The sequence below is a fragment of the Agelaius tricolor genome, unplaced genomic scaffold, assembly GCF_023055355.1.
Source record: "Agelaius tricolor isolate 1412-34295 unplaced genomic scaffold, bAgeTri1.0.p SCAF_7, whole genome shotgun sequence".
Taxonomy (NCBI): domain Eukaryota; kingdom Metazoa; phylum Chordata; class Aves; order Passeriformes; family Icteridae; genus Agelaius; species Agelaius tricolor.
Window position 1 is genome coordinate 41,354,609 of NW_027269267.1, and position 72,089 is coordinate 41,426,697.

Genomic DNA, 72,089 nt, shown 5'->3' on the forward strand with positions numbered 1-72,089 from the left:
TCTACTCTCTTTTAGTTTAAACCCATTCCCCCTTGTCCTATCAGTACATGTTCTTGTAAACAGTCGTTTTCCACATTTTGGATTTATCATGGATGCAAAAGAATCTGATGAGTATTAAAATTTCTCTTTTGCACAAAGATCTGCAGCCATAAAGAATGACTGGAATAGACAACGCTGCAAGAAGGGCTTAGCAGCATTGTTGGTGTTACAGACTAATGCTTCAAGTAACACAATTGTCTAGCAAAAACAGACAAATTACCCAAGGAATGGGAAAGTCAAAGATCAGTAATTCTAAGCTATCACCTGAACCAAGGCTTTCATATAATGCAGAGAAAATTTGGAAGCATTTTAAGCCAAGTTTTTCTATATCTATATTACTAACCAAGGCTTAACGGATAGAAGAGACAGCTAGGCACATGTTGTGTATCACTATGGTAACAGAAACCCTAAAAACAAGGTAATGGCAGTAGATTTAGAGTCATTGAAGAATAAAAGAATATAATGAACAAAATATACAAAATATAATGAACAGTATATGAGTAATACTATTGCATACAGTAGCTACAGCAAATTCTCCATTCTGCCTGAAGACAGCATGTAGCTTCACTTTGCAATTTAGGGTGAGAAGTTGCTGAGTTACTACATCTACACCTAAGATTTTGAAAATATTTGAAACCTTTGGGAAAATTCAGAAATTAAAGAACCATAGAATCCCCAGGGTTGGAAGAGAATTTTAAGATCACCAAGCCCAACCATCAACCCAGCACTATCATGTTAACCCTTAAACTACTAAACCCTATCACCTCCTTGGGCAACCTAATCAAATGACTCACAATGATCACAGTGAAATTTTTTTCTAGTATCTAATTTGAATCTGCCTGTCTCAGTTTAAAGCCATTTCTTCTAGTCTTCTCACTGCAGACACAGCCGAGGAGACCTCACTTCACCCTCCTGTCAAGCAGTTATAGAGAACGATGAGGTCACCCCTGAGCCTTCTCTTCCTGAGCCTAAATAAACCCAGCTCCTTCAGCCATTCCTCTTAAGACATATTTTCTAGACCTTTCACAGAGCCTTGTTGCCCTTCTTCGGACATAGTCCAGCACTTCAAGGCCCTTCTTCAAGTGAATGGCCCAGAACTGCAAACAGCACTCAAGGCAAACCTCACTAGGGCTGAGTACGGGGGCGAGATCACTTCCATACTCCTAGTGGATACAAAATTCTTCAAACAGGCCAAGACACCAGTAGACTTTATGGCCACCTGGGCACACTGCTGGCTTATATTCAGCTGGCCCATATTCAGCTGTCAGCCAGCACTCCCAAGTCCCTTTCTTCTGCACTCTGTCCCCGTTCCATAGAGCTGCAAGGGATTATTGTGACCCAGGACAGGACCTGGTACCTGACCTTGTTGAATCTCATTAAGTTGTCATTGGCCCATTGGTTAATTCTTTCCATATACCTCTCTAGAGCCTTGGAGCAGATCGACACTCCCACACAACTTGGGTGATTCCTCCTACTGTAAAGACATCTAAAACATGTCAGAGGCCCATTCTTGCTACATCGACCGTTATCCTGGAATGACTATAAGGGAAGCCTGGACCATTTCTAGAATGTGTGTTTCTGTAGTATGATAACTGCAAATAATACAAACCTCTTCTGAAGTAGCTATGTGAAATGAAATGAAAGATGTTCTCTCTAATTTTCTGAGTAGGATTTTTGTTGTTTCATGGGTTTTTTGGTGTGGGGTTTTTTTTGTTTGTTTATTTTGTGAGTTTTTGGGGTTTTTCACTGTTTTTGATTGGTTGGCTGATTGTGTGGGGTTTTTTTGTTCGGGAGTTTTTTGGTCTTGGTGGTGGTTGTTTTGTATTGACTAATGACCTATTGCAGGACAACTCTGTTAATTACTGGTTTTCCTTATCCATCTCATTTTATGTTAGATTTCAACCTTTGACTTCTTTATATTTCAACATGTTTTAAAAAATAAGATTTCAGACACTGTGAGCAAATATAATTCTGCTAATTAACTTGTTAGATACCCTTTTGAGGATCTTTAAAATTTCTTTTGAACTGGCAGGAGTGCCCTACCAGCAAATTGGAATTTTGGACTTAAAGGAATAAATGTTTTGGCCAAAGAGCATGTAATATGAAGAGGAAAAAAAAAAAAAAGAAAAGAAAATTCTTGTTTTTAAGAATAGAAGAAACTTCAGAAATTCTATTTGTTTTGTGATTATTATATAGTTATTGTTATAAACTTATAGACATAAAATAAGCCAGAGGAAACAAACTCTTGGAGCCTCTAAAAGGCAGTCAGTAGAGGGAGCCATGTTCATATGCAGTTTATTACATGCCACTGCAAAGCTTTCTAAAATAACCCAGCCGATGAACAAATGAGATTTTTTTTTTTATTTGCTGCAGTATCCTTACATAGAAAGAGAATGTAATATGAAAAAAATCAGACTCTTTCCTGACTGAAATATGTTAGTAAAGTGAAGGATCACAGTGATAACAACATTAAGGTGCAGCTGCAACCTTAGATTTGCTGTATTCTATGATTTTTAGATTTACCAAGGGATTTAACTACTTAATATTAACCTCCTGTGTATTTTAGTGTGCAGATTCCAAAAAACACAAGGAGAGGAAAAACCTGCTATACCAATGCTTATCCCTGTCAATAGCTTGGCAGCTGCTTTCATGTTCAGCTTTAAAGTTTCTGAGTACTTTTATATTAAGAACTGAGTGGTTTAGGGATTGCCTTCTCAGTAATCAGTGACTGGTGGGTTTGTTTTTTTTTCTTTTTCTGAAAGTATAACTAGAGAACCCTTAGGTATTCTCACTGCTGAAATATTTATACCACAGGAAGATTGAATTCCCAGTGAAATGCAGTTGCAGCCATTTTCTTTGAAAACACGGCTGGAGCCCTTTCATGGGGATAATGAAGGTGAGTTCTTCACACTGAGAGGAACATTGAAATGGGGATTTGAGGTCTCACACAATGGGTAAAGAAGGGGGAAGGTAACGCAGCAGCTATAGTACGTGTAGTAATAAATATCGTTCTTGCACAAACCCTTTTTCATTTTAACAGAGAGAAGTAAGGCACTGCTCATTAGCTATTACTGTGTGAAAGGACTCAGCCCACTGCCAAGAACCCCTGCCATGCCACTATACTGTGAGGCATAGTGTAAGAATTACAGCTTTCAGGTTCTCTACACTGACTGAGGTATGATTTATGATGTTGAGTTCCTCTTCAACACTAAGAATAAGGAAATTGTGTATAAAAGGGTGGTGCAATTTTAAGTTCTGTTGATGCTGTCACTAATACAGATGTATGAGGAAAGTGCAGCGGTGTTTAGGAGCCAGAAGAAAAGTGACTTAGAAGAAATTTTTTCAGAAATTGAACTTTATTCCTAGGGAATTACAGTGAACTTATGTTTTAACTATGCACATATATACACGTAGAGGTATACTTATCTGTGGGAACTACTCCATGGTTAGTTTTCTGTTCAGATCTGTGGAGGTAAGGCTTCCCTATGTTAAAGCTTTATGGGAATAATTTAAAAAAAAAAACATATCCTAAACAAGAACAAGACTGCTCTTCCCTCTCTTCTGTAAAAGCTACGGAAATTACAGCATTAGTAAAAACCATCACTCTCATGAAAATATCTAGTATCATGGGTTAAGCAGAAGTTAAAACTATAGATATGTATATTCTTTATCGCAGTTTATTTATATTTTTGTTCCAGCATTTTTCTTCTTACAGTCGTCACTATATGTCAAATCATATAACTTCAGCTCAGATTTTTTCAGAAAGATCTACGTACCTTATTATTTTTTAAGATTCCCTTTCTTTTGTGGTTTTTAGCAGTTATCTTGTTTTGACCCTGTTCTATTGAAATTGTTTGTCTAGTATTTCTATGGCATAAACATGAATCTATATGAAGTTCAACAATAAAGTACTTAAAGAAAAAAATTATGGTATATTTCAGATGCTTTTCCTCTTTTGTGAGGGAACTTATGGATCCAGACCTGTCAATTTCTGATTCAGCATGGATCTAAGCATTGCACTTTCATGGAAAGCAGCAAATTTCCTGTGGCCCATGATGTCATTGTAGGAGTGGCTTTTGTATCTATACAGATACAGAACACTCCTATAATCAGCAGTATGAAGTGATTTGTTCTATGACAGAATACCAAATTAATAAATGTCCTGAATAAAATGGATTTTTTAAGAAGTATAAGGCATAAATGATGAAAGATTTTTTAAATTTCATGGTAACCTATTGCAGGAAATAATCTGCCTGTGTATTTTTCATACTACATAACACTGGAGATCACTCTTCTAGGAACCATGCAGTAAACTTGCATAATATTTATTTGCCCACTCTGTAATAGGGTGTTGTGCATTAATTTTTTTATTTTAATAAAGTTACTCTTGAGATTTGGAAGGTACAAAAACTCTTCCTATCTGTGCTGCAAATGTAAAGCCTATGACTAATAAGAGCATAATTTTTTTTAGACTAGGCTGGACAAGAATGCTTTGATTATAGACACATTTTCACATTTTGTCTTAGACTCATATATCATAACTGCACAATCTTCCCATTTTGAATTCTGGGACTGGAGCAGATGGCAGAGATGTATTTCAAATAATGGTACTTGACATATAATGTCTATAAATAGCTACACAGCTACAAGGTGTTATTTGTAATTTTTCTCTCTTGGGAAGAAACTAGAAGTTCCCTGTCACTTCATGATAGTTGTTCTTGAAATTCTTCACAAATGCATAATTTTTTGAAATTTTTATCTTAAGGTAAAATGACAAATATCAAGGCAGATGTTCTTTAGCATGTTACTGGATTCCCAAATGTCTCCATAGCCTAGTCATAGAATCAATTCCTGCCACATATTATGCACATATATATAGATAGATAGTCATAGAGAAAAAATATGAGACATATATTCTCCACTTTTACAAAACATTTCTTAAATTTATTTGTCATGATAAAGGAGTCTACCAGAAAAATAAATTGATTTTCTACCCAAAAAAACCTACATAAATGATAAAATGTATTATGTATATTACTAAGAGTGAGTTTATGTGTTAAATATTTTCCCTTCAGCTCATTGATGCAATGATTAAAAAAAAAAAAACCCAAAACTGGTACTAAAATTATACTGAAATGTCAGCTATGAAGGGGAGAGAGTTGTACACCAAAACCAAAAATAAAGCTTTGGTTTTATGTCACTGGTGGATGCTCTTTGAAAGAACAGTTAGTTCTTGTTTCAGGCAGAAGAAAAATGAAAAATGATCTTAGACATCTTAGTTTATGGTAATATAAAATAAAAACTAATGCTTCAGAATCTTAAGTCAATTTCCATATGTTATATTCTGTTCCAGTATTGGTGTTGTCATGTTTTCAATCAAGGTTAATGCAAACAAAATAAAAACCTCAGAAAATCAGGCACAACTTATGTAAAAACTCTTGCTGAAAACAAGTTAGAATGAACAGACTGTGTGATTTAAATGTTCTTTTAAATTTTTGGCAGCTTGAGATTTACTTTATATCCCATTTGCTCCTTATTCTTTTAGTTATAGTAAGCAGGTAATGCTTTCTTTGCTGTGAAAAATGCTGTTGTTGCCAACTTTGTCATCTAAGCTTCATTTTTACAGTTCTAGTAGCATCAGTTTGTCAACATAAAAGCTAAAATATTCTGAACTCAATCAGCTTTCTCAGGCGTGTCTCTGGAGATGGCATTAAGGGGTTTGGATAACCTTATCTGTTCAATACTGAGGATGTTTCTAGCTTCTGCTAAGTGCTCTCTAGTGATTCCTTTCAAAACTTTTAATGGACAGCAATATGTCTGTCTGATCATATACACACTCCTACCACATCATCCTAGAGACGTTTTAATGCAGCCTGATAGTAGTACTACCCTTTCAGCCCGTTTTATATGGACCAATACCAGTAGCATAACAGGGGAAAAAAGCCTCAGACATTTAATACTACTCTTCATTTTGGTGTAGTTATTATTGGACTTATTAGGAGGTATAGGCAAGTTGTGAAGTGGACTGCCTCCAGAAAAAAAAAATCAAACCGAAAAAAAACCAAAAACAAGAAGCATACCATGCAAGAAAACTCTTTCATATTCAGAAAGCTGAAAAAAGTTGTATTAATAAAGAAATATTGTGTATTGTGTAGGGCAAGACTCACTTTTGAACAACATCACTTATCTTGCACAGTTTTGAAGAATAAAATTTAATATTTTATGAGATTATGTAGATTTGTATTGGGAAGGTTACTTGTATGAGGAAATACTATTTCTATTGTTGGATGCATATTGAATTATTTCAGTGAAGTGGAACAGCTCTGATTGTGTTACCAAAAAATACCCCAAACAATTTTTAAATGCAAATTCCAGTTACAATGCATCATTTTTTTTTAGTTCTGCAGACAGCATGCTATCCTTTAGGATTTTAAATTAGTGCACAGACAGATTTGAGGCTAAACTTAATGCAATAACTTTTTTATTTTATGTTTTTCGAAGCAAATGATAAGTTTTGCCAGTGTTACAATTGCATTTTCTGTGATTGCACTGGTGGGACTCTCATTTAAATTAGAATGTTCTATCATCTATTTCTTCAGCAAAATCATACTCTAACATTTTGATATACATCTTTGGGAATCAAAAAAAGACAGGAAAAACTAGCATTCTACCTTTAGCACTGTCTTTTCCTACTAATTTAATTTTATAATGGTGCCCTCTGCATGGAAAATGGATTTTTATTTTCCCTTGAGGTAATTCTTTACATAGAGAACACAATGGAAGAGTTGACCTGCTGTGATAGAACTGTAGCTACTCTTAGCTGATACTCTTAGCCTCTGGTAGTGGCCCACTCTCTATTAAGGAAAATGTGTTTTTCTGACATTAGCTCATTTGTAAGTTTAAAAACCTTGGATGGAAGTCTACACTTAAACTAATATAACTCCAGAACTTTCTTAGAGGGGTAAAAAATAGCACATTTGAGCTTTAAAATGACAATGGTGGGTTCAATCTCTGTCAGGAATGAACACCAAGCATGCAACAAATTGCAGCTTTTGAATAATATGGCACTGTTTGATGGTGCAGCACAGCAAGTGTGGGCACACTTCCTTCCTTGGAAGGAAGATATGCAGAGAAAAACTGATTTATTTACATAGGAAAAAAAAAAAAAATAAAATGCTTCTGTGCACAACCAGAGAACTGGTTTTGATTTTGTTCCCAGGCATTGTCAAATGCAAAAAAGCATAAACAATGTAAGGAGTAGAACCTTAGTTGAGTCTATTAAGTTATACACAGTAGAATTTATTTTCCCCTTTATTTTTCTATTTAAATATTCAAGGACTGCAAGGAGATTGATGCAGATCTTAGCTCAGAGGCATTTTGATGGGATAAAATGAAATGTGCAATGAAAACTATGAACAGTGACTTAAGATCTTGAACATGCTGATCCCACGCAGATCAAGAAACCAAAGAAATAAAATGCAGTGGCCCATCTAATATTTTATGACTCAAACTGCTATTCAAGCATTTCTATGGAAGTAGTTGGAAGATATTATCCTTACATCAACTGACTCAAAGTTCTCATATTGGACTGGGGAGACAATATTTTAAATAAGCTAGAAAAAGAACTAAAACATCTTAAACCCAAAATAACAATAAAAAAAAAACCCAAAAGCAAGACAAAACAAAAAAACCCACTCCAAACCCACAAACCAAAAATTAAACCTAAGTGTATTTTCTGAACATCCTCTGAAAAAAAAACAAAAACAGAACCAAAAAAACCCTGTAAACATCCCTGTAAACATCCCATTTGTGATAGAACTGTTGTTAAATAGAGTGGGAAGGGATTTTATGATATCAGCTAGTCTGTCTTTTAATGAAAGCAGAATCAAGTAAGTTTATGGCAGGCATTTTTCTATCCATTTTTTAAAATATTTCTTTGCTACCTTTACAACATCCAAAACTATCAAAAAACCTCATTAAGTGTTTTAATCATGTGACTCATTAAACATTTTTCTCAACTACTATCTATACTAACAGATCTTTGTGTCAGCTCAGTTCTTTACTTTTCTGTTCTGAGTGAAGGGAAAACTTACCTCTTTGTGGCCATCTTTTTTCTTGTAGCATTTTCTCATCCTGTGTATGTCTCAGCTTTCTTTTTTTCCAGACAAACCCACATATTCCAAGCTCTTCTTTGAAATATGGACACGTATAATAAAGCATGGCCCTCACAGTGTCATGCTGAACTCCCTAGCCTTTAGCTGCAGTGAAAGCTGTTTCAGAGAGAGCAGTCACAGTCTTTCACTGAATGCTGACCCATTGGCACATCTTACCTTCACACTCAGCGCATAAAAGGGATAAGGATAATTTCCTCTTCAGTGTACGAATGCTGTATAGTAACAGTTATTCCATTATACTAATCTTTTCTTCTTCATCAAGTCAAAATGTTATGTGATGTAGAGACTGACCCACGTTGCTCATATGAGAATTTAAAAAAAAAACACCATTAGAATTTTTTTCCATAAAGCTGATGCTACCACATGCAAAAAAAAATTACTTCTTCCTAGAGTTAAGTACTATAATCTCAGGAGATTTCAATATAAGCATGGATCAATTTTTCATCTTGTTCATATCTTTGCTTCTTCATTAAAGTAGTAGTGAAAATGGTTTTGTGAATCCCAACTATGGCAGATCAGTCAAAACAAAACTTTTACTTTCACTTTTAGACTCTAAGAAATTAACAGCAAGACAAGATTTCTGAACAAAATGTGTTATGGATGGTATGGTATCAAAATACAATCTCCACAATAGAAGCCTTAGAGATCTTTCTTCTTCAAAGGATCACAGGTGAAAGTGTAAACACTTGAATGGACAAGAACATTGAGAACATGAAAGAAAAAACTAGGAGAAGTTCTTTATGAGGAAAATTTGGCAAAAGAAATGAAGAATTTATGCTGACCTGGTATTTCAATAGACCTCCATTAGTTAAGATACTCACCCATGAATAGATAACCCAGGGACAGTTACGGTCCTATTTTATAATTCATGTTTCACATAAAAGAAGGAATTTATCTGTGGAGAAAGAGTAGAGTTATCATGGAACTAAACTGCTGCAAATATAGAAAAAGTTACAAATATAGAATTACAATTATAGAAAAAGATGATTACCTATCCTTATTGTCTGAATAAGCAATATCTATACTAACTCCAGGGAGTTTCATCCATACTCAGATTGTAGGCAACCTATTGCAACTACATGGATCTTACTGTAAAAAGGAAGAAAATATGAGAATTTTAGTTGTCTTCACAAGGGTGTGAGCTTTCAATACTTTTTCTCCTGTGACACCACTTGAGAATAAGGGGGTCCATAGAATTAAGACATCTGTCTGTAGTAACATATTGAATGATGCCAAAACATCATGCTTTACAGCATTACTCTTTCTGCTCTTCAGTTGTTATTCTGCAGTTCCCAATCAGTGAGTCATGACCCTGAGCATGCCCCCTCCTCATTGCAAGGGTTTGCTGGTGTAGTGCAGCTGGGTCATCTGGGACAAGGCTAATGAGAAAGAGCAGGCTGAGAAGAGTCTTTCTTCTCTGCTCAGGAACTCAAACACTCCTTCCTAGCTTGCCTGAGCTGCTTGTCAGCATGCTAAGCATAGTTACTCACCTTGTGGAGACCAGCCTTGATTTCCTAGCTTGAATTTGGGCCTACCTGGACATGTTGGACTGGTCTGTCCATTTCTAGGCTCCTGACTGGCATCTGTCACCATCCATATGCTGGACTTGGTTTCCCAGTTGGGTACTGTGGGGACTGTGCCCACAGGATCCACAGAATTACCCAGAATTGTGAGGGTTTGATCTGTTTTGCCTCTGCAGATTCTCTAGTCCAACACCCCTGCCAAGGCAGGATCTCTCTAGAGCAGATTGCACATGTGGGTTTTGAATGTCTCCAGAAAGGAAGACTCCATGAACCCCGTGGGCAGCCTTTTTCAGTGCTCTGCCATATTCAATATAAAGAAGTTCTTCCTCATGCTGAGGAGGAATTGCTCTTTTAGTTTGTGGGCATTACTTTTCATCCTGTCACTGGGCACCGCCGAAAAGGATGTGGCACCATCCTCTTGACACCGTTATTTGTGATATTTTTATTCTTTGATGAGACCCCCTCTCAGTGTTCTAGATTTATGGGATTCATTTAATTGTTGCCCAGTCACCCTCCCACAGCCTTGGCTTCTGGCTCTGTACTCTGCCCAAACTCCCTGGTCCCTGACATGGAGTGTGGGAGCTAACAGGGGTCAGCTACCCCAAACAACATGGCATTTAGAGCACACGTGCCATAGTGTAAGACTTAGTCTGGAGTCTTTTGAATGTGATAATATGGATTAAGCCACTTACTAGTGTTAAATTTATTAAATTTATAAATATATATATATATATATAGGGAGTCTTAGAGAGGTCAGGTTATTTACATCCTGCACTATTTGAAATTGGTACCTGCAAAAGTGTGAGTATGTTGTCAGGGCACACAGATTTGGGTCAGAAGGAACATTTAATTGCTGTAGGTCGTCACACAACTCTGCCAGGGGACATGGTGCAAGGGCAGGAAGAACAAATTGGGAATATGATGTGATAGGGGCACTTGATGTTGGAACATAAAACGATTGTGTCAGGTTGTTCATTCAGGTTGTCTTCTGGAGTTCAGAAGGCCAGATGAGCTCACTGGGATTGGACAAGGAGTCAGCCCTGGGCTGGAGGAAGCACTTGGAGCATGGGGAGTGCTAGTGGAGCAGGAAGGGCAGACCCTGACAGGAGGACCTCTATTAGTTACACTCTCAGCTGCCAGATTGCCAGGGGCAGTGGGACAGCTCCAGGCATCAGACATATCCCCGAGGATAGTGACAGGTTGAGGCTGCACCTGGATATAAGGGTGGGCCTGGCTCACCAGGGGCATGGCTGGACAGGACAGGGCAGTGGGAGCTGAAGGCCAGTTCTGCTGCAGCATTCATGGGGCAGGTGATGATGGCACTGGGAGGTGCCATGGGATCGTGGACTGTGGGCAGGGGTAGCCCTGATGAGGCTGGATAGGGACAGCCAGTCCTCAGGACCCTGTCACCTATGTATAACTTCTACACACCTATTCATTTTTATAACATATTGTAGCTGATTCTCTAGTACACCATTTAAAAATTTTTCCTATTTTTTACTTTCATTACACAGATCAGATTTCAGAGTAATATGTGGATTTCTAACCTCTGTATTTGTGGTGGTGATACATTGTTTATCTTTTATTGATAATCCTGAGCACCCAATCTCAAAAATGTTTCTTAGCTCTAGTACAAATGCTGAGTCCTTGTCGGAAAGAGAATGAGCAGAAATTCATCAGGAAGCAAGTGGTTGCTGTGATAAAAGGAATGTCATCATGACAGAGAAAAATAGGAATAGACAACTGACACTGCAGATTAATTCATAACATCACAGAATCAATCACTGAGGTGTGAAAAGTACCTTAGACAGAGGCAGCCATCAATACCAGATTAACATGTCTCTTAGCTACTCCTGATTTTCTCTCAGAAAATAATACAGATGCTAGTGGTAAAGAAAACCCCTTACTTATTCAGTATCTCAGCTCTTAAATATTCAGATTTTGCTTCTGTTTTATAGGCAGTATGTATGCCTGCATTTAAAATATGTATTCTATTTTTTCCATTTCCTTTCAAACTGATATATGGTTTATTAAAGATTTTTAGGTATTCTATGCTTTCATTTAGAGTTTTTAGGTGTTCATTTTTGGCACCTTATTGTTTCAGCTGGAAAAATAAGCAGTAACAGCACAGTTTCACACCTCAGCAAATAATCTGCAATTAAATGATCTGGACAAATGAAATGAGTTTATACTCTTCATGAAAAAGGTGGCTGAACTTCTCTCTAATTTGCAGGTCATTTATCATTTCCCTTTTTATTTTCAGGATTTGACAAGTAAGAATTTTCTACTTTCTGCTTCACAAAAATTGTATAATTGCATTAGATATGCTCAAGATCTCATATACTTTGAGAAACAATATGAGAGCAACTACAAAATACAGCCAATTCTTTTCACTTTAAAAATTGGGTTTTCCCATTTTCCCTCTTTTTGTAGGCAGGAGGAAGTGGTGGGTATTTAAAGAAGAAAATCCTAAAAGTGTTTGAGGTTTTATTTCAGCAGTTCTTGTGCATTGTTTGAAACCTCTCACCTGCTTGACATCTGTGTCTGTAGTATTCATTTAGTGTATTTTTACAGTCCAGAAAAACTCTTGTTATTGCACATACCTTGGGAAATGATATCATGGTTATTTAGTAGCAATTTATGAACACTATTCTAAGCTTCCTGAAGTGGACCCAAAGCTTATACATAGAATATGGAAGATGCAGCACTTGAATATATATTTTTTCTTAACATAAACAGCCTTAAGGGTCATGATTAGGATGACAATGATTTTCAGTTAACTGGCTTTCATTAATCCAGTGCAAACTCAATGGGACAGTTCCACAAATTACAGCAATATTGTGTGAACACTTCAAACACTACAAACTACGTCTTCCACTTCCCTATGTGTTTACCCCTTTGCTATTATCTCCTGTTCTGTCATTTTAGAAGAGTGTCAGTCTAAAAGTCTGTAACAGATCCTGAGTTTTCCTGTCACTTCATGGGATTAGTTTTTATGTGCTTCTTTTCAGACTGTGGCTACATCTGAAATTTTTTGGTCTCTGATGTTTTTTGAAGATATGTAAACACTGCTTACTTTTAAATTCATACCTACACTTTCTGCCAAAGAACTGAAAATGGCACATATAAAGTGTTTAATTGACAGGAGCAGGTCTGAGCTTTCTTCTTGCCTGTTGTAAAATAATAACACATTAAAGCCATCCAGCCATCCATCAGGACGTTTTTCTTTATTTGCTCAGGTAGAGACCATAGCTATTATTTCAGATGACCGTTGGTTATTGTAACCAAAGGTACTGTTCAAATTACTCCAAGACAGCTTTACAGTACACAGGTTAAATGATCTGCAAAGTCATGCTACAGAAATCCAGAGTAATCTCTGGTTTTATTTGCACAAAGCTAATCTCTTGATTGACATAATGAAGTATTTTGAGTTATTATATTAAAATATTGTAATTATATTCTAACATTCAAGGGTAAAACTAAAAAAAACCCCAAACTTTCATAGACATTTCATAGACATTAATGTGCTTTACTTGCAATTTCACGGAGTAATACGATGGTAATAGCAGTGAAGATTAAAAATAATGAAAGTTTCTTTTGATTGCTCATTGCAAATTCTTTTCCTTAAAAGTCTTACATGTGAGTTCAAACAGGCTATATGCAGAAAAAAAGCTGAAGACTTATCGTTTTTTAAAATAAATTATAGGGTAACAATACCTTTTACTTTGTCTCACTGAGTAACTGGAATTATTGCGGATTTCATATTGCTATTTTGTCTAAATCTTCACTGCAGTGTATATTCATTAAATTAGGAAACTATGGACAAAATTTTAGTTGTTAAAAGTCTGAAAAAAGGAAACTTTTCTCACTCAGGAATCCAAAATATGTAAACAGCATTCACCTTGACTTAATTAAGCATTTTACTAAATTATAAAAAATGTAGCTAATGCCTCAGATTTGTCATGTCTATGCTCACCTTCTCAATTTTTAGTAACAGTCTTTTAAGACTGGGAAGATTATTATATTATTATAAGATTATTACATTATATAAGATTATTAGATGTTTTGACATCTAGCCTCCAAATTCACTATTATTCCAGCCAGACCCTTTTGAATTCTCATAATCACATCCCCCAAAACTTTGTCCTGATAGAGGACAAATATTCAATAGAAGAGCTCAGTGATGTACTATGTAGGTTTTATGATAGTGCAGTTTGTTCCCAATCTATATGTTCACCCTGGCTATCTAGTGCAGGTAAAAAAGCAAAGTAATTCAGTTTTCATTTTTTATTATTCCAACCCATTACACTGTAAAGACAGTTCCACCTGAAGGAGTGATCATCAAAGAGAGACAATACCTATTTGGCTTGGTTAGTGTTTTCATCACATCTCAAGACTGTTCAGAGCATGTGTGAAATTCTGTCTCCCTGCAAGTCAGTGAGAAAGCTCCCACTGATTTTACAGAAGTTACAACTTCATGAGAGGATTCAGGCTAGCACTCGCCAGACTTATAGCAGACTTATAGCAGTCCTAAACACTTCCCTTGCTACCATTAGTACCCCAGAAAATCTCACTGTCCCCTCTAGAGCAAGAAATGTGTGTAAAATCTTTTCAGTAGTAATATTAGGTCATCCTATCCTTTATCCACAACAGGACCACCACAGCTGCCTCACCCTTTCTACTTCTAACTTATTTCTTTCATTTAGAAAAAACCTGACCTCTGACTTCCACTTTCCAGAGGAACCTCCCCATCACCCTTATATTTGGCCTAGACAAACATGCAGTGCAACAGCTCTTTCTGGAGACTAGTCAAAACAAATCCATCTGGCCAAAGAACACAGGATACCTCTTTCAATTGCAGAGTTTTGCTGGACTTCAATCTAATGTTTTATTCCAAGATGGATGAAAGCAAGGTATTCTGTCACTATCAGGCTTTCAGGTACAGTATATGGAGCATGATGTCTTACTGAAGTGTATTTGCAATTTTTTCTCAGCTCTCATTTCTTTGTATTTTAAAATATTTTAAAATAAAAGTGTCATGTAGGTATGAATTTAAAAGTAAGCTGTGTTCACATATGTTTTTACCATGCCTATGCATCAGGAATTTAAATAGTCCAAGTCAATAAAAAGAAAGTTTCCTTACTTTACAGATGTGTTTATTTTTTTCAACAATTGGAAAGACACAGAATGGAAACTGAACTTGAAAAAGCTTGGTTCAGTCACAGGATTCATTTGCTGCAGCCTATGACTCTTTAACCTCTAAAAATGACTGATTTGAACCCTACACATAAGCATATTTAAATGTCATAACCTACTCATTAGTGGGAAGAACAGAAAGATTAAAAAATATCCAAAGAAACCCTAAGTGAAGATTGATTTTGTATGCACTTGCTCACACATATCTCAGAGTTACAATACCACAGCTAAGAATAATTACTGAGGAGGAAAGAAAAGGACAGAGAGCTGAGATGAACTCTGTGAAGTTCAAATGTGCAAACCCTCTGTGTTCCAGAAGTGAAGCGACATTCTCTGACTTGGGTGAGAATTTGCATAATGTGGGAAAGCTTGTTTCTTATCTTCACATAGTTGTGCTTGCTCTGGAATTATCAATTTTCAAAGAGCATTTCAAAATGTATGCAAAAAAGGGCTGCTCTTGAATCTCTGTAATCTCATATCCATTTGAAACACACATCAGGGGTTTGCTAAACCTCTGGTTCTCCCATAATATTGCTTACATGACAATGATCAACTTCTTAAATAGCCACCACAGAAAAATAATTAATGGTAAGTTTAGAAGAAACAGAAATTGCTACCGAAATCAACTCAACGTTTGAAAGCAAATCATGTTTTGATACAAGGTCATACATGCAAGGACATTCTGTGTTGCCACTGTCACATAGTTTGGAAGAACTATTTCAGAAAGCACAGGTGTGCATCAAGCAAAGCTATTTTAAGTGTCTGTGTTTGCTTTTCCAGTGCAGTATATTTCTATACTGCTTTCATCTGTCCATGTGGACTCTGCAAGTAATCAGGAAGATTAAAAGGAAGATATCATCAGTAACTGTAGGTACCCAGGGACTTTAAAGAGTCTTATAACTTATATCCTTTGTCTCACATTCTATGATAACACGAACATTGTGAGTCTGGAGAATGCTTGCTAATGATGAAATTATTTTTGTTAAAATCAAATATGAATAGAATTTTACTGAATCCTAGAAAGATTTTTAGAAGTTAACACAGCTGCAAAATATCATTAAGAAAATATTGGTTTAATTTTTGTTGCTTTTTTAGTGTTTTTCTTCTTTTCCTTGTCTCCTTCCCCACCTTTTCAACTGAAAAGATGAATATTCAAAAGGTCTCATTTTCAAAAAGGTGAGTAATCCAATTTCAGTCATTCTCTGTAAGTACCACATTAAGAAAAACTGAATCTTTGGCCAAGTAAGCTTTTAGGCATTAAAAGACTTTCCAATTTCGTTCCTCAATGTCTAAATCATTGTAGGCTTAAGGCTTTGATATTTCTCTAATGCAATTTCTTAGTTGTATACTTGGGATAATATTTTACTTCTTCAGTAATTACAGCATTATGAGAAGAAATATGTAAGAAAGGCATTCCCATGCTGCATTAGTGAGAGGAACATAATGCTGGCACCAGTGAGTCTGAGCTCTGAATAATTTTAGTGGAGGTAAGGTAAAGGATTCAAAGTTATGCAGGAAGTATCAAAAAATATCTTCATAATGATGCTTGAAAAAAACCTTCACACATTCATTTATTTATGCTACAATTCAAATGCTTAAGTAATAGCATTCAACTATTTAACATCCACTTCAATTACTGTACACCGTGACTAAAGTTATTAAATAAAACCAATAGCTTTTAATGAGATTTCTCACACTTTTCCAATTCTTACTATTTCTACTGTATTAAAAAAAAAAAAAGTTTTGGTTTGTTTCTTAAGCATTTTCATCTGCAGAATTTGGTGAAAAAAATATTAACTTTCAAGGCACCTATGAAATGTGACAGAAAAGAAAAAGCATAGACTGCTTTCTTCCCCTACCCTCCCTCATCTTTGCACAGTTGTCCTTGGCAAGATGAAATAAGTGAAATGAATCATGTGCTGTCACCATTATTGAGCAAGTCCTGATGGCTTTAGCTCGAGGTTAAGGTTAGAAAATCTCTGAATATTACAGTTTGCTTTCTCTCTCCATATCTCAGGCTGAAATGCCCTTTTTAAAATCTGTTTCTCACTCCCTCTCAATCGATGCAATCAGACTTTGCTGAAAAACTGAAAAATTATGTTCTTCAGCTTTTGCGTGTTTCTCTGAAAGCAAACAAAAACTCTTGGCATTTTCTTGAACTCCTCAGGTATGATTCCATATTACTTACCTAGAGGTCCTGTCATCACATCTGAAAGCAGACGCTGCTTGCTCTTTTCCCTGGCGGTAGACTTCTTTGCTGATTAATATTACAGTATTATTATGACTACTTTTTATTTCTACACACTTTCCAATTTTTGCACACACATAGAAAAGCTATTCTGTTAATTCTTTTTTTTTTCCAAAGTATGACGAGAGCAGATTTAAGGATTTCACAAAAATGATGTTATAGAAATTAAAAGTATTTGTAGTGTGACAATACTGGAAACAGATATGGTTTCTATTTCAACCCATTCATTGTAAAATGAAGCCAGAAACAAATTCACAGATTGTCAACTGCTGTGATAAAATCTCAGAGCTGTCTCTAATCACTAAGGTCAAGAATCTATGTGTACATGTCACACCTCTTATTTAGTTTGCTTTGACTTGTTTGATTTATATAGAAACCTAAATCCAGAGTAGGAGGAGTGATATGGTTTGAGAACGTGACAGACACATCTGGACCTGAGAACCTGTAAGTTGCTCTGTGCCCGGTAATTAAATAATATCAAAATGCAGAATATAAAAAGTAAATCAACTGAGAATAGTTACATAAATTTTCTTTGTGAAGTTAATTGAAAGGGGGCTGAAAATATCCACAATTTTACAGACAGTAAATAAATAAATAAATAGTGATAGATGTGACCTGTAGAAGTCAAATTCTTTAGTGAAGATTAAAAAAAAAAAAAAAAACAACTTTCTTTCCTAATTTAAAATTAATTTTATATAAGGTTCCTGGTGACCTGCATTCTGAGGACAAGAATGATGTAAGCATAAGTCAATGAAACATTTGTTTATGTGACTGTAAATAACTTCATGGCATATGGTAGATGGGATGCAAGATCAGGCCATTTAACTGCAAATATAGTAAAAATATTAATCTGTACTTGTGCACTCAGATCTGCTGCCTAAACAAAGGTGTCCAGTGACATCTTTTTTATGACACTGTCCCACATATGCACAGCACCTGGCTTCCCAGAGAGGACAGGTTTCCTGGAGCCTTGTGCCACACCTGACAGAATTGTGCAGATCTCAGCTGTCACTATACACATATATTAGACAAGTTAATAAAGTCCCTAATCAGTGTAGGTAATGGAGCTTTAGAGCTATTCAGCTGACCAAATGAAAATGCCTGGTTTAGGGTGATGTGAGCAGCTTCCAAGGTAACATTGATCATACTAAATGACGGCTTCGTGTAGATTCACATTTACATTATCTGAGATACAGAGAATCTGAGAGATTTCAAACTCTATTGCTTTTCTAACTATGGGCAAGTTTACACTGATGGGTCCTTTCCAGTTTGAAATGTTCTCTGATACTATTACTTTATGAAACATAAGCAGGGTGAGTACGCATCTACATAGAGAACTGTCAGTATGTGTCATTCTTGACAAATGCAACTGAACTGCTGTGATTAAAACAGTCAGTAGAAGTGCAGGAAAAAAGTTTACACCCTTCATTATACACATTTTCCATCTAGGTTTTTATTTTTCCTCTTTAATTCCCTCAATGCACATTAGAGTCCATTTTGTTTCCTGATAGTTTTAGTCAGGGCTTGATTCTGTTGTCATAGCGAATTTTGTACATCATGAAGATGTTTGTAGGTGACCTGCTGGGCCTCTACATGTTCCTCCAAAAGGCAATGGTTGTTGTGTAAACTTTCCACACTGTATGGGCATTTCAGGTACTTTAAGAGAACTCTGATTGCAACATATACTTTCCTTTAGGCAAGAAAATTACCCCTAATATTTCACAATGAAAAAACAATTAAGAGTTTTGATAATGGCTCCAGCACACAGAAAAAGTGGTAATTATATGTAAAACACTAATTTAAACAAAGTTTATGCAGTAAAAATGCAAGCAATGTTCTTAACTGGTATTTCTGGAGTAAGAAGACACAGTGGGTTAACAATCCAGTGATCTATTCTCACTTACACTCATCTGACACAGAATGCCATTGTACTCATGTCAGATTCATTTAAAATGAAATGCAATTTTTTCAGTGCTACTTCACACTGTGAAATGATGTAAATGAAAATTAAGCCTTGGATTTTCCCTACAGTGTATTTTTCTGAGTTCTGTCTACAATTACACTCACAGAAATTTAGAAGAAGTTATGAGATTGCACCCAGTAAGAATGCTACTCACTATTTCAAATCCTATTTTAAGGATCCTATTAATTTCATGCTGTGTAGGCTAAATCATAGAAAATGATGCAGATTGGATTTTCACGTATCTAGTTGAATGTTTGAAGTTAAAAGTATGCTTAAAAATATTTTTTTCTTTAATTTTACTGCTTCAGACTGAAACAGTTTGATTTCTCCGTCCTGACAAGAAGGTCAAATGATTATTTTTAGATATTTCAAAATAAAATCCTTGCAAACTATGAATATTGGGTATCTACAAATCCAACAAAGAAATTCATGATCCAGCACTACATAAGTGATGGAAGAGATCAGAGTGAAGCTTGAAAAGTATAACTCTATCTAGCCTTTATAAAGTGGAAGAATTATTTTGGATTGTAAGTTTTATAATTGGAATCTGAAAGTTTTTTCTTTCCTAGGGTTCTGCCAGTTTTTATAAGAGCTTACCTAAGAATGATAAGGCAAAAATATTCTTTTAAGTAGAAAATTTTTTTAAATACATTTTAGAATTCCTAGTGAATTGAGAATGCATAGAATTATCTATTGACTGTTCTGTAGCAGGGAAAGGGAGGAGCAGGGTGGCTATTGAGAAAGGAGCAGAGATGTTGCAGGTTTCTTTCTGTCTTTTAATAAGAAGGATCCAACAAGAAGATAAAATCTGTCTATGAAGACAGAATTAGAACAGGAATATAGATAAGTAAATATTACACACCTTGAAAAGCTGTAGGAAGAGCCCATTTGGGGAACATCCATGCAGTGTCAGATGGTCACAGGATGGATATTCCCACTTCATGCTGCACAGATCCTCAGATCCCTCTGTGGGATATTGCATTGTTTTCTTACAAGAAAAAATATGCTCTTGTACAGAACTTCTTGCTGCAATTTTAGATGAAGGCAAGGCATAAATGATGCAATTTCCAGGACCAAATGAGATTTGTCTGGAGGCTCCTTGTTCCAAGTTCATCTGTAGCCAAGAGTTTTGTGCAGCCCAACAGAGCCTGAAGACCACCTTGGACACACAGCACAGAGCAGCAGAGGCTTGCACCTACTCAGGTTAACTCTACTGTGGATCACTAGTCCCTTTACTTCCAGAAGCTTCCTGGACAAGATCATTACGGTGACTGAAAGTATTCTGGAAAGTAAGATCATCTGAAAAACTACAAGGTACTGAAATGCTTATCCTCTAGTTATGTTAAGCCTTTAGAGAGTTATATGAAAAAGCCATAGAAGAAGCATGTTTTAATAAGTGCAACTGAAACTGAGTATCCCCCAAGGACAAATTCAGCACAAGAAAATAAAATGGAGAGTCGAGATCTTTCTGAAATGTTCCCTGCATAAATTCAGTTTGATTCACATGAGCTGTGAAAGGAGAACACTTTGATAAGGAAATTTATTCTTATAGTCTTCTGAAGTCAAATATAAAATGTCTATTCTCTCCACTGCCATTCACCATAATTGGATTCTTTTCTGAATAGCTTGACTGAATACTGCAAGATCAACAAAGATGGCAGAATCTCATCCTAAATTTCAGTAAAAATCCTATAATACAAGAGACATACATGTAAGAGTCAGTTTTATAATACAAAATCCAATAATTTATGCTTTCATCTGCACAATAAAAATTATAGGAAAATGGATAGAGTTTTACTAGATAAAAAGTAACAGTCTAACCATCTGAATGGGTGCATAACTGTCACTATGGTCCTTGTTATTTAGCAAGAAAATCTCAGTGATACATTAGCCATAAAATAGGGGTTGCTAAGAAACGAAGAAAAAATTCTTGACAATAATGGAAGCTTACTTGTAACCACAAGAAAAGAAAGCTTAGGGGCTTAAAGAATAACGAAAGGTAAAGAAAACTTATGGTATAATTTCTCTTTTTTTCCTTAAAAAAATACACCTATTCAGATCTCACATCTCATCGTTTAAGTCAATCCTTGGTTTATGTCATTTCATTGTCAAATGAGATTTCATTTCAAGTGCTGCTGAACATGGACTAGATATATACTTTTCTCCATTGAAAGTATCTATTTAGAAGCAAGATTTCTATCCTGCATATACAGATGGTCACCCTCACATTTAAGTGAAGGCTTATTTTGCATTTCAGGTCTCTGGATCAAACCCTTAGTGTTAGGCTTTTTGGAGAATGAGAAAATCATTGATCAGATAGGCATTGTATTGCTTTGTGATGCACCTATATGCTTCAACAAACATAACTTCCTAAACCAGCTTCTCCAAACAGAATGAGGAAAAATTATGTTTAAATTTTCACTTTTCTGATGTGAACTAGATTTTGCTTATAGAATTCATTCCTGGAATTATGCTAGTCTAATGCTGAATGGTAAATTCACATATAGCTTACTAAGCCATGGTTAAGCTGGGACAAGAGATCTCAGGAGTACAAAGTTTAAAGAGGTAGAAATATTAAATATATATGAGTTAATATAATGAATTTTCCTTCACTGAAATTTTTTAATGGAACTTAATAGGCACAAAATCATTAGGGAATTGTTGAATGTAGAGTTTTAATGAAAGTGTTTTGAAACATATAAAACTGTATTAAGAAGTATGTCCATTAAAACTTCTTCTGTACTTTATGATATGAAAATTTCCCTTTTGATCTATTTGCTATAGTATGCATTTAGCTTTGAGTGTAGAAATCTATGGAAATAAACAAAAATAGGTTTCCAGTTGAGGTATCCAAGTGAATCTATGTACTTCTCTGCATCTGAGAAAAATCTATGCACTTCTCTGCATCTGCTTTTTTAAATTTTGGTTCAAAATGGAGCTAAAGTATGACAATTATATGTGACTAATGCATTGTGGGTTTAATCCTCAAATAATACATATGGGGTTTTTTTTTAGAGAAAAAAATCTAGTTCATGAATTTGCTTATAGGTAGCTATTTATTTTCATTGTCTGGAGAGTTAGATAACATGTTTTGTAAAAAGAGAAGGGACCTTAAAAATTATCTAGCTTGAACACTGTCGTAGCCAGGGACACTTTCACAAGAAAAGGTTGCTCAAAGTCCCATCCAACATGGCCTTCCACCTATTCCAGTGTCTCCCTATCCTCTCAGTGGAGAAGTTATTCCTAATTGTAAATCTAAACCTGCTCCCTTTCAGTTTAAAACTATTCCCTCTTGTCCTGTCACTACATACCTGTGTAAAAAGTCTCTCTCCAGCTTTCTTTCTCCTTAGAAGGCTGCTAGAAGGTCTCCTTGGAGCCTTCTCTTCTCCATGCTGAATAACCCTTACCCTCATCCTGTCTTCATAGGTGAGGTGTTCCAGCCCTCTGATCATCTTTATGGTCTCCTCTGGACTTGTCCCAACAGGTCCATGTCTTTCATATGCTGATGCCCCAAGCAGGACACAGCTGGACAGGAGTAGAGAAGAGGGAGAGAGTCACGTCCTTCAGACAGACAGTAGAAGCTGAAGAGCATTTTTGCCCTGCTTAAATTTGGCATACAGATCTGGTCAGCAGAAGAGGTCTCCACACTCACCTGACTATATTAGCTCAAATAAATGAGGCAAGCTAGCTTAGGGTGATCACAAATTGAATGGCTTCCATCCTTAGAAAATTGAAATATGACTTCCTATTTTCAACTCAATAAAAAGTTAAAACCTATATGTTGATTCCTTTTTCTAGTGATTAAGTTATTTTGTGCTACAGATTAAGTAGCCAAAATAGAGCCAAATTACTGTATTTCCAATAAATGCAGTTTCCTGTTTCTGAATTGATAATGTTATACAATTTGAAAGCTGTGGGGGAAGATTGACTTTGGGTATGGTTTGTTTAGTTGGTTTTCTAAGCAATGTAGCAGTGTTACTACTGCCACTGGCCTCACAATATTCATTTTTTCCTAATTGTGTGAGGAAATTAAACAATTTGATTTCAGAAGAAGATACACAAGGTTTATACCAGGCTTCTCTCATACTCCAAAGGCACTTAAATATCAGCTTTGCTGTCATGATGAGAATGTTATTGGACCATCTGGGACAACACACATGCCTAGTATTAGTCATTTTTAGGTATATCATCTAAACAAAAACTCTGCCTATTCAAGTTGATGACAATAAAGATTATCACCTCTATAAAGGTCAATTTCAATTTAGCTTAGAACATATGTTTTATTTTTGATAGTGGTAAAATTCCTGTTCAAAGTTTTCTCAGCTTTTTTTCCCCCACTTCTACAGAACTCAGATTATGTCAGCTCACTAAAGTAATTTTCAGGACTCCTTCTGTCTTGAAATAGTAGAGAATCACTGCTGATATCTACTAGTGCAGTTCACATATATCTGCAGAAACCAGGACTACCCATCCTGAATGTGAAACTTTACATAGACTTGAAAGGGGGTTAATGTGGTACAAACTCTGCTTCAAAAAGAAACGACATTGAATGTTGAGATTCAATTGATTTTAAAATGTGAAGTTATATAAACTATAAAGTAGTATTTTATAGTATTTTACACTATTTTACATAGAATTTGCATGTGATATTAGTTCTGGAGGGCCAGACACTTGAGCTGTTTCAAAGTTCATAGAAAAAAAGCTTCTACTGAAATTGTACAAATATCTGTTATTTTGTTTGAGATAAGAAGGTTGCCAGTGTAAAGATTGTATCACAGTTCAAAATAGCTTGTCTAATATGGAGTTCTGATGCAGAAGTATTGCAACCCTATAGTCTTGGCCTCATTTAAGACCTTTACTGCTTGAGCTGTAAATTTAATCTCAAACTGAAGAAGTTATGTACAAGAATCCGTTTCTTTGTTGAAGTAAAGCATGTACTAACAAGTCCATTTGTCCTTCTGTTGACAGCTTGCATAGTCCTGCACAGTATTATGATACTTTCTCCCTACACTGAATAAAGAGACTGAAGGTATTGTATTCAGTAGTTAGCCTACAGTAGATTATCAGAATAAGAGAACTACAAAATTATCCAAGTTGGAAGGGATGTCAAGGAGTCTCTAATACAATTTTGTTTTAAAGGGAGGTCAACACTGATTTCATAGCAAGTTTTTTTAAGTCTTTATTCAGCTGAGTCTTGAAGACCTTCAAGGCCAGCATCATAAATGCTCTTCATCCGCTCGTGGAACATCAATTCCTCTTGTTAATTTTCCCAGGTTGTGTGAGTTTGACCACATGAACTTCAGGTAGGTCAGCTCCTAATGTTCTTTATCCTTCACAAGACCTCCCTTGCACCCATCACCCTGCCCTATGTATTGTCTTACCTTTCTTCACTTAACTGAAAGCTCTTATCACCATCTGATGATAGGTATGATACATGGTCCTCATCACCACTCTGGCAAGTCCTGTTTTCAAGAAGATTCATCTGCACTTTGTGAAGTAGATCTCATGTCTTGCTAGCAGTCCTTAGAAATCTCTGTCATAAAAAAATCAAAGCACTGCTTGTAACAATGCCACTAGTCTGCTTGTTATTTCAGGATACTTCAGGAACCTCTGCCTGAGGCTTTCCCATCATCTGTGGGACCAAGGGGAAAACCATCTTTTTCCTCATCTCTCTGTACTCACTTCTGATTCCTCCAGGTTTCCTTAGCAGTATTAATGGTAAGCACATGGATAAGCAAAAATCCGAAGGCAGCATGAGACTCGTCATCCTCCATGCCACATGCTGGATCTAAGCCCCATCAAAGAATTAATCTCCTGTGGCAGCAGTCCTGGTTGGCAGGTGGGGGCTTTTATCTCTTGAAAAACAGAGCCTCAAAACACCATTGCCAGCTGCTTCCTCTCGGCACTAATTCTTGATTCAGGCCCAGCTGGCTCTGAAATCTATTTCCATGAAGTTCCTTCTCTTTCCTTGGCTATTAGTGTAATGAATGAATTCTGTAAATTCAGATCTGGAAGCCAAGGAGCCTTTCTCCTGCTAACAGAGAGCACAAGTCTCCATCCATCTCTACCTTGGGAGTACCATCCACTGTTATTAATGCATAATCTTTCATTGTCCCTTTTTCTTTTCATTCTGTAGCTCAGCCTCCTGTCTCTGCAGTCTCTATGACGATCATACAAACCTCCTACTCATCCTCCCTGATATTTCACTCTGATTGCCTTCCCTCACAAGTGGGGCCACCATTGCTGTCACTCCACTCTGCTCCAGATAAAGCAACAGATGTGCGCCCTGGGAGGCAGCATCCTCCATTTGAAGATGTGTGGGACCTATGAGCTCCAATGTGACAGGGTTCTTACTCCAGCTGAAGCTGGACACTGAGCATGGTGAGGACACCACCATTGTCATGCAGTCCCACTGTCTGGAGGAGAATTCCTGGACCCCCTTTGCACCCACTGCAAGAAAAGTGTCCTCCAAACAGCCAAAATGCCTGTAAGCTTACTTATCTTGCTGGACACTGTGGTCTGACTCACCAGCTCAGCTGAACAGACATCCCCACTGCAGAGGCAAACAAGTTAAAACCAGTTCGTTTTAGCAAAAAAGAAGAAAAAAGAACACAGAGGGAGCAGTGTTCTGGGATTTGCATATTTTGGATTGAAATTAACTAGGGAACTTTCTTAATTGCCTTTTTTCCCCCATTCTTTATCTTAACTTCAGAAATAGTTGAGCATTTATAACAAAAATACTATGATCATAAAAATAGTAATAATTACAAATTTGATTAAAAAATCAGGAGCAACATCTGCACTTCACAAAAGCCCTGAATATTCTAAAGTATATGGAAATGAGATTTGAGGAATTCAAGGGAGCTTTTTTGCTCCATCAGTTTTTACAGGATTATTTTTGGCACAGTTACAACTGATGACTGGAGTAAATCTTCCTGCCAGCATACAATTTTCTGGAAAACTAATTATTGTTCTGGTTGATCATAGGTGAGGTGGGTAGGGACATCTATTTTTAGTGTTCCTGGAATCTCAATTTTTATGACCCTGTTTTGCACTGCTTACAATTTTGCCAGGTTTCAAACATTTGGAATTAAATAGCTATGTATGACGTCTCCTGATTAAATACTCTTCAAATACTTTTCAAAATCTGGTAGTAGAAGTGAGGGAATAGTGGGTTGCCCCCCACACCCCCCAAACTCTCAAGAAGCTCCAACACTTTCTGTCATCTTTAGAGGCATGACTGTCTTCCTGTTTAATTTCCCAAGGTGGTCAACTTGCTTTTTATTGCTTACTTAATGCCATCAAAGTATAAGAACTAGACAAATTCTTATATATTCGGACTTTTTTCCAGAATTCTATGATTCTCAATTCTGAAATTGTTAACTCCTTTGGACATCTGGTACTTTTCAAGTGACCTGTGAATACACCTTTCCCTGAGAAGGATTGAGCACTTGTTAACCAAGTAATTTAAGCAGTGAGGAACAATTTCCTTAAACCATTAATTCTGACTGAAACATTTAAATCAGGAAGTTTGGATGATTTTGGAGTGTTCTTTGTGTTTTCTTTATTAACAATCAGAGCCAAAAAATTAAGAATAAAAAACCTTCTCAAATAAACACAAAGAATAAGGAAGAAGTGAGACACGTGTTACAGAATTCAGAAATTCGACTGGAGAACTGAATTTTTACATTCACTGAATTTTATTTTCTATGGCATAGTTGTATTCTTTTTTATCTTAATTTTGATACAGCTGAATGTTGAAAAATATCTCTGAAAACGTTGCTGAAAATACTTTGTTGCTTTAAACAACACAAAGCAAATAAAAAGCAAATTTAAAAAGTCCCTCTTCAGTGTGGTTTAGGGTATGTGTGTCTTCTATTTGCCTTTGAGAACCTAACATGAAATGCAGAATTTATGTATGTACAGATATTTATATTTTCATTGTTTAAATTAAAAGGTTTGACATTTCTTATGTTTGATTTGGTGTAAACATAGGGTTTATACACTGTAAGTACACAAATATTGGTAACTTCGTCACAAAAGGAGGCGTAAACAAGAAAAACATAAGTTGCCTTTTATTTAGTGTTTCTGGTAATGCAAAGATTCTTTTAGGTAAGTCAAGTAAAGTGATGTGTAGCTTCTACAACCTTCAGCATAATCTTATCAGAGTAATATCAGGAACATTAATCAAGGAGATATCTGAAAAGAAAAATAAAAATTTTCTTTTCTATACTAAGTAATGTATGGACTTACCTCCAGATGGTATCAAGCAAAGCACTTTTGGCTATCTTCTAAATTACATAATTCAAAACTACTGTTTTGTGCAGAGTAGGAATTCTCTCCTTGACAGACTATAACTCATGAACTCTTGCTTCTGAAGGAAAACAGAATGCTGCTAAGGAAACCATTATTCATTTTACCTAGGTTTTCTCAAAGGGAACATACAGTTTAATGAGATTTGAAATGACTGGGCCTTGATAATTGTTTTGCGACTTCAAGATTTAGAAGGTTAAACCATATTATCAATATTACAGTTTTAAATGGTTAAAACTGAATGAAAATTTTTTGAGGTTATCTATCAAAAAGGATACAGTTAGAGCACTATGACATGCTAGATACTACTTCAGTACCTCAAACTTCTGTGCCAGTCAGACCAGATATATTCATATTTTTTTCCTTTCCTTATCATGCATATAAAAATATTGTGTCAACTACATGTCCTTAAGCGTAAAAATGTACAAAAAACCAACAGCTTTTGAAAAGAACAAGAAGTTTGAATATGAGCACATCTGACTGTCTTTCTTTCTGAACCCTGAGAGTACTTTCCAGTCATATTGTGAAATTTAACAAGAGGCAATAAATATTAAATTTTTACTTAACAGACTGAAATAAGGTTTGTGTTTAACTTGCTGTGTTCTGTTCTTTGAACTGTAAAAGCTCATATCTTCCAGGTGAGATGTGACAGCAAAGTTCACCATGTTCAATAAAGACCAAATTGGACTATTTTCAAGAGACAAAGTTCCAGACTGAGTGGGGTCAAAGTTTTCTGGGGGTCAGTAATATAGATTATGGTTAATGCTCTTTTGATGTCTTTGAGACCCTGCTTGTCTTCTCCTGAAATCCATCTAAGAACCCTGACTGACATGTTGAAGCCTTGAGCTCTTAGATTTTTCTCCATTTTGTGAAGTAGGCAATAGCTTAATAAAAAAGGTCAATCATACACATTTTACTCATGCAGCCAGTGATTTTACCAGAGGATGCAATTACTTAAATAGCAAGGATTTCTCAGATGAGTAATGTCTTGAAGCATCAGATCCTACATTGTAAAATATCTAATAATTTCTAAGGATAAAACAATTGAAAAAAACAGCTTCATCAGAGCATTCTTTCTATAAACAAATGCATTTATAATTTCTAAATATAAACTATGCCTTTGAAGCAGTAGCAACTGAAAATTTGGTATTAACAATTAATTACAAGTGCTGTTCTTTGTCTAAAAATTTGTTGAAAATAAAACCAAATTTTCCATCTTTGATTTTTATTTCTCAAGCCATTTTTTAAATTAATGATCATTGTTTTGTTCTAAGTTGACTAGTGAAAGAAAGACTTAAATACTGCAGTAATATATATTAACTGTAGATAAAGTGCTAATAAGTTAATGTACATCTGTTTTCTTCAACATTTATTCCCTGGTACTGAGAAAAGAGGGATTTGGTGTGCTTTAACCCTGGTCAGCAGTTATGCCCTATGAGGCACTCACTCACACCCCCACCAGCAGGACTGGGGAGAGATAAAAGGGTAAAACTGGAGGGGTAAAAATTGTCTCTTGGAATGCTTGACCTTTTTGAAAAGAACATTGCAGGTTAACCAGGTAAACCCATTCAAAGAGCCTAGTCATTCAAATTTAAACATATCTTGAACATAATTTTCTGCTTAATTACAAGAGTAAAATATAAAATACAGTGTAGTATACTGTTCCTTGCTTTTTCACATAAATTTTTGTAGCACAAGATAATGAGAACAAAGCAGACACAATAAAAATAAAATACTGCACGTTGATGCTCAGCATTTTCTGTTGCATCTTTCAAGTCATTGAAATGTGATGGTGAATATTCTATTAAGGTCATATATTAAAAAGACAAGCTAAGCAGTAAACCTGTTTACTTAATGAAATAATAAATCATAAAACCAATGTAAAAAAGATTTTTATCTACATTTTATAGGAAGACCATTAAGAGTCACAAATGAATGTGTTACTAGGCAAAAACAAGGGTCTTTGAAAATAAAAGTAGGAAATAAATTTATGATGGATTTCCAAGGTAATTTGTATTGGATATGTATCAGACCACTATCAGTACCACAGTATCAGACCACTTATCAGTATAAAACTAACATTAATCACATTCAAAGATAGAATCACATCTGTGCTGAAGAAACCAAAGAAAATAATAGGTATTGTATGGGACGTAATTCTTGATATGGTATAAATTTATGTTGGTATTTGTTGATAGGAACTGATCTGGCATGCTCCAGCTTGTGGTGATCCCAGTGAGCAAGTAGAAAGAAATTTGAATGGACACTTGTTCTTCGTAAATTATAGAATCTTGGTCATGTCCAAGAAGAATGGCTTTATTATCTCATGTAAATTTGACTTAAAATTTTAAGAACATAATTAAATATAAGCTGTTTAGAATGGCTTCATGAAGTATAGCCTATAAGACACAAATGCTAATGACATTACTGATGTTCCCTGCCACTCCAAGTAAAAATACATTCTCTTGAGTATCTTCTTTTAATGAAAAAACTAAACTGTACACTAATTTAGATATGGAAGCTTTCTGTATTTAATTTAGTAATCATATCTCATTTTTATGACCTGACATCATAAACAGAAAAAAAAAACCAAACAAAATAGAAACATGAAAAAAAAAGACTGTATCAGGCTCACACCCTCAGAAGAAACCTCTCCCACTTCTACTCCATTTTATGTTCAAAGTGCTTCAGACCTGAAGCATAATGTAAATGTTTAATTTAATTCTTTTCATAACTGAGGTAATATTATTCAGTGTATTCTATGTTTTTTAGGTAAAGCAGATACTTCCTTCACTCCTAAATAAGAAGCATACCAAGGAAATCTAATAGGCCTCAAGATTAGGCCTCCAATATAGTATAACTCAAGAAACATTGTTACTGCTAGTGGTCCCATGAAAAATAGGATTGCCATTGCCCATGACAGAACACAGCCCTTGTACTGGTTATGCCTAGTTGGTTATGACTGTGCAAGGCTCTAGTCCTGGCCAGATGTAATCAATTTACCCTGGGAACTCACTGTGTGAGCTTGGTATGGAGTTTCTCTTTTGATAATGCGCAGCTTAAGTGTGGGGTAATAGAAAAGGCTTTGATAATATGACACAGATCCAAAGCGAGGTTCCAGAGGCATAAAGAGCTCAGTGACAGTCCAGTGTGGGTCATTGAAGAAGCTCAATGTAAAGAGATGGGATAAGACAGCTTTTACTTTAAGGAAAGGAGCATCAATTAAGTAAGGGAAAAGGAATATGAAATGAAAAAACAACACAGGTGAAGGAACAGGATAAGGCAACTGTTGGGAATGGCAAAGCAGCTGCCATCTCACCTACCAAACATGGTGCCAAAGGCTGGCATTTGCCAAGGAAATTGGCTGTCTAATAAAGGACAAGATCCCAAACTGAGGCATGAGGTAAAAAAAATTCACACACACTGCTCCTCTGCATTCTTTCCTTAAAAGACTTTTCATCCTGATCAGGTCAATTATTAAGACCATCAAGGACCATGGCAATCAGGAAGGTGTGGCACCAGCAGTGAATAGTGGATGTTCAAGGAAAGTGTAAGATAAACTTCTAAAGGATTTATGACTTTAATTACAAAAATGTTCAAACTACATTTTGGTAGTGTGTGTTGTTAGTCAATGTTAGTCTTGTAAAATTATGTTTGGAAGTCTGAAACTGGTTTGATTTATCGCTTAATATTCCCTTCACAACAATCTGACTTACACAGATACACACTCAGTTGAAACACTTATAGCTATACTTGATCATGTTTGCAATTATTGTCTCTTATATACATTTTGGGTCAACACCTAAGTGGTAGTTTCGGATAGTATATTACATTCAGGATCTTTTTACCTGTAATAAATGGATAGTCAGATATTATCTGATTTGTGTTATCATCCTGTTTCTGTACCCTTCTACAGCACATTTCAATTGGAGACCATATACAGATAATATCAAACTTGGTATTGCCATAAACTAGGACTAAGTCAAGGAAAATTTAGGATCTATTGTCTTCACTGTTAGACAGTTGCTAGTACACCCTAGCCTGGCTAAAATCATCTCAGATCAAGACAAGACTAGACAAATCCTAATGTTATTTTCAGTAGGTTGATGAAAACTTTGAAGTCCTTCATTAATAATATCAAAACTCAAATTAACCAAGATTTTACAGTTCAGGTTTTTTTTTATTATTATTTTTTTGTTTTGTTATTTGTTTGTTGTTTTTATTTTTTTTACTTCTTACATTGCATTTTGCTATTTTGCAACAGCTCTAGATTCAGGAATGTGCACAGGGATATATTTGTGGCATACAGAGGAAGGAGGTATCACCTATCATAAAGGTGTTTAAATGCCTCTGGGTACCTAATCTTGTTAAATCTTTGTAGAAGACAATTTTTAAATCATTTTTTGTATTTTAAAAATTATGAAAAGAATGTTTGTCTTTACACTTGGAAATCATTAAGAGTACAGGATTTTAAAATAAACATGTCAATCGTCTTATTTTGGTAAAGGATATGACAGAATGAGATTAAATGCTGCTTGAAGTGAATACATCTCTAGGTTTATTTTTTCCCCTATTGACATTTTTCCAAGCCTTTTTCCTATTCCTTATTCTCAAGTGTCTTTTTGTTATTTTTTTTCTCCATATTAACATGATGTGAATTTTCCTTTATGGAAAATGTCAGTGTTGGTTCCATAATTTCTATTTATATATATAAGTGCATGTGTTGCATTTATGCAAACCTTCTAAACATGCGGTCATTTGCTTATATGTAATCCTCTCAATCATTAATTTTTTAAATGATACAATGTGAGTACTTCAATCTTAGCTCATCAAAGTTTCCTTCTAATACCTAATAGCTTTTGTTTGGAAGCCTGGATTTTACACTTCTGTAACAAGGAGTGGGATTCCAGATTGCACAAATCTATATTTAATGATGGGATACAGGTCCAGATTGTAGACTACTAAATTTAGGTATTTACAATCTGGAGCTGAATTCTATTTCAGTTTTGGGTGAATATCCTGAAGACCAAAATATGATAGTGCATAATTTCTGAGGCTATGTTTAGCTTCTAAGACTTGATTTCTAGTTGGGAAAGGGAGCAGGAAGAAACTATAGTCTTTTCAGAGTAAAATCATCAGATTCTTGAGACATGATTGTAATTCATTGATCAGTGAGCCGGGTGTCAGTGTGTTAAAGAGCTAGAGCTAATAGCAGAAATCAATTAGTTGAGGCCTGCATAAATTAATTTACTTGTTTTACTTTGTTGTTTTGAGGTAAATGCAAAGAGAGCACTAATAATTTACACAGTATTTCTGTCTTCCTTATGATGTCTATGGTGTCTACATTAGGAGCGCATTCACAGATACAGGAGACACAGCCTGGCAAGGAATTTCCTGTGTAAAGTCTGTCCTGATCCATACAGATGTCTGTCTGTGCTCCCTTAGACAATATAGCCAGTGGACCGATTTTCACCACAAATTCAGGCAGCCTTCTGTCAAGCATAAAGTGGTACAATCCCAGTCATTTTCATTAAACAGCCCAGACTAGGAAAATGAATTATCGCAATGGCTGGACCTTTTACCTTGAAAGCAGAAGATCAGTTTTTGTGATTCTATTTCAGCCCAAGCCATTTTTCACTTCAACTACCTCATCAGGTCTGAAAATATTCTTGGTAGAGTCCTTTTCCTCCAATTTCACCACTGAGTAACTAGATAACTGGCTGCAGCTGAGAATCCTGGAATGGCAGAAACAGACGTGGAACAAGTGAAAGCTAGCATGACTGCTATCTAGTAGCTCCATCAGCTGGAAGAAGACAGACTAAGGCTCTTTTCCCTGGTTTATCTAATTTGTTTTTTTATATATACATTTTTTTTAAAGTAGCAGACATAAACTCAGCTCTGAGCAGTACTCTGAATAAATGAGCTCTTTTGCAAACCTTCACATGATTACTCATGGATAATTATTGGTTTTATTAATAAAAAATCAAAATTTTAAATGTTAATGTGATATTATTATTTATTTAATAATATAATAATATATTTATTTATTAATAACTTCAGTTTTATTTATATAATGTTTTCACTAAATATAATAATAATTGTTATTTCTATCATTATTTTGGATCAAATTTCCCCCACACCTTTTCAACTACATAATTCACTAAATCTATTTTCTCCCCCGTCTCATGTTTTTTCACTGAATCTATTAAATTTTTGCCATTGTGAAAAAATAAAAAGACCAGAAGAGAGGCGAAGTCCACTACTGCAATGACCATCTTAAAAGGGCCTTTCTGAAGAAATTAAGTGAGCTCAGGCAAACAGAATAATTTTTATGCCGTTGGTTATAGGCACAGTTTGTAGAAGTGAGAAAAATGCACAAGTCTTTGGAAACTCAGGATCTCTGTGACTGAAAATTATTGGAATTTGAAAGAGTGTCTTATTCTTTACTGCAGATGGGGGACACAAAATATGACACATTCTAGTAGAGCCATGTGTGTTGATAAAGACTTTGTTTAAAACAATCTTTTTATGAGCACTAATGGAATGAGAACACAAGACTAAAGTCCCACAGAATGGAAAATATTGACTCGTTATTATGACTAAATTAAAAATAAAGTGAAACTCTCTCAGAAAGCTATAAAGATGGTGATTTTTTTAAATTTACTTTTAGATCATCTTTCATAAAATGGTCTTTCTTCTATTTTTAAATTATTGGTGGAAACATACTACTGTCATCGCTTTCATGACTCATTCCAGGATTAAAATACTATGAATGTGATGCTGTTATTTTTATAAATGCACTTAAAATAATATTTTAATTATAGATAATAGCAAGATGAAATAGTTTGTGGATATTTCACTTTAAATAAATTATTAAGACTTAATTTCTCTTCAGACTGTGAGACTTATTTGACATCTCAGAATTTGCCACAGGAAGATGACTCTGAATTGCAAATCAACTCTAATGTTAAACCTCTTATTTTCTCTTCAGAAAATTAATATATCCAGAAGCTTTCTGTGACATTTCACGATGACTAAATAAATTAGCAAATTAAGTTTCCAATAGCAAGTAATTTTTTTTGAAAGTGAGCTTGTATCTTGTTCCTTCTCTTTAGATTTCTCATTGTCTCCAAATTCTATAGAGCGTTTAACTTCTAGATTCTATGCTTTTAAGGTTCTGAGATTTTAAACAGAAATATAACAAAACCACTAAACCTCACATAAAACTCCTCAAAGTTGCATAGCAGTTGATGTTAAACTTGTAGAATTACATTTTTTTTTTTATTTAAGCATGCTCAAAGCTAGCATCGTTCTTCTCTGGCAGGAAATTATCGAAAGTACACAAAAACCCCACTTCGATTTCTCTTCTGCAATCAGATCCCAGATTCACCCAGAATGGTCACTAGAGAAGAGCGTGATGGAATTTGCACCTGTAATGCTTGGTCAGATGTCAAGTGGCAGCTTGCACATTTCCAATAACTGTAGAAAGCTTTAGAGTACTTACCAAAATTTATGGAGGTTTTAACACTTAACCTCTTGGAAGTCTATCCTAAGAATATGCAAACTACAGTGTTTCTCAGGCTTGTAACTAGGTCAAACAAGGACAAATTTTCACAAGAATTAAAAAAAAAAAAAGATTTGCAGCCAGATTTCAAATCCCTATCCAATAGCTTGGTCCTATAACAGTATTCCAAAGAATAGATTGCTAGAATTCCTCCTAGCATTAAAAAAACCCAAAACATGAAACCCACAGAGTTTCTCCTTAGTTCATTAAATAGCTGAAGTATTTTTGTTGGAAGATAAAAGTACCCCTAGCATCATAAGAATTTCCATTTGAGGTAACCTAATTTAATTTGTTAAAGTCTGATTAAATGACTTTATAAGCATCTGAAATGTAGTCCTAAAATTAAAGTTTCAGGAGACATTGAAAATAATGGTTAATTGACCTGATTGTAGCAGAATAGAAAGATGACCCTGCGCAGCATGTTTCCTTCAAGTCATGAACCTTTGAATTAGTAAACTCTGTGTATAAATTCCGCAATAATCCCAGCATGGAGTCAAAACCAGAGATATGCTTATGTCAAATAAGCCAGTGTGATAATTACTTGACTAAAATTACTAGCACTTGTCCTGAAAGATAAAATAGCAGAAAAACACTACCTTTTGATACTACAGTGATAATTTTTTGATGAAAGAAATCAGAGAAAGGATTTTTGTTGGCTTGAAGAATTAATTTTTAGTCATGGAGCAGATCAAGATATATTTCATCATTCAATCAGTGATGGTTCCTGAGACCTGTACATGTTTACTGGTGAATATTTCCTACATATGGTGATTAAAATAAATGGGTCTCAAGCTCAAAGGTACTGTTTAAATGCATGACAGTTTTCATCTCTTTGAGTTGAACTGCAGCTTTATTTCTATTATTATTTTCATTAATATTTTAAAGGGTGCCCCTTCTCTTTTATATATAATGTTTTCATTGCAGGATGAATTTTAAAGCATTATGAGATTAAAAGGTTATGGCTTATTCCAACTTAGATCTGAGCCTTAAAACTATAGCAGAAATGAGATGAACTTAAAGCTGACAAGTTGGAAGAAGAATATGTTGGAAGTTTAAATGGTCTTGGTAAACTAGGATTAAAAATCATTTCCATATCCATCTATTGAAACAATAAATGGCTACTCTTTTTTCAAAGACGCTGATATAAAGGGGAATTATTTTGCGCCACTGAAACAAAGATTTTGAAATCGCTTTATTGATATTTCATTTGTCAGATTGCATAACTCTTTAAGTGATGTTCATTTTTCTGGAATACGTAGATAGGGATCAAAACCTAACTAATTTGGACTAGGGTTTCAAACTAGTATTGAAGAATTTTGAGTTGTTAAGATATATTAAGTATAACAGCACATGTTTAGAGGAAGAATGAGGGAAAAGCAATTATGTATATAACAATGGCCATCTTTTTTTTTTTTCCCTGGTACAGAGCGAAAAAGATGTACCCTGTTCATTGAATTTAGAGCATTTTTGTTCCCAGGTCTTCAATTTCTTAACAAGATTGTATTTGCTGACTGCAGTCGTCCTGGTTTTAGGTTTAGTGTGGTTGTTTTACTTTTGGGAATCTATGTGTTTGTGAGTGTGTGTCTGTGTGTGTTGTCCCATTCTATCGATAGCTCTATTTTGTTCTTTCCACAAATGTTTGTATTTGGCTATAGCTGAGCCATAATCAATCACTGGAGTGGCAGACTGTTGTAAATATTAGTTTATTTCAAGATTCCTGTGGAGTTAATCAATGATGTTTGATTTAACATGAGTCACCTGCTTTGCACATTCTGTTCTTGGCAGTCTTCTGGCCATCATTCTTTTTAAGTAGGATCCTACATTTCACTTAGAGGGAAAAAGGGTGTGTGTGATCATTTTTTTGTTTGTTGTATTTGTTTACTTATTTCAAGAAAACAGTGATATTTATAGGAGAGACAAAAGCAAAAAAGAACATCCTGGTCTTGTGATGCTATTGAAATAGGAAATTCTGCAAGAGATTCAACTGAGTCCTCTGTCATTTACACAAAAAAAAAAAAAAAAAAAAAAAAAAAAAAAAAAGTTGAGGCAATCATTCCCACCAAAACCATAAAAAAAACTAAAGATAAAACTATGCATTTTATTTTGTTTTTCCCTGCCATAAGGATTCTATCCTAGTTTCTTGAAAAGGAACTAGACCTGAGTTGAATGGATCAACATTTCTGAGTCCTGGGTATGCATCTGCACTTGACGGCATTAAGGTGTGATAAACTTTAGCCATTTTTGTTCAGTACTTCAATCCACAGCGACTGATGTCAGCGACATCCAGCAAAGTTAATTGAATTGGCCAAGCTGACTGAGAAAAGAGGCAGATTCAGATAGTGCTTATGGATTTCTTTTAATCACAGCATTGAAGATAAAGAGATTGAAAGCTGGTTTACAGGTTTCTCTTTCAATCAGATTGATGTGAAGGAGATATCACTTGAAGGGCTCATCTAATCTCTAAGAGTAACATCAGTGTCAAGGAAAAAACTGTCACAAGGGTTATTATGCTTAGCAATTGCCCAAGAGTTTAGCTTTATCATATGGCTTACAATGGTAGGTAGAACTCCAAAGTTTGGCTTCTGAAGTCAAAGATATGGCCATGAAAATGTGCAACTGTTATTAAAGTGCATATCCAAGCACAAGAACAGGTTTTGTCTAAATTTGCCCTATTTGGCAATAACAAACACTATTTGTTATAAAACATTAATTTTCCAGCATAGATACTTGCTGCTGGACACATGTCCCAGTTCTACATCAGTCTGAAACAACTTCTTTTGTGTCTTTGTTATTCTTCCTTTCTCAAGGAAAATACTCTGAAACTCTTCAGAAATACTCTGAAACTCTTCAGAAACTTTGGTTGTGGTTTACATCAGCCTATAGTTTTCAGCAATCACAATCTAGATTAAGAAAATTGTAATAAGAACTTCCAAACTTTTAGTAACCATATTACAGAATCAATAAGAATTTGAGTCATTTAATACAACATATTTGTGTTTCATTCTGCTTATTGCTGGCTCAGAAACCTCATCAGCTTTTAATTTATAGTAAATCATGGACACCTTTAAAAAAGAGGAATATGTGGAGACATCTGGACGTAAAACTTTTAATGACAACTCTTTGTATCAATGAAGGGAAAAGAATGTCTAATAATTTTCATCAGGAGGCAGATTTATAGAAGACATTAATACAGGACCTTACAAGGGTAAGCAATTGTGATGGCTGTCAGGGAGCAACTACTGAGGTAGGAAAAGATGAGGAAATCAGAAAAAAATAATAAATCAATGTATATTGATTTTTATCAGACCAGACTCCCAGGAGTTGTTCTCCTGATTCCTTTGACTGTAAAAGAATTCCTAGGCAGATGAATTGAGGAAACTGAGAAACTGAAAATCTTCATTTCTGCTCTGTGGAGCAAAAATAATATGCTGGATAGTAACTTTGTATCACAAATATAGTCCTGTGAGATTCCTCATGACTTCAACTTGCAATATTTTTCATGTTCATTTTAAGTTTTGCATTCTGGTGGTAGAAAATACTGCTCACCGCTTTTTGGGCTATCTTTTGGCTTAATAGTTAAAATTACTGCACAAGGTCTGAAAAAATTAGGCTTCAAAATGAATTAATTATATGTTAAAAATAAATCCTAGTGATCTGTATTTTGATATCAATGGGAAGTGCAGGTACTTAGCACCTTTGGAATTCATCCCTGAGGTCTGATTTCCAGTGAAAGATAAGAGAAAGAAAAGATTTGCAAAAAGCCTACATTAATAAAGGCAGGTCAGAATGATCCAGATACTTTTAATGGAAGGTTAAAAGTGTGGAAAGTTATGTTTCTAGGTGACCTGGTCTTTTTACAGTATTGACAGAAGCATGAGTCATAGCAGATGATGGTGTTTTGTTACAATACAATTGTGTGTCTTCGTATACTATGTGTAAAAGCTTGATAAAGAAAATAATGACAATGGCTGAAAGACACTGTGCCTAGGCTTTAAAAAAAAGAAAAAAAAAGAAGTAGGAAAGACATAACAAAAATGTAGTGAGCTGGTTATTGACACATTTTGTTGGCATCTGGAGGCAAATCATGTCTGTAACCTTTTGAACACAAGTGATATGTGATCTGTAAAGCAGAAAAATAAACTGAGGCATATTAAGCCATTTCATAAGTGATTGCAGTCATCAGGTCATAGAACATACAGGACTGTAAAACAATGGCAGGCTATAGAATACACTTGTCTTGTATATTTGTTTTTCATATAAAATTGACACTGTGAAAATTGCTTTATTTGTTTTATTTATTTTTTCTTTAAGTGGAATTATCTGTTGAAAGCAATAAATATAGACCAACGAGTTCTGATCTCAGAAACATAACATGTGGCCTGCAACATGCAAAGTCACAAAGACACTTTTGAGTAGCCAAACTATACTAGCTTTAACACTTTTAATAAAATGAAGGGAAACAGAATTGTATATTTTGTGCCCCATTTTGCAAAAAATGGAGGTTCAGAAATTCTAAGTTAAAAATAAAATATTTTTCAAATACTTACAAACTCCATATAAGAATAGAGTACTATGTGTAATTGGTACTGCCCATTAAAGTGCATTAAATGTGTGTTGTCTCATGACAGACTCAATTTTTTGCTATGCTTATCTTGTTCTTAACAAGCAGCCAAGTATTGTAATCTCTGAAGAGAAAACAAAGCATAAAGTACTTACCATGAAATACTTTTCAATCTACCTTGAAATATCTAGCTAAATAAAACTCACTTAGAAACTGGAATATATTTCACAAATCAAGAAATCAGAATGGAAAAATTATGATAAACTACACTTAAGAAGAAATAAAAACCCAGGGAATGAACATGGAATTTAGAAACCGGTTAGAAAAATGCTACTGAAGAAGAGCTAAAATTATGCCAAGCATCACAGGATATTAAAAAACTAAAGGTGGTCAAAAATGTTGTTGAAATTCAAGAAGGATACATTTATTTAATATTAACTCCATAGTTCAGTGCTGAGAATTTCCAGTCTATAAAGGCTATTAAATTTTGGGCATAAATTTTGGTTTTTATCCCAGCCAGCAGCAAAGCATCACTCTCTTGCACATGTGCTCCTTGATCCCCTCCCTCCCCCTGTGATCCCCTCCCTCACCCTGTGGTAAGATAGGGAGGAGAGACAAAAAAATTAAAGCACTTGGGTTGAAATAAGAACAGCTTAATAATTAAAGTATGATTTTCTGTGGTCTAGGAGAGCCTTTGGCTGGCTGTGCTAACTCCTGGCTTTTGTGCAGCTGCTCACTGACAGAGAGTGGGAACCTGAAAAGTTTGTGTCATAGATGAAGTACTACTTAGTAACAAACACAACATCACTGTGTTATCAACATTTCCATGTTAAATCTGAAACACAGAACTGTACCAGTAACTAGGCAAAAAAATAATTGTATCCCAGCCAAACCCCTGACAATACAACCACGCTGCACCTCGGAACATATAAACAGTCTAAGTAACATACATTTGTCACACTTACTAGAAATTACCAAATAATGAAAATCTACTAGGAGAAACATACATTTTATAATCTAAATAAAAATATCTGCTGAAGAAATTGATACTACAGATTCTTGTAGCAAGGAACTTAAAAGATATTACTTGTTTTGTGGTATGAAAAGCACTTATAGCATTATGCCTAAACTGGCTTATATTTTCCATGCCAAGAACATAATGGATTAATCAAAAAGTGGTATAAATTATTCCTGAACCACCACAGAGCTTTATGAATAGAATGTCTAGCATACTATTTTCCTAAAAACAAAGATCATTTGAACTTAGACTTTGTTTCATAATTTTTGTAACTGCACTCATTTGAGTAACATGCACTCATATGTATGCAGTGAAATTTGCAAATCTATGGCAAAGGAAGTCATGCTTATGCATGGGCATATCAAACAATACAGGAAAATTATTGTGTAAAATTTCTGATTGAATTTAGACATTCAGTTTCCTATGCTTATTGCATCATGTGAGCTTCTTGTCTTAGTAGCAGCTTGAAACTGATATTAAGCCAATGACTGGCAGATTGTGAAAAATTATGACTGCTGCAAAAATGCTTAGCAAAATTTTCATTATTTTTTTATTGTGAGTAGTTGTGATTTATTTTTAAATTTCTGGCAAGAACTGAATTAACAGCTATCAGGGCAGCATAGAGGTAGGAATCAAGAGGCATATTCCTGGCTCTGTCTCTTGTTCACAAGGAACTTTACACATCTAGACCTCATTTTCTGTAAGGTGGGTATATTGGTATTGCAGCCTTTCTGCAATATCTGCAGGTAAGCTGCTGTGTAGTCTGCTCTGCCCATGAAAAATGTTATGTGAGCAGTGATATTGTATTATTAATGTTGCTACACTGCAGCTATTGTAGTTATGATATTTTTGTTTTTTCTACTAACTAATTGAATGCTTTTCCTCTTCAGTTGTATTTTTAAGTGGCAACTCTATTCTTTTGTCATTACCATAATTATTTATATCATGCAGATCACCTTATTTCATCCCTGTTTTGTAGTGTATACATATATATATATATATATACATACACACACACATATATAGCCATATACTTTTATCTGTATCCATGTAGAAATACCTATACACAAATATATTATGAATATCTGCATGAAAGCTACATACAATCTTTGAAAGGTATTATGTAGGAGTACTATTTTCTCTGCACTTATTTTCCATTATAATGCCCTATTACTATAGTCTTACTCATATTTGGTACAACTTCACCATTAGTCTTATCAGACACCCACATAACATTTTGAAAATGTTCTTCATTTTTAACAAGGATAAAGCCATGTAAGTGACACTTTCAGATATTAGCCAAATGTTGTATTAACACATTATTCCCACTGCTTTCTGCAAGTTCAACTTAAAAATAGCAAATAGGACCATTACCCAAAAATGGTTGAGTACTCCTGTGGTTTTGTTTTTTTTGTTTTGTTTTTTCTATTGTGCCGTGACTGGTTTGTTAAACTAAAATTAAGCAAAGTGGTAAGCAAGAATCTGTTGGTTTCTTCATGTGCCTCCAGATTTTTCTTCAAAGCAGTAACAAAGTGCTTTTTACCAAACTGCATAAGAAAAAACCTTATAATGGCTCATTTCACTTCAGACAAATGTCAGATCAGAAGGGAACCTCAGATTAGCTCCATTATAGCATGTTTTGGTAGAGAGAGAACACCACAACTTTGTATTGTTTTCCTGCATTGTTGCGGCTTTTTTTCTGTCATTTTTTGCATTTTTTTCAGCTTTAGGTTTTGGCTAGCAAGAAGTGACATGAAATTTGATTAATCTGTTGATGCAGTCAAATGATTGGGGTGAATTTTACTTCTTTCCCAGGAATTTTCATGAATAGCTGAGTAAATGAAACATTTTTTTTTCTCTCTTAAATGGTGAAGTCAAAGTTTCTGTTGAATTTGTTTATCAAAAGATAGGAGATCTAAGGTCACAATGAATCAAATTCTCCAATGACCTCCTACTGTAAAACTGATTAGATTGCTAAGTCTCCTGCAACCATTCATTCTCACATTTACACACAGATGTTTCAAAATTCACATGGTCATCTGTTCACTTGCTGGGAAATTGATGTAGTGCTAATAAAATTCCTGTTAATTTCAGGCAGAAATATGTCTAGAGATTTATGAAAGTTCTCCTCGAGGAATTTTGATATTTTCCCTCTATAACCAGGCTAGGCTTCTCTGTGAGCTTTGAAGAGATGTAGATTATTCTACTTTATAATTTCACAGCAGAAATTAGAGAAAATTGTAGAAAAATTGTAGAAAAAAGTATCGCAACACAATCAAGATTCATGGCTTCAAAAATATATTGCTCTTATTTTATTTTTCATTTAGTCTCCACTATCTTTCCACTTTGTCTGATTTCTCTGAGGGGTTAAAACTGTGCCTCCTCTGCAAAGAGATGCTTTCCACATAGGTATAGAGGGCTCACCACTACAAAGTTCCTTCTTTGGACTCTTACTATCAGTCCCTACATAGGAATACTCAATTTTTTACAATAATTTGCAGAGAGGATTCTTATCTCTGAATGGATGAGATGACTGTTTAGATGGATAAGGAAGTGGGTTGAAAGCCTGCATCCAAAGAGCTATTATGATCAATGTCTCTAGGCCCAAAGGAAGATCAATATTGAGTGATGATCCTCAAGTATCTCTACTGGAACGATAAAATTAGGTCCTGCACCTGAATGGGCAATTGCCAGTAATAATGCAGGCTGTGAAATAATGGATCAAGAGCAGCCCTGCAGAGAAGGATTAGGATGTGTTGATGGATGAAGAACCGAACATGAGTTGTGGCAATGTGTACTTGCCACCTCGAAAGCCAGTCATACCCAGGTATTCATAAAAAGCAATGTGGCCAGCAGGTTGAACGAGGGGATTCTCCCTCATCCACCTTTCTCTCAGGAGACCTCACCTCTATCATCCAGTTTTGATGCCCCCAGTATAAGAGAGACATGATCCTGTAAGAGCAACTCCAGAAAAAACTCGTAGTCAGAACATCTCCTATGAGGAAAGGTTGAGGAGAAGAGAAGGCTCTGGGGACACCTTACTGTAGCCTCTTCATACCTACAAGTGTTTATAAGAAAGATGGTAGATGACTTTTTTTTTTTACCAGGGCATGTAGCAACAGAACTGAAAGAGGTTTAAATAGAAAATTGTTATCACAAGAGTGGTGAGACACTGGAGCAGATTGCCCAGAGAGGTTGTGGATATCTCATCACTGGAATTTTTTGAAATCAAGTTGAATAGGCTTTAAGCAACCTGATCCAGTGCAGGATGTCCTGGCCCATAACTGGGGTTTTAGACTAGATTATTTTTAAAGGTCCCTTCTAATGAAAACCATTCTGTTACTCACCCTAAGTTGAAAAATTGCCTTTACTCATTTGCACTCTTGCCTCCAGACTGTGTCGATATTCATGGTCAGATATGTTTCATTTTTCGGTTTCTCAGACATCAACTATAGAATGATGAGGCAAACTGAGTCAGAGTCTCAAAAAACTAAATGGAACAGTGGTGTGCCACATTTATAATAAGACAAAAAAAACTTTTGCATATGCGTGTATATAAATTTCTAGATTGTGTGTATGTATATTATATAAGGTATATGTAGTTATATACTTTCTAGACAGATTATATCCTATAGCATGTACATTATGAATATACAGCTAGGATATAAGCTAGTACTTAATGGTGATTTTTCTGTACCTGGGTAGTAGTATGTGCTACAGTAGTAGCAGCCCTGAAAACAGCAGTTTGACAAATTTTTCAATACCATTATATCCCATTATAAAAATCATTAATCTTGTTATTAATAACCTAAACACAGGTCTTAGGAATGTGATGCTCATATCTAAAGTATTCAGATTTTAATTTATCTACTGCATAGTGAAATTTCTGAGCTCAAATCATGCAGATGAACTTAAAAATTATAAACCTACATAATAGTATGCTTTGCATGTATAACTTCAAAGGCATTCGTGGGTTGTAAGGAAGACTCCTGCATTTTGCTCTTGTTGTGTTAAAAAATTTACTTTCTCTAGATGAGACTCAAATTAATGTGACTGAAGTTATTATTAATATTCTAATGTAGAGTTACAACACATTATTTATGAAATGACACAAAATTCAGAAATTTTTTTGATTTTTTGGTTGATAAATGGGTTGATTTTCAGTTTTGGAGTCCAAGACCAGACTCAGCCTACCTAGTGTCAGAGGAATTTGTGATAGCTCTGTATCTGAGACAATCTGCATGAGGTTAAATTGTGATTTTTGTTGTTGCACACATTGTTTCAAATAATAACAGAAGAGAAAGTTCCTCACTTCAGATTCTGGAATAGATCTATCAAACTCCTGAAGTCACCATATAATTGTCTCATCAAATGTAACCAAAGGACAAATTTAAGAATAAGACAGGACGGGAATTTTTTTTTCTTTTATTGCGGTTAAACTTTAAATATGAATTTCAACAGTATTTGAAATTCTCAAATACCTTAAAGTACAGAAAAGGCTAATAATAAATCTAGATTGGAACACATTACCAATAATAGATTGCAGTATGTCGTGACAGAATTAATTAAAAATGTGAGGTCACATATTTAATGAACTTTAGAAACCTTTCATCTCCTAGGCTAATTGAAACCAGATATATTTATAGTGCTGTGTTGTAAGGTGTTGTAATTCAAAAATGTAAAGCATAGTTGTAAATATCTTCTTTAAACACTGTACTGCCACTAGTGTAGTCAGCAATAATTGCCTGTGGGAATTTGTTATGTCTACTAGGTCTTCTACTGCTTCAAAACAATTTGATCTACATATATTTCATGAATTTTTATATACAATCTAATCTGTAGAGTCTTATAGGCTAAGAAATTTAAATTGAGGACACTTTTCAGTTAGAAATCAGGTTGGAGACAATCCAGGAACAAAAAGATCTCTAAGTGATGAATAATGAGTAAGTTATGCCTGCTTTAATCTGATCCTTTCTATCCTTGCATACATTATAGAATAGCACTGTGTAAGAAAACATGGAAATATATACACAGTGCAAAACATAATTCTTGGAAAGGTCGGCAGTGTTTAAAAATGGTTCAATGTTTTCTTAATAGCTTTATCCTTATTCTACATACGGGCAAAATTGAGTTTAATATTGTACTAGTTAAGGTACTTCCTAATGTTAATTCATAAAAATTCTCTGTAGCAAGTTCTGTTCCACAATCTTTATTACATGTTCCTCTTAGCTACCTTTCTAACACATATTTTTTTCTCCTTATTCCCTAAGGACTTACTGGGGGAAAGAAAGATTCAAATAATACTCTAGAGGAAGCATTGCTTACTTGTATTTTCTGCACAACCAACTCATGTTAAACACATAAGGTACGTTAAATCATAATTTCAGTGGCAGAGTAAAGTGAATTGTATAGCAAAGAAGCAAAGCAGTCAATAGAAATTAATAGGTGCAGTACTGTTTCAGAAAAAAAAAAAAAAAAACAAAACCAAAACTAGTGACTTAACGCAGTGAAGAATAGGGTTAAATTATCTAGAGCAGAGGAAATGCTAGCCCATGAAGCCAAAATATTATAAGAAATTATTCTGAGTGTCTTGAATAGCTGAATGTTGAAACAAAGATAATCTTAGCTCAGAGTCAGAAGACCAAATTTGTTTGAAACTTTGGAAACTGAAACAAGATAGCTTAGAAGGGATCAGACAGTAGGGTTGCTGAAAGAAGATGATCAAAGAATTCTGTACTGCTGCAGGAGCAGCAGAAGATGACTGCTGCGGAGAGCTGTCACAGATATGTATAGTCTTAGAATGCATTAACAAAATGTGATACATTTTAGATACATTTCTAGATATTGTCCAATAACTTACAAACCAGCCACCGTGACTGCTCCTAATTGCTTGGGCATGATGTTGCACAGATTGTAACTCTGTCCTAAAGAGATTGATGGGGATTTGCCCAGCAACAGCCAGTAGAAAGGTTACTGTCACCTTTTCATTCCTAACTCTGATGGCTATTTAATTTAATCAACCAGTAAAATGCTTCCTAGATATCGTTGCAATCCAGTTTGATTAACAGCACCATTGTGATAATTTACATTATGGCATGGATCAAGGCAGCTTTCAGAAACTCAACACTCAGGAACTACAGTGATAGCCTTACATAGATTGTTGTTAAAATTTCCAATTTTTCAGGCTTTCTAGGAGTTAAGAAAGAAAGACTATGGTCACTGATGTCCATGGCGACTCTGAGAAATTGACCACTACCCTCTGGATATGTCTGTCCAACCAATTTCTTATCCACCTAACAGTCCACTCATCAAATCCAACTCCCTCCATTCTAGAGAGAAGGATGTTGTGGAGGACTGTGTCAAAGCTTTACAGAAGTCCAGATAAATGACATCTGTAGCCCTTCCCTTGTCCACCCATGAAGTCACTCCATCACAGAAGGTCACTGACTCTTTTTCATATTTCCTGGGGTAGTCTTAGCTAAGTAACTATATTCTTTATGTTACAGTACCTTTGACATATTGAATTATGAAATTTAAGAAATTGATGCAGGCCACAAAAATGTTTGGAACACTTAATGAAATTTTAAACTGTTGTAAACCAAGTTATTTAAATAAAGTAGTTTTAAAGAGAAACATTCATTAGAGATGCCTTACAGTATTAGGAGTGGGGTTGCTTTCCAACACTTATACACTGGCATATATCATAGGTGTCCCTAGGAAACTCCAGTGTCTAAATGCCAAGACTATGAAAATCTGGGGAAATTTGTTGCCTAAACATACCTAAATATAGGTGTGCAGTGTTATCTGAGATGCTCTGGATTTTACCAAGATATCTGCAGAGGGCTGGCATATGTGACATTGTATATCCAAGAGATACACCTCCTTCAGGGAACACTTCAGAGGGTCCAAAATGATGCTAGGCACCTATGACTATGGAATTGAATCCTATGCCTTGGCAAGAAAGTCAGCAAAGCGCCTAGGGAGCTATTCAGCACAACTAATATAGGAGTTTGCTTGAGAGTGATTAGAACAAATGTCTTGACCTCATGCAATATAATTTAATTGCCTAAATATGGGTAGCTAATGCTATTTGAGTTGCTGTAGAGAAACTTTTATGACTGCTGAGCCAGAGTGATCTGGACTGCTGTGCTTTATGCACCAGTCCTGAGAGGATGTCTCAGATAACCAAGGATTTTCCACAATGTTGCCAAGCTGGAAATGTCTGTAGTCAAGAAATAAGTCTTTATTTGTTAGAACAGATTAAAATCCAAGTTATTTTAGAGAATAATTGATTGACAGAGCTGAGGGACTCTTTTTTTGGAAGGCAATGTCATAATGCATAACGCCTGCAACTGGAAATCAGACAAAGTCAAGCTAAGGTTATTCACCCACTTTCTGGTATGAGTAATCACAAGTAACATTGGAATATTAGGTCAATAAGTAATCTTGATTCACTGCAAGTCCCTTTAAGATTTGATATATTTTGATTTATATTAAAGTGTGTTCTAATTCAGAACTTGAAGAACAAATAAATCTATTCAATTTCATTAGATAATGAAAATATTATGCAAATAATCAGAATAGGTCACATATTTAGATTGTGACCCTGGGGCCTATAATATTTTTGGGGTTCAAGACTTCTAATAATGGTATTACAAGAGCTTGAGGATGTCTGAGAGCAAAGACACATGAGGGAATACAGCTTTGAAGTGTGACAAGAATTGCGTGTTTACAAAGACTAAGACAGTACTTGCTGTATTAACAACTTAAAAAGAAAAAGAGAAAAAAATTGTGTGTATTCATTTTCATTGCTGTCTAACTGGAAAATGCTACCACTTTCACTGCTTTTTGTATCACAGTTCCTATTTTCATTATGAATATCCATAGAGTAAAAGTGACATTACAGCAATAACAGGGTGTTTCTTTCTCAAAATCTAGATGGAGATATCTGAAATAATGCTATCAATAGCCTGCAAGAACCACATGAACTACTCATTATATGTAATTTGTGAAATACTCCAGAAAAAAGACAGTTTCCCTTTTATGGAGGGTTTCACTGAGAGCAGACAACCACTTTGTGGAACTTTCAAAGTTCTTTCTCTGCAGTGGAGGTATAGAAGGCCAGGTTGACAAGTTTTGTCTGTCCCTGGTTTATTATTTCTGATAAGAAAAGGTTGGTAAAGGACTTATTGTAGGACAGTTTGTGTAAATGCCATCTTTTGTTTACTCTTTGACTTTGACAGTCTCTGATTTCCTAGACACACAATAGCAATGTAGGAGGAAATTTAGCTATTACTCACAGGCTGCTGTCAGTTTAAGCATTCACAACCTGTCACATCTTGTGAGAGCTGAAGATGCAAATCAGTGTTCCTCTGCAGTGGCTTAAAAAAATGTGCCAGGTGAAATGTATTCCTTTATATGACCAAGTTGCTTGAAACGCAACATAAATCTATTAATAAATGTTCATTAATAACACTAATGATCTCCTCTCTACTACTGAGAAAATGAAGACTACACAATATCTAGAAATCTGCATTCACCTTAAGGAGACCTTTAAAAAAAAGCCCAATGAAGTTACAGAATTTTCTTTAAAATTTGATTTTTTTCTAAGTCAAAATTATATGGCATTTACCTTTTCCCTTTCATTTTCTTACCTCTAGTTTTGCTCACTTCTTCAGCAGTGATTCAAAGATTACTTCAGTAATCTACCTTTGGTTTTATATTGCAAGGACCTTTTCAGGTCATATTTTTTAAAGTAAATTGTCATTAATATGTGTAAAAATATGTTTGTGTCTTTATATATCTGTCTATCTCCACTTACTCATAAAAATGTTCACTTTTCTTTAGACTAGAGGGTTTTAATCTTACATTTATGTACCAAGCACCTAAGACAAAGTGCTACCATTAATCTGAGAATAGTCTTTTAGCAAAATATACCATCTAAATAAATTTTCTAGTTTAAAGTATGAGTACATACAGTTCAAATTTTTCTTTTTTTTAATGCAAAAGACACTGTTTTATGCATATTAAAGATTCATCCTCATTTTGATATTTACGTTTGCAAGATACACTTGTTGATTTTATGAGGTGTTGATCTACTAACAATAGCCACAATAATGTGCCAAACATTAAGTGTGAGAGGTCTCTTTTTTTGTCTTTTATTTTTGCCATCTAGTTTCTGTATGACCCTATGCCATTCCATTTATGAGTTATTAATGATGCAAAAAACAGTAGATGTTTTAAAAAGTTTATGACAAAGGAGCAATAGTTCCTTTTCTCAGAGAGATGCCCACTATGGTACTTCTACAACACAGAATAAAGACTCTCATTTTATATTTCACTGTCTGTCTTTCAAATGTATCATTTACTACTTGAATTGAGCTGTTTTCATTTAACCCTCTGACCACCAGACTTCCTCTTTGGCTCTGTGAAGCATAACTCTGAACTTTATCTGTGGAATTACATTCTGTATTATGTGATTTGTACATTTTTGCTATCAGGATTGTTGCACATTCCTTTTATAGCAAAAGGGAATAATTTAGACTTTATGATAGATAGGATTTAACGTAAGTGCAGAAAAATGTTTCAGACCCATCTGTTTCCAAAGAATTTAAATTGTCACTTAAAAAAAAAAAAAAATTGCAATACTAACACTTGCCATGATGTTCCCAGATATGATAGTGAACTCCATGGGTTATGGACAAGAAAGCACTATATGTAAGTAGACCTACCTCTACATTTAAGCAGAATTAACATGCAAATATGAAAGCTAAAAAAATATTATGAAATTTTTGCTAGTGCTAATTGAGGTTTATTTTCTTTCAGCACAAATGTTTAGATTTTAAATAAAACTAAGGAAATGAAAATATATATTTTTGAATATAAAAAAAAAAGTGTTCTATCTTTGCAAACATTTTTGACAATTCAATTCTCATCACACCAAATTTGAGTGGGACTAAATTTCAGTGGCTTCATTAAAATATTTTTAGTTAAATTATATCCATACTATAACTTATTTTTACTATCTAATTTCATTTTTTAATGTTGGAAACTCTCAAGTACTTTCTGAAAGCATTTTGCAGACATATGGTGTAGCATGCTTGTACCATTGAATGCCATCTGCTGTCTAGGCTTAAATGTACACTAATTTTACTTTTAATTTGTAATGAACATGAAGAATGAATGTGACCCATGTACTGCAATTTGGCTAAGTCATTGGCAGGTGTAATTTTAAGGCATAAAACATATTTGTAATTATAAAATGGCTACTTACAAGTTCCCAGGTGGGAAAGTAGCTATTAGTAACAAATAATTGCATGCCAGCCCTTTATGTTCCCAACCACTACACTGGGACAAAAACTAGAAAGATGAAAGTATGAGGCATTCCCTTATTAATAAGCATATGAAAGTTGTATGATTTTCATTGCCAAATTTAAACCTATGAAAGACTTTAAAACATTTCTTTAACATGTAACTGGAGATCATAGCTGGGAACATAAAGGATGTCCAAGAAAAATTAATGTGTGCACATGCTCTAATTTATCATCCTTTACACCACAAGATGAAAAATTATCCAGAACAAGTCATGCTGACAGTTTTGACCCTCATCCAGGAAAAAAAGCTTAATTCTCTAGTAAATGCATCAATTGTGAATGATTCATCAGGAATATGATGGAGAATCCCAGTGGTGAATTGTATTAAGATGTATTGTCATGTCTTCACTGAAAACAGTGACAAACCAAATCTTCTGTGGAGGAGCTGAGACCTGGGGTTGTTTATTCTGGAGAAAAGGGAAACTCAAGGTAGCTTATCACTTGGCAACTATATGAAAGGAAACTGTAGCAAGGTGGGGCTCCTCCTCTTTTCTGTGGTAACATGATGGGACAAGATGGAACAGCCTCAAGTTGCAACAGGGGAGGTTTGGATTAGATATTAGGAAAAAAAATTCTTCACCAAAAGAGCTTTCAAGTACTGGAACAGGCTGTGCAGGGAACTGGTGAAAAGTGGGAAAGGTGTGTAGATGTGGCACCCTAGGGACATGGTTTAGTGGTGGACTTGGCAGCATCAGTTTTACAGCTGAATTCATGTTCTTAAAGAAATTTCTCAGCCTAAATTATTAAAAAAAAAAAAAAATAGAAAAAATCCCCCAAACTGAACTGGAAAAAAAATCTTACAATGTTTAACGTCATAGCCATGCCTTGTTAAATTGCAATGTACATAATAAGGAAGAAATACTGCTGTTCAAGTAACTAATGGAACCTGCATAGAAATAGAAGCTTTCTGGTTTTAATGTCTTGAATGAATAATGCTTTTATTCCTCTTTCCATTGAAAATTACACTAATTTAGTCATACTGTTTTTCTTGTTATTCTGGTTGTGTTTCTGCTTTCTCCTAGTAATTTATTCAGTCATTAGTGGCTGTGAAATTTAACAGAAAGATATAACTTTTGAGGCTGTGCCTATGCTGTTTTTCTTAGGAGAAAATCCCATGTCTTGGAAATTATCCATTTCACATTGTGGTCTCATGGTTTGTTATATACTTCACTCGTGGCACCCCCTCATATCAGAAGCTTAGTAGGGAGGAGAGAAAAAACTGGGCAGTGCACTGGCATGTTGATACTTAACTGCTGATGTGCAGCATCTGTAACCCTCCTTACATATGTTATCACAGATGTTCTACCAACATCACTGAAGGGCAGCAGAGAATCTTGGAGAAATCTGGAACCACCTCTTATGGACATGTAGAAAGGTTCTGATGTCTTCTCACTGAAGACACCCCTGCTGCAGTCCAGCTGCTGCCAAAACTTTTCCACCTAAACCTAATACATCTATATTGTTACCTGACATGTGAATGTTCTGCAGATTCACACATCTAGTCTGGGTAGGGGTGTCCTTATTCTCCGCCTGCTCTGCAGAACTATGCTGCTGTCAGAATTTCTGTGTGTGTACTGCAGTTGAAATTAAATTCTTCTATTTCCATTATATGCAGTTTCAGTGGTGTAAAATGCATCAGGCATTTCATCACCCAGATCTCTTCTCTTCTCCAACGTTTTACAATAGATTTGTGTAACACTGCTCATGTATGATTCACAGTGAATAGAACTTACATACACACCTTACCATTGAGCAATTATCATCCATCTCAGACAGAAAACAGCAATAACAATGACAGCAACTATTATTATTATTATTATTATTATTATTATTATTGTTATTATTATTGTACTATACACCCGTATAAGCCGCAATATCTTTCCTTAGATGAACATAAGCCTGAGTTTCACCAGACATGGATACATTCTATTTCAGTGTTCTGTAAGAACAAAGCTGTAACCGAGAAGAATGTATGAACCTGCCCATTCGGACATCTGTGGATGAGGTTTTTCTTGTAGCTTGCTAGGCACCTGAACACTAGCCAAGGTTAACCCATCAAAAGAGAAGCAGTACTGTAAAAGTGATACAGGTGGTGCTGTGGCTAAGATATTCATATTGCCCAAAATAGGAGGATAATTTCATTGGGAGGGTTCTTGTGTAGTCCTGTAGACTGTATGCTTACTACAGGCCAGATAGCATTGGAAGTACTCCTTTTTGCCAAGTTTTATTTGAAAGACCTTTGTCCACTCATAAACGTGTCTGTGCCATAATTAAACTAAAGTATACGGGTAAACTCAGAACTCTTAAAAAGTGCATTTCTGATTCAACTTAAAACAATTTTACATATTCCTACAATGGTTTATGCCTCACTTTTTCTATTATTAGTGCAAATGCTTGTGTAGATTACTGGTGAAATAAACAATTCAGGGCACCACTAGAAAACTGGTCACTGATTCTAATCTGCATATAGGCAAGCGGAGTGACATGAAGCTACACCTAGGTTAAATAACCACCAAAATACATATATGACTTCAATTTTATGATTGAAGCAACTAATTTCCTTAAATAAAGTTGATATATATTTCATAGAACTGGGTACTGAAGTCTAATCCTGAGCGGAGTTTTTCCTTTACCAGAATAAAAGTGTTTCTAAAGCCCAAATATGAGCTGGTTTGAATTAAAAATTATAATAAAAACATTACTGAAATGTTTATTAAAAGTAGCTATAACTCATTTTTCAAGAGATGAAGTAGCTAAAATTGCATTTATTCAAATCTTCTAATTTATTATTTTTTGTGTATTTTAAGATTCTGAGCCATCTAAATGAAGATTTTTTTCCACATAAATCCAAAGATTTATGTCTTTAAATTTAGAAGCCTAATAAATTAATAGTACTCCAAGCTCACTTTACAGTCAAAAGAAAGAAATAAAAAATTTCCAGAGGGACATGCCATATAAGATCCAAATTGCTTTCTGGAGATGCTTTACTCTTTTTATTGATTACATAAAGAGCCTTGACACTTCTGTAATGGGAAGGATGAATCTGAAATACAATAACTAGTGGTCTTCTTTAAACTGAATTAGCTGTACTTCCAGTTTTTTCTTTATTTCCTTTTTTGATCACTACCTTGCCTTTTTTGATTACTATTTTCATCTTTCCACATTTTAGAGTAACTGTGAATGTAAGTTAAGGATGGCTGGTGTCTTTTTTTGGCTAAATAGATTCATTAGAAATCATAGAATGGTTTTGGTTGGAAGAGATCTTAAAGTTTGTCGAGTTCCAGCCCTCCACTTCCATGAGAAGACACACTTTTCATTAGACCAAGTTGCTTTAAATCCCATCTAACATGGTTTTAAACACTTTCAGGGATGGGGCATCCATGGCTTCTCTGACCAACCTGTCCCCTGTCTACACCTTCACAATGAAAAATTTCTTCCTAATATTTAGTTCAAAACTATTCTCTTTCAGTTCAAAGCCTTTCTCACTTTTCCTGGCACTACATGCTCCTGTAAAAAGTCTCCCTCCCTCACTCTTATGGACTCCTTTCAGATGCAGGAAGGCTGCAATTAGGGCGCCTTAAAGTCTTCTCATTTCCAGGCTGAGCAATCCTGGTTCTCTCAGCCTTCCCTTACAGGTGAGATGCTCCATCCTTTTAATCATCTTGGTGACAACCCCTCGACCTCTTCTTCTTCAGCTGCTCCTTATGAACAGCCATTGAAAGGCACAGTTCAGTCATGGGATTGATTCCACCAAGTTTCAGAAAGGGCAACAAGGTCATAACTTTCCAGCAGCAAGGTAGCTTCCAGCTCTTCCTGTTTGTCACTCATGCTGCATGCATTGGTGCAAAAGCACCTCAGCTGGGCTGTTGGCAGCATTGCCTTTCCAGAACAACCCCTCTTTGTTCCTTTAAAATATTTCCCTAGTGTTTTGCTGTTGGCTTCTGTCACTGGATGAGTTCCGGGCTCATCTCTGCAAGACTGAAAGGATGATCTGCTGTGGCCAGCGCTTTTCAGAGCCACTGGCAAAAGGCTCTCAATAGAATCTCGTCCCTCTAACCTTTGCATATCATCCTACACCTTGCCAGGGACAAACCTGATATTATCTAATTCTCCTGTCACATCTAATTTAAAGCTCTGCCAATGATCTCTGCTGGTTCTTGAGCAAAGACTTTCCCCCCTTGGTGAGAAAGGCGAGTCCTGTCTGATGACAGGGTGCTTGGTGCTGCACAGATCATTCCATTGTCAAAAACCAAAAACTTTGGTGGTGACACCAGCCATGAAGCCATGTTTAATAGACTCATCCTGTCTGTTTTTTCTAGTATTGCTGCTCTCAGGAAGTACAAAGAGTAAAGCTTGTGCCCTAGAATCCCTTATCAACTGTTTCAAGGCCTAAACTTGTTTTTGACTGCTTTTGGATGATGTGCTGTCACTTCCTCCCTCACTCCCTGCAGTCATGGGGCTGCACCAATCTAGAAAGATTTCTGGAGACAGCAAATCTCAATATAAATCAAGCAAGCAAGCAAGTAAATAGAGAAAAGTAAATTATTTTTCTCTATTCTTTGACTTACCAATAATACACTTTTATAGTCTTTTTGTCATAAATCTTTCTTGGAGCACAGGGCCAAAGAAATAGGTTTCCCTCCACTTGCTTAGTATGTGAAAAGATACACATACACATCCTTCTACACATGTTTTATTGTGCATTCTATTATTTTGTATGTCTATTAAGGGTTAATGATCTCAATATGTTTTGGAGTTTTTTCCAGGGAAATTCACCATTTGTAATTCTATGGGCAAAATTTTATAATAGGCGAGACCATCTATGTATTTAGAACACACTGAACTCTTGAAGGCACCAAAAGATTCAATCCTCATGGGCTTTTAAATTTGACTTTGCTGATGATGGGCTTCAGCTACTATGTTAGCACTTTTCTTAAACATCAGTGCCAGCCCTTCTAGTCAGCATAAAATATTATAACCAATATCTACACTATGTTGGAGAGGTTTAGGCATTTTTAGGCTACCTACTTTCCATAACTTTGAAGTAGTTAATTATCTTCAGTTTTTACTCTCAAATGTCACCTGTGGAATAAAGTATTCTTATCTCCATTTCCAAAAAGGCCAGTGTGAACACTTGTTCATTGAGAATTTAAAAGCTAAATTTGCCTACCAAAACATGGTGACAGTTAAAGAAAAAACATATCATGTTAGTCCACATCTGAAAAGTTAGCTATGGCTAAAGTACTTGGATAGAAGGCATCCTGAAATCTGGAATGATTCAGACTCATGTTTTGAAAAAGTGTATGAACCTCTGTACTAATTAATATGCTAATACAGTACTTCTCTGTTTAATTTATATCCCCATGAAAGCAAAAATCACAGCTTCAGGAAGCCTGTGTTTCTGTCTTACTGATTTCACTTAATCTTAACAAAAGCCTCCAGTGCCTACTCCATTATCTGTTGAAGTCCCTTATATTAAATTATTTTGTTAATTTATTGTATGAAATCAATTAAGTTACAGTTTTTATTATGCTATGACGTAAAATCATGAATATTTATCATATATATGATAAAAAATTTTGGACTGCAGAAACAAGGAAGCCCAAAAGAGAGGACTGTTGGATAAGATTCAGAAAAATCTTTGCAATAATGTAGATGTAGAGGAGAATTAAATATGAGAATCAGAAAGGAGTTTTGAGAGGAAAATAAAAGTAAATTAATGAGAATATTGAATATGAGAACTGAAAACTAAGAAAAGAAGGGGGAAAGAAATGACTGGAAAAAAAAAAAAAGATTCTTCTATAATAGAGAAAATGGAAAAGAAGGAAAAAAATTGCTAAAACCTGGGCAGTTCTTTACACCATATACAAGGTTTTTTGTGTTTTTTTATGTGACAATGGCACCACAGATTTGGCAAGAAATAACTTAAATGTAAGGGTCATCACAGAGTCACAGAGTTGTTGAGTTTGGAAGGAACCTCTGGAAGCCATCTTGTCTGACTCCATGCTCCAGCAGGTTTACCTAGAGCAGGTTGCCCATCACTAGTTGCAAACTTGCTGATATGCTCTTCCCTATTTTCCACATCAATAGTGAAGCTGTTAAACAGCACTGGAGCCAATATTCAACCCTGGGATACACACCTACTTACTGGCCTTTCAACTAGGCATTGTTCTACTGATCATCACCCTCTTGTCCCAGCTTCCAGTCAGTTTACAATCTACCTGCTGATCTGGCTCGTACAACAGTTTGTCTCTCAGAATCTTATGAGAGGCAGAGTCAAAGGCTTTACTGAAGTCCAGGTAGACAGTAATGACTGCTTTCCCCTAATCAACCTTACCAGTCATTTTATTGTAGGTGGTCATATTTTCCTATTTATGAAGCCACGTTGACTATTCTTGTTTCCTTTGTTTCCTTAATACTTTTGTTCATGTCATTCAGGGTCCATTTTGTTATCACTATCTTTGTGGCACTGTAAAAGATAAATTTTCTTCAGTGTTTGAGTTGTTACTACCTTCATGATATTTAAATCCTTTCTATATGCCATATTATCAGAAGTAGTCATGGCATATGTTAAAGTTATTATGGACTTTAGTCAATAATATTCCAAAATACTTTATTTTGAAAAATTTAACCAGTCCGATGATTCTTTTGTTTGTAGCTTCTGTTTCATTTTTCAGAAGTTAAAAATAAGTTGTGGAGATATCCCTTCTTATCTGTAAAATGGTACAGATTTTATGGAAAAGTATTTTTCAAGGTGAATGGAAGCAGATTTTTTGGACTCATAGTTTTTCTAAATTTAACAATGGCAAGCATTATGCAAGACAACTTCATGGTTTTGCTTGTGATTGCAGGAAAAAAACATTCCACTAATCTCCTTGGTTCCTATATGTTTTTTTGATCAAGTGTAGGAATTCCACTTGAAATAGACTCTTTAACAAATAGTGAATAAAGCCTTTGGATCACAGAATATTCTGAGCTGGAAGGGACCTGTGAGGATCATTGGACCAAAATCTTCACACCACACAGGACAATATAACAGTTAAACCGTGTGTCCTGAGAAGGACCACAAAGAGGATCAAATGACTGGACAACCTCTCCTATGAAGATATGAGAGAGTTAGGAATATTTAGTCTGGAGAAGAGAAGGGTCCAGGGAAACTTAATAGCAGCTTATGTGGGGGATGCGTGTGGGTTAGGTGTTGTACCTAGATGACCTTTGAGGTCCCTACCAACACAAACCATTCCATGATTCTATGAGCTAAGAGCGTTGTTCAAATTCTTCTTGAGCACCAACAGGCTTGGGGTCATGACCCCTTTCCCGGGAAGCTTGTTCTAGCACTTGGCCACCCACTCAATGGTGGTCCCAGACAGAGCCATAAGCTATTCTCTAAAATCCTCACTGGACATGAGGGAGAGAGAGGGAAAAAAACCCAAAAAACCAAGCATAGCCACTGTCTTCCCTTCATTCACAAGATGGATAAACTTATCATAAAAGGACAGTAAGTTAATAAGGCATGATTTTCACTCCATGAACCTGTGTTGTTATTGATCAATGGCTGCATTGTCCTAAAGTGCTTTCCAATAACTCCCAGAATAATTCTGTTAATAATTTTATCAAGCACGGAAATGAATCTCAAAGTCTTATAATTACCAGGGTCTTCTTTCTTGTCCTTGAAAACTGAAAAAATTGTTTGCTGGCTTCCATTTGAGTGGGACCCCTCCAGATTTCCAAAACAATACTTCCAATTCCAGAATCTCCTATATGTTTTTTAGGTGCACATGGGAAGGCGTCTCTCTGGTAGATGTCCAGAGACAGCAAAATGTAGTTCAACCAGTTGGTCATCATCTCAAAATTCTGGATACTCCTCAATCTGTTTTACGTTTTTCTTCTATCTGGGCACATCTCTCAGTCATTCTTTCTGCTGCCCTCAGAGATGAGGGGAAACCTCAGGCACACTTTGCAGACAGAAACTTGGATAGCTGCTTCCCTTGGGAGCTGTGTTTGGGTAGCTGCTCTGGGTGCTAGAACTGAGGAGGTGCAGAAGACATGACATTCTGATATGTGGTCACAATTATTAGAGCCCCCTTGGGGAGAGTAGGGTTGGGGGCAAGACTCTGGGATCAGGAAATCTGGTTGGTGAGGCCACAGACTCCCAGAATCTTTGGTGTTCTTCAGCAGACTCTCATCCTTGCTGCTGCATGGTCTCTCCACACACACAGCCCGAGGGGTTCAGAAACCCCCTCAGACATTCCCCTCTAAGGTACATCATAAGCCCCACATGCCTCTCAGCACATGGTGACTGCTGTTAATCTGGGCATCCCCTGGTTTGACCTGTGATACAGGCATGATGTTTGACTTAAAGAGTCTATCATCAGGATTTGTGCATCTTCTCATGATGAGGCTGCACCAGAGGACACTATTAGTAGGTAATGGAAGAAATAAACCAAACCAAAAAAACAAAGTGTAAAACCCACCAAAGTAATGAACAAACAAACATACCACAAGAAGACTTTTTTTAATGGCCTGGTAGTTAAGACATTTTCATGGTTTAACCCCAACCAACAGCCAAGCCCCACGGACTCACTTGCTGCCTCCACCAGCAACAAGATGGAGGAGAAAATAAAGGAAGAGTAAAAGTTAAAAAATTTGTGGGTTGAGATAAAGAGAATTTAGTAGGGAAAGCAAAAGCCACAAACACAAGCAAAGCAAAACAAGCAATTATTTCACTGCTTCCCATGGGCAAGCAGGCATTTAGCCATCTCCAGGACAGCAAGGCCCCAAGACACGTAATGGTGACTTGGGAAAGAAACACCATTCCTCCTCTTTCTTTGCCCCAGCTTTATATATTGAGCATGATGTCATAGGGTCTGGAATACCCCTGTGTCCATTTGAGTCACTATCCTGGCTGTGTCTCCTCCCAACCTGCTATGGATCCCCATATTCTTTGCCAGCATATCAGTATGAAAACCAGAAAAGATCTTGGCTCTGTTTAAGCCCTGCTCAGCAATCAAAAAAAAAAAAAATATTATCATCCCTGTGTTCAGCACATAGCCAAAACACTGTCCCATACAGCCACTGTGAAAAAAATAACTCTACCTCAGCCCAAATCAGCACAGACTCCTTTACAGTGTGTGGAAGAGGTAGGTTCAAACTTCCCTAAGATAAGAAGAAATCTAACATCTAAATTCACTTCCATTATTCTATTGTCTACATTGTAGTCACAAGCTCAGCTGTAGCCCTAACCACATCTAGCATCTGTCTCTCCAGAGCAGTTAGATATTCAAGGAGCTTTCTGGCTAAATAAGAAAATGTTCAATGAAATTAGAGGAATACTGGGAGGTTTTGAAAAGGAGACAGACCAAATCACTATTTGGACTCAGTCATCTAAAGCCCACACTAAATTGGATGGGGTTTAAGCTGTTTGAAACCTTGAGTTATTAAATGATTGAATTACCAGATGTCATAAACACTGGCAGCTGGCCAAATTGAAAAATATGATGATAACCAGCTTTGTTCTACTTCTAGCAGCTCATTACAGCATGAAAAATGAAACTGCCATATTATTCCCTGTCACAGATGGTATGCACAGGTTGAAATTAGTATTTATTAAGGTAATGTAATTCCTTTTATCCATACTTTCCTTTTATGTTACAGAAAGAGGCAAGTGATTGACAATTTTTAAAAGAAAATGGCCTAAGCCTTCTCACCCTCTTTAAATGGCTATATTCATAAAAGAAAATTCTTACTTAAAGATGATATTTTAAAAATGTTTCTTAGAACAAAGCAGGAAAAAGCCCAAAGATTGTGGGTTTTGGGTAATTTCAGTTTGAATATAGTTGAAAGTGGCTGTCATATTTTACAAATCATAGGTCTGCTGCTGAACAGTTAGAGAGGATGTGCTGCCAATCAATGTTCTAATTCCTTTATTTTACAAAAAATTCAGATTATGACTCATACTTTTTCTCCTCATTTGTTAGTTATTCCTTTCCAAGGAAGAGTAAGTTTGTACCAGATTCCTTGTTCCTCCTACCTTCAAAAGGGTATGGAGGATATTCTGTAAAAAAAGAGTAAAGGATGTTTGCAAACCAGGGAAACTTATGCATGCTCATGAATTCCCTTCCTCTGTCAGTCCCCTCTCTTTTTCTTATTTTCTCAGATGATATTGCATAATTTCACTGTAGTTTAATAGTTTAGCCCAACTGTAGGTTGAAGCTTTGTCTTACAGAAACCAGCATCATAGGCAAACACATTGAAAGGCAATTTCCATTTAATTTGCTTTTGCAGTAGCTCTTCATCCCATGAGTTGTTTTCCTGGGTTGGGTTCTGGCCAGCTAGCTTTCACTATAGACCAGTTTAGCATCTATTCAATTCTTTAAACCTAAACTTAGGGGAGAACAGTTGGTAGAATGAAGACCTCTAGAGAAAGAATTGCTCTAACTTAAGATAGACAAAACAACTGGAAGAGAGAATTTATCTGCACCAATTCTGAACCTCTGAAATGTGGATGTGTAATCCGAGCCAGCCCATCAAATCTTCACTATTACTAGTGGAGAGAAAAAGTGCAACTGCAGTGCATAAAAATAGGTGCCTACTGTGACATGAGGTACTGTGACATATGTTGGCCTCAAGGTTTCTACTTTAACAGGGTGCAGATCTCATTTAAGTGCTGTGCCATACAGCTTCATCCTACTCAGGTGTATTGCACAGCCTAGAGAGTCACAGACTACATCAGGCACTTCTGTGTGAGCAGCTGAATCCCTTCTGAGCAGACCAGCTGGTTTACACTCCATATCTGATATTCATCTAGCAACAAAGATTCCTATCCACAGATGCATTTCTAGATATAGCATATAAATATATATATATATAAATCTTATACCCATAGCCAATGTATACATCATAGCTATTTTACATAAAATATTATGTTACAGTTAAAATATTTTATGGACAGACAAAGCTAAATATGTAATGCTGTAGACAAAATAGGTAGATTTTGAAGTGCATTCATTGAACATTATGATTAAGATATTTCATTGGGCATACATGGGGAGATTCTGGTAGCAGGTGGGCTTTGTGACAAGAGATCAGGAGCTGCCCCCTTGTCAGAGTCAGCCTCTTCCATCTGGCTCCAGAACAGACTGGCTACTGTCCAAAGATGAGCCAGCCAGCAATACTAGTGGTGCCCCTGCAATAACATATTCAAGAAAGGGTAAAAAACTCTACAACAGCAGCGAGAAAGTTTAATGTGTAAATGTGAGAGAAACAGCCCCTTCAGACACCAAGGCCAGTGAAGGCAGGGGAGGAGATGCTCCAGGTAGGAAAAAGTCTTCTTCTGCAGCCCATGGAGAAGACCATGGCAACATAAATTGCCCCTCAGTAGCCCATGAGGACTGTGATGGAGCAGACATCCACCCTTGGGACTCCATCCTGGAGCAGGTGGATACATCCTAAAATAAACTGCAACCCATGGAGAGGTGGTGCCAGAGCAGGCTCCTTAGGGAAGATGATAGAAGGGTTAGGTGGGAAGTGGAGCATGGGAAGAAGGAAAGAGTAGAAGGAATGTAGTTTTAGCTTTGTTTTATTTTCAATATCCTATTCTGTTAAAATTAATTGCCAATAAATTAGATTAATTTCCCCAAGTGAAGATGATTTTGCCTGTGATAGCAATTGGTGAGTGATCTCCCTGTTGCTTTTAATCACATTTTTTTCAATGTGTCTTGATAGAAAAGTGAGTGATGAAGAGTCTTTAGTGGGCACCTGGCAGGTAACAAAGGACAATCCCCTCCATATTTTTTTCAAATTAAAATTTTTTTTATCTGAGATGGAGCTCAAATCTAACTTACTCTGAAGTTAAAATCTGGCATATTATTACATGGAATATATGGAATCTTCCTTGTGATGTTAATTCTGTAACAACTTCTTTGTTATCAGACAAAAAAAAAAGTCCCCAAATAAAGTAAACTAAGAGTTCTTCCTTCAATGATTCAGGGTTTTTTTCTTTTTTTTTTTTCTTTTTTTTTTTTTTTAAGGCATGGTAGAAGGTAGAGAATATTTTTTTGTTAATTTTAGAAATTATACATAGACTACATAAGATTAGTATCTGAGCTACACTTAAGGCCATGAGTTAGATGACACCTTTTCTCATGAATTAATGCAAATTTTTCTTGCTATAAACAGGATGAAAACAATCAGCATAGCTGAAGCACAAAGCTGCCGGTTTTGGAGATAATAACAATAATAGTCTACAGCTGTATAGTTCTTTTATTCATGAAGATTGGTCCTATTGAAATGGAATTGTTATCTTAAGTTGCAGAGGAGCTTTTAGTCTACTGTATTTTCAGATAGTCCTGTTGTTCAGATTGATGTTTTCTCCTCTCAATGGAGGGTGACTTTTTTCTCCTCTCGGCTGATGGGTCTTGGGATTAATTGGTCTCCAGACTGGTGCTGGCAATGCTGCAGGGGTGCCTGTGCCCAGTGCCACACCCAGTGCCATGGGGAGTCTGTCTCCTGGATTGGCCCCCTGGACCTGCATTGCAGCCTGTCTCTGGCCTCAGCTCTGGCCCATCCCTACCCCACTCCACTGAAAGGCCACCCCCAGCCTCACTTGGGTCATCCCTTTACTCGGGTGCTGTGGGACTTCACCCTGGTCAGTGAAGACAATACCTGTGCTGAGTCACCCTCAGCTCCCATCTAATTACCCTCCTTGGAGCAGCTTTGCTTTGCACCACTTGACAAAAGGAAAGAAAGAAATGTGCGTCTTTGTGATGGGTTAGGAAGAACCCAGTCAAAAAAACCAGGCAATAATGTCTCAGTTCATGCTGAAGAGTTTCTGGGTTTTACAGAGCAGCATACAAGTTCCCTGTGGAAAAATGACTAAAGTAGAAAGACGTTAAATAAATAAATATATAAATGCAGGTAATTTTTATAGTTAGGTGTTATGTGTTAGTTGAAACGCTTACAAATTTTTGTACTGTATTTTATTCTTCCTGCAGCAAAATAAGGTGAAGCCAGGAAAACAGGTTACATCCTCTGATACAAGAAACTTACTCTTGAGAAAGGGTGGTTTACTCAGAGGAGCTCAAGAAATAATAGAGTGAGATCAGCAATGTCCCAAAAGGTGTGTTTGAACAGACCACTGTTTAGAACAATACAGTGTTAGTGAGAAAGGAACAAGGGGGATGCAGAAAATCATAAAGTAACATTCAGAGAACAGAACAGCCTTGTCTTCAGGCTAACAAACCCATCTTCTTTTTAAAAGGTCTTAAAGGAAAGTCTCTCAAAGGATAAAAAATTACGGTTTCAGTGTTCTCCTCTGGAAAGTTGAAACGTGCCTTTGCACTGGCAATATCTGCCAAAAGACAGAAACATTTTTTATTTGGTCACCAAGTTTATTCATAGTTAGATTTGAAACACAAGCAAGCTACATCAAGCACATTCAAAAGTGAACGGCTTTTTTGCAACACCTGAACATTCTGCCAGTGAATGACAGAGATGCATTTTGTGATACCTAGTTTGTAGTTAATGACTTCATAGTAATAACAATAGAAACTGTTGAAAAAATATATATGGAATGCTATCTGTAGGACACTGGATGCAAAATGTTTGCTGGCAAGCGCTTCCTTTGGTTGGTGAAAGTATATTTTTATTTATGAAAACAAACTGAATGTTATCTCATATGTTAACAACACCGAAATTCATTTGCTGATTAAGAAAAAAGTAATACTATCACCATTTTATGAGTTAGTCAATGAGAATTGCAAGAGAAATTGTGGCATATTGAATCTGAATGAACCATCAATACCATAGAGAAAGAAAACTCAGATGTTGATGGCCATCAAAGGAAAAAGACCAACTACAAACAAGGAAAGGAAAATTAGCCTGAATTTTTAGACAGTTCAGGAATTGAGCAGAAAGACACCTGACAATGCAAATACATGTTTCTGTCTGTGTGTGTCTATTTGAACCTGGTCCTGGTCAGTACCACAGGTTTATAATATTTCTGTCCAAATCTGATCTGTAGCAGTGACCACAATCCACTTGGAATCAAGGCTTTTCCAGGATTACCAAAAGCCAGAAACCTTTATATCTGTTGTATTTAACTTTGAAGAAAACTATGTGAATTACATGAAAATTATGAAGCTCACAAAGAAGATAATAAAAGAAAGTGTAGAAAAGGGTAAAATGTTTTCAAATTTCAGGAGCTTTCAAAAGATACTGTAATGGAGCTTCAAAAGCTCCATTTATACTACTTCAGGACAAAGTCTAAAACATGTGATGAGGAAAATATTTTTGCTAAATAGAACGGAAAGAAAGTTAATAAATTCAAGTTTAAAAATAAAATCATAAAAGTTCTTAAAACCTGACAGGTTAAATTTGAAAACACAGTAAGTCAGTACAAAAATAAGTGTTGAAATGCATTAAAAAAGAAAAAAAAAAGGGGTAAGTCATTCTTCAAGTAGATCAGGTGAACTAAGCTTGATGGGAACTTTATAAGGTCAGTAGATGATCAAAACTTGAGATGAGTGTTCAGAGAAGATAATGTCAGAGCTGGAAGGTTTAAGGATTTCTCTTCCATCTTTACTCACGATGAGCAAGACAGAAAGTTTCCCTACTTTGGCAAGCTTTTTTCTTTTTTTTTTTTCTTTTTTTTTCTTTTTTTTTTTTATGCTTGGGGAGAAGGGTTGCATCCCAGCTTTTTCTGGTCAGTAATTTATCAGGAAAGGGAGTGAAAAGAAATAGTTTTCTGTAAAAATATGGCATCTACTCCAAATCCTATACAAAGTGAAGGACTAAATACCTGAATAATTAATTACATTTTACGTTAGGTTATGTGATAAAAAGTCATCTGCACACCCATAGAAGAAGCATGGAGAAAGAATGGCAGAAAGAATGGCAGATGGAAGAGCCCAAATAATTCATTGCCTGGCTGCTTCTAAGCTAATTGCAGAAGCCATAAACCTATGAATGACCAATCCTAATATGCCCAGAAGAGGACGGGGGGAAAAAGGCAGGTGAGAACACAAATTTATCAGCCTCCCAGGAGAAGGAGGGAATCAAGAGCAGTGCTGCAGAGAAGGACATAATGATACTGCTGGATGAAAAATGGGACATCAGGCTGTAATGTGGACTTGCAGCCCAGAAAGGCAACCACCCTGGGCATCATAAAAAGCAGTGTGACAAGCAGGTTGAGGAAGGTGATTCTACCCCTCTACTCCTCACCTGTGAGATCCCACTTGGAATATTGCATCCATCTCTGAGACATCCAACAAAAGAAGGACATGGACTTATTGGAGTAGGTCAAGCAGAGGGCCACAAAAGTGATTGGGAGTCTGGAACAACTTACCTATGAAAAAAGGCTGAGAGAACTGGGGTTTTTTAGCCTGGAGAAAAGAAAGCTCTGAGGATAACTCATTGAAGGCTAACTGAAGCCCTTCAGTACTTAGAGGACACTTGCAAGAAAAGACTTTTTATCTGTACTCAAGAATGAGGGGCAATTGCTTTAAAATGAATACGGTTAAGTTTAAATTTGACATAAGAAATAAATTGTTTACAATGGAGGTGGTGAAATACTGGAACAAATTGCCCAGTGAAGTTATGAATGCCACATCACTGGAATTGCCTGAGGTCAGTTTGTATGGGGCTTTGAGTAATCACAGAGTGCAAGATGTCCCTGCTTTTGTTGGGAGTTTGCACTAGATGGCCTTTCAAGGTTGTGTGCAACCCAAACAATGACTCCGGGATTTTATGATTCTTGTGTCTGACTGTACAGCATAACTCCAAAAGTTACGAAAACTGGTAAATACTGAAGGGAAAAAAAAGCTGCTATTGAAGTAGCAGAGATGAAACCAAGTATGAAGAACTGCAGAATAATTTTGGAACAGCAATGAGGTACTAAAAGAATAGCAGATGAAAGTAAATTAAGATGTGTATATTTTATGCACAGTCACTGGTTCTAATTGGATAATTACATACTAAATGAGGTCTTGACATTGTAATTGTTAGTTGTATACAAAATAAAAGTACGGTGGTTCTTAAAAGATTCACATGATAGGAATTATTAGAGAATTAATTCAGAAGATTAAAAAAATGAGTTTTATGTTATTTTAAAGACAATACCAAAACTGAAGATTTGTGTCTATGAAAGTATGAAAAGGGTGTTGATGTAAAATATCTTTCGTATGAAACATTAGTAAGTTCATGTTTAAATATAAAGTTAATCTGGGAAGGATTTAAAAGGAGTGCATAGAGGAGGGAGAATCTGCAGTAATTTCAGAAAATTAGTAACATGGCTATTTTTTTTTAGAGTATGATCATTTATTAAGTTTTCTGTTACAAGAACTGAGAGGATTCGAGTGAAACTAGAGCTCTCATCCTTAAAAAAGACAAACGGGACCATAAGCTAGGAAGATAAGATAAACTAAAAAACATATAATATGTCACATATATCTATCAAATAAGAATTGAAGTTAAAAACTAATCTCCCCTCAGAAAGATGGTGTGGATGCCAAAAAGGAATTTTATTTTTTTTTTATAATTAGGATCATTGAACTCTGATTAAAACCAGTAAATTTAACGTAGTTCATTGTTCTTTATTAACACCATAGGTTATCCATAATGAAAATATTTGCTGGTGCTTTGAAGTAGATAGCTCAGAAGGAATTTTACCCTCCAGAAGCCTAGGGATTCTAGATAGAAATCTGTCTTTTACCTAAAGGTAGAGAAGACACTTCTAATGCATTTCTCCTAATTTAAGAAAGATAGTCACTACAGGTAAGTTAGACTCTGTCTTAGAAGAATAGCTTTGTGATAGCTAAAGATGACCTAAATTAATATATGTCTAAGTAACTGAAAGTTACTGAATGCTCCAATTTCTTTTAATAATAAGATGTAAGATGTTGAATTGCCCTATTGGAGTCAAAATTATAAAATCACTAGAGCTGCTTTCACAAGATACCGAATGAACTTAAATCCCAGAACTCAATAATTCCTATTGAGAAAATTATAAATTGAAATTGTATCTGCATTGTTTTCTCCATGTATTAAAAAAAAATAACAACATGGACTGGGGCATCTATGCGGACCTGAAATATAACTCTGTTTATACTTTGAAACTGATTTCACTGAATTTGGACATTTAATTGCCAGCTTGTTAGTTACTACCTTAAGGCAGAGGCTGTCAATTAAGTAGACAGTGAAGGAAGCAGTAGTTTATTAGTTGTTAGTTAATCTGAGCAGTGTTATTACTTAAAACAGTGGGGAAAAATAACAATGCCTTAAGTAGAATTAATTGGAACATGTTATTTCCCTTGGGCTCATATTACTGCCACCAAACAACTTTTGAATTAGTAAAATGGAATCTTTTTATTCAAAATTCAATATAAGTGTGTATTCTTACTTATTAGATTTATACTATGAGTTCATATGTAGATATCTAATAATATCTACTAATACGTCAGCATCTCTGTGTGTATTCACATTGTATATGTTAGTGTATAAGAATTAAAAGAATTTACTGGTTCACAGCATCACAGAGTGGGTCAGGTTGGAAGGAACCAAAATGGGTCCAGTGGCCCAATCTCCCTGTTCAAGCAGGGCCATCCCAGAGCACATTGAGCAAGCTGTGTCCAGTGAGGGAGACTCCACAGCCACTCTAGACAATCTGTTCCAGTGGGTGGTCACTCCACAGTAAGTAAGTTGTTCCTCATATTCAGGTAGAACTTCATGTCTATCACTTTCTGCTCAGCCCATTCCCTCTTGTCCTACTGCTTGATGTCAGTGGGAAGAGTCTAGCTCCATTCTCTTCAGTTGGAAAATGTCTGACCAATTCAGGGGTATAAGAAAAGGAAATCAGCAGAAGAGATTTTCTGGCTACCATAGATTCCCTGTATATGTTTGCATGTATTGGGTATTATCAATACACATATGAAAGTTGTGATTTAACCCAGTCAACAGCTCAACTCCACACAGTTCCTTGTTCACTCACCTGCAGTGGTACAGGGAAGAGAATCAGAAGTATAAATGTGCAAACACTCATGGATTGAGATAAAGGCAATTTTATAAACCAAAGCTGTTTATCCAAGAAAAAGAAAATAAATTCATTCACTACTTCCCACTGGCAGGTAGATACTCAGCTGTTTGAGGAAAGATTGGTTTTATCATGAGTTAACAGATACTTAGATGAACAAATGTCATAGCTACAATTGTTATCAGTTTTCTTTTTCTTTCCCTTAAATTTTATTGCTGAGCATGACATCATATGGTATGGGATATCCCTTTGGTCTGTTGGAACCATTATCCCAATTGTGTTCCTTCCTTGTGCAGCCCTAGCCTACTAAGGGATTAACTGAGAAGCAGAAAAATCCCTAACTCAGTGTAAACACTGCTCAGCAATAGTTAAAACACTGCTGTGTTATCAACACTGTTTTGGTCGCAACTTGTAAATATTGTACCATCCAGGACTCTGTGAAGAAAATTAACTCTACCTCAGCCAAAACCAGTGCAAAAGTGACAGAATGTACCTTCAACACACCTTCAAGAGACCATACCTATTTACACTAGATGAGGTGCAGCTGGCCAAATGGGGTAAAAGTGTTATGGGAAGCAAAGTGGCTGCACACATTAGCAACATATGAAACTACATCTGGAAGGCAAAAGGACTGACATATAAGAACCAGGAAACATCAACACTTCAGGAAGTATCAGGGAAATAGCTGTGAATTGTCCCATGGGAATTTGGAATCAGGGAGTGCTGCTCCCGAAAGGTGAAGAGGCCAATAGCTCAGCTGAAGTGCTTCTACACCCATGCACACATGGTTCATGGGAAACAAGCAGAGAAGGTGGAAACCATAGTGCAATTGGAAAACTATGACCCAACTGCTATTATGGAAACATGGCAGGAGGGATTAGTCACACGACTGGAATACTCCTGTTGAGGGCTATAAGTTTTTCAGAAGAGATTGCCTGAGAAGGAGGGGTGGATATATTTCACTCCATGTTAAAGTAGGAATAGACTGTGAAGAGCTGCCTCTAAGAAACAGCCACCAAAATGCTGAGGGCCTGTGGGTGAAAATAGGGACTAAACCAATAAAGCACACGTTGTGGTTGGAGTCTACTAAATGTCAGCTGATCAGGGGGAGACTCTCAATGAGGCCTTCTCGTTTCAGATAGAGGAAACACCAAGTTTACCAACTATAATCTGAACAAGGGATTACAAGCACCCAGGCGTCTGCTGGGAAAGCAACACAGCTAGCTGCAAGCAATCCTGAAAACTACTGGAGTGTATTCAGAATAACTTCCTGGTCCAGGTATTGGACAAATCAATCAGTGGAGAAATCTTACTGGACATGGTGCTTACCAATGCAGAGGAGCTCATTAAAGAAGATAAGATTGGAGGTAGCTTGGGCAGTAGTGACCAGGTCCTGGTTGAACTCGTCATCTCAAGAAATATAGGCCTGGCAAAGAGTCCAGTTGGGACCATGAACTTCAGAAAAGTGAATTTCCAGCTGTTTAAAGAAATAGTAGATGATCTCCAGATGACTTCTGAGTATCTTCCAGGATGAAGATCCGATAACCAGACAGACTTCAGCATTTGAGTGTCTGTCAGTAACTAAAAAGAGACAATTATTATCACTTTTGAAATCCTCCACAATGAGAACAATTCCAGGCACATCCACAGTTTGGGGAGAATTGGAGAAGTGATTGAGAGCAGCCCTATGAAGAAGAACTTGGGTGTGATGCTTGATGAAAACCTCAGCAAGATCTTGCAGCCCAGAAAGCCAAACAAATCCTGGGCTGCATCAAAAGCAGTGTGGCCAGCAGGGTGAGGGAAGTGATTCTGTCCCTCTCTCTTCTTAGACCCCACCTAGAGTACTTCATCTGGCTCTGGAGTCCCCACAATAAGAAGGACATGGAATTATTCAGTCCAGAGGAGAACCATGAAATTGATAAGAGGACTGGAGCATCTTCCTTATGAAGACAGGCTGAGAGAGTTGGGACTGTTCTGCCTGGAGAAGAGAAGGTTGCATGGAGACCTCATAGAAGCCTTCCTGTACTTGAAGTACAGGGACCTGCAGAGAAGCTGGAGAGGGACTCTACATCAGGAATTGAGGGGTTAAGACAAGGGTATAAACTAAAAGATAGGAAATTTAGGCTAGATATGGGGAAGAAATTCCTCACTGTAAGGGTGGTGAAATACTTGGACAAGTTGCCCAGGGAAGTTGTGTGTGCCCCAATCCTGGTGGTGTTCAAAGCCAGGGTGGATAAGGCCTTGAGCAATTTGCGATAGTGGGAGGTGTCCTTGCCGTGGCAGGGAGGCTGGGATCAGGTGATCTTTGAGGTCCCTTCTAACCCTTAACTTTTTATGATTCTATGACTCTATTTGTTATTCTGGAAGGAGAGGGTAATTTCCTTTTGGAAATAATGAAACTAATTCCTATTTTTATATTTTGCACCTAATTGGATTCAATTTGGAAGTAATTTATCTTTCTTGAGCAATAGGAGAAATAAGAGAGAAAGTTTAAATGATCAGCTGCTTTATCTGTAGAACACATTTGCACTACTTCCTCCTGATTCTGAAGGTAATTGTATGGGAATGTTTGAATTCCCTTGCAATCCGTTCCAAACATATGGAAGAAAGTCTTAATTTGAGCTTTGTTTATTTGTTGTTTAACCTACAGGTCATTTGTTATCATTTGGAACTTAGAAATAAATAAATGTCAATTGATACATCATCTATTGGATCCCAATAGGCAGTCTGCCTGCAGACAGGATTTTCCAGCAGAATAAATTTTTCTCAAGTGCTGGAAGGAAAGCAGTAGAGAAATGTTATGAAAGAGATTCAGTGATGCATTTCATCTGGTTTCAAAATTCTTCTAGTGGAATTCCTACAGCACTTTGCTTACAGCTTTCCTTAACCACTCACATTTCATGTGGTAAAAAATTCCATGTGATCAAGGCTGAAATGCATAATTCTAACACAAAAAAAGAGACTGCTGGTTGAGTGTACACACCCAGTAAGAGATCCCAGATAAACATGTGCTGTTTTAAACTGCATATATTGTTCATAATTGTACAATAAGGAATAATTCTATCAAGATATTTACTTATTGGCCTAAAATA